This window comes from Magnolia sinica, chromosome 14, assembly GCF_029962835.1.
Source record: "Magnolia sinica isolate HGM2019 chromosome 14, MsV1, whole genome shotgun sequence".
Classification (NCBI taxonomy): domain Eukaryota; kingdom Viridiplantae; phylum Streptophyta; class Magnoliopsida; order Magnoliales; family Magnoliaceae; genus Magnolia; species Magnolia sinica.
The window spans coordinates 69,433,974-69,506,062 of record NC_080586.1 but is presented as its reverse complement, the minus strand read 5'-3'; the positions used below and the strand labels follow the sequence as shown (position 1 = coordinate 69,506,062).

At 44.7% G+C, this 72,089-nt stretch overlaps 1 long non-coding RNA gene across 1 annotated transcript; it reads right to left on the bottom strand.

Annotated features, from left to right (window-relative positions):
- Positions 1 to 20,071: 20,071 nt before the first annotated feature.
- Positions 20,072 to 68,139, bottom strand: LOC131225482 (uncharacterized). The gene is made up of 3 exons (XR_009161367.1): positions 68,045 to 68,139; positions 61,080 to 61,226; positions 20,072 to 20,100 (listed from the first exon to the last, which is right to left on the bottom strand). It is a non-coding gene; the product is annotated as an uncharacterized LOC131225482 (long non-coding RNA).
- Positions 68,140 to 72,089: the final 3,950 nt, after the last annotated feature.

Here is a 72,089-nt window from a genome sequence, read left to right as displayed (position 1 = left end):
CCATTTGATATACATATGGGGCCCAATTGGTGTGACCCATTTGATACACATAAGGCCCATAAGATTAGGCCCATTTGATGCATTCTAAGGCCCACGGGTTATGGCCCATTGCAATGCACATAAGGCCCATTGGTGCGGCCCAATGATGTGGCCCACTTGATGAATATAAGGCCCATATGATATGGCCCATTTAATATATTTAAGGCCCAATGGGATGTACCTAAGGTCCATTGCAATGTACGATCCCAACATGGGTTATGTAATGATGTTTACGTCAGGCTATGCCTTGGGAGCAATGGTGGTTTGACGTCCACATTGTAAGTATAGTGTTGGTTAAATGTCCGCATTATGACTTTCCCTAAGGCCCATTGTTAGGCTCGTACGTGTTATGTGTAGGCTGTGTAGGCCCATCTTCGTTATGAACATCATCCATCCCATATAACATGTTTAGTTCCATGATTCATAATCATATGCATCATACGTATGCTTGATATGAGAAATGACTGATCATAGCATATGCCTTCGGGCAGATTGTTTAGGGGCTCCTGTACAGGGGGTGTTGCCCTACATGAGCGCACGATACGCGCAGGATTGCTGTATAACTGGATAGTGTGATTCATGCATTCGCATTGTGTGATATAGGTACTGTACGCCCTAGCGACATCAGGGTCGTTGCCTCCACAGGCGTATTGTGGTTGGCAGGATTGGATACCGAAAATCTTGTTCAACATGGGGTGCTATAGATATCCCTAGGTAAAAGTTCCTAAACCCTTATGGTACCAAGAGGTTGCTCCAATATTTAGACCTTGTGGTTCATAAGTGCCGAGTGCCGATTACCAGAAGGTTGCGCTTTCCACTGTGTCGTGGTCGGTTGGAAGGGGGTGCGGCCTTACCCGCTCGAGAGTAGGGGGCAATGCTAGGTTGAGTCTGACCAGCTCGAGGAATGGGTCCGCTATTGACGAGCCGAGCCCGATATTGGCAGGCAGATAGTGAGGTCTTTTCCACTCACCTTATTGCGGGCGATGGGGCGACAATCTGGCTTGCAGTGTACTAGACCCCGGTGATATTCTAGATTTTTAAGCTGTATTGATATGTGGACTTAGATAAGGATTTGTATGCTTGAGTTGCATTTTGCATTGCATGACCTTAGTATGGCCGACATCATTCTTTGCACCGCATGGCCTTGGTACGACTAATGGTATTCTTGGCATTCATCAGCATGTTCCGCATTACTCTGATACTGCATAACTGCATTACCACCTTGAGCATACACTTTCACCACCCTCTAAGCTTTCTATAAGCTTATGCACGACCGTTGCGTGTAGGTGACGTTGGATCGCAGCAGCGCTGAGGCTTGGGCGCGTGGCAGATCATTTTGGAGTTTTTGCTCATCATCATTATATTTCCCTTTATGCTCATTGTACTTGTAAAGTTTTTTATTATAGTGAAAATGTGATGGAGTTTTTGGTTATTGTTTGTGGGTTGTGCCTATGGTTATACTTATTATGAATCAAACTGATATTGAAAATCCTCCTCGTAGCATCCTAGGATCGGAACCTGGCGAATGGGTGCTGGGAGCCGAGAATGGGGTTCTACGGAGGCTGTCGGCGCCGGATTCGGCGATCGAAAATTTTGTGAGCCCGGTTTCTGAGTTTGGGGCGTGACAATATATATGCTTGATGTGAGGAATATTTGATCATAGCATAAGCCGTTGGGCTGAGACATTTACGGGACTCCTTATGAGATGGAGTGCCCCACATGATCGCGCGGTACGCGCAAGATTGCTGCATGATTGGTCGGTGTGACTCATGCATCTCGCATATGTGTGACATGATCATTGTATGCCTTAGCGACATCAGGGCCGTGGCCTCTACAAGCATGTCGTGGATGGCCAGATGAGACACTAAAAATATTTGGTTTGAGCATTTGGGTACTTTAGATGTCCGTGGGTGAAAGTCCCTAAACCTCCGAGGCCAGGAGACGCCCCAACGTCTAGACCGAGTGGATACATGAGCGCCCGAGTGCCGAATACCAATATGTCACGTCTCCCACTATGTCGTGGTCGGTTGGGAGGGGGTGTGGCCTTATCCTCCCGAGTGAGGGGGCTGTAAACTAGGCTGAGTTTGATCAGCTCTCAAATGGGTCCACATTGACAAGCCGAGTAGGTATTGGCAGACTACTAGTTAAGCGGATAATGTGGTCTCTTCCACCCGCTGGGCTGTGTGGTTAGGGAGACGGCAGTTAGTGTGGTGTGTACTAGATCCCAGTGATGATCCCAGAGAGGAACCGTACTAATATGTGGATAAGCAGGAATTACATATTCATTCATTCATTCACTATCCAATCGGGTTGGTGGTGCGTAACTATTTGTTACGTGTACCTTCACATGGTCAGGATTTCGGTTAGGCGTGCGACTAACCTGAGATTAGGAGTTTACCACATTGAGTCTGACTATCCAAATTTAAGTATGAGACTGGTTTGGATAGAAGTCCCTTATGATGGACCCCGTAGCCTGTGAAACTACGTACTGTCATCCCAACCTCACACTTCAGCTTGGTCATTTCATTCGCATCGCATATTGCATGCCGCAAGCATATGACATTTTGGGTTGTTATGTTTTCTGTACTTATATGGCCTAGGCGGACTAAGCAGGATTTACATATTACATTGTACCCTCGGCATATGATATTTGGCTCTCTATGACTCCTTATTTGCATAGCTGATCTTTATTGCGTACTCTGAAATTGTATGACTCATGAGCTTGTCAGTATTTTCGCTTACTCTGTTATCGTATGATTCATGATCTTGCCAATATTTTCGACATTGTATTGTATTGAATACTTGGTACTTATCTTATGCACACACTTTCACCACCCTCTAAGCTTTCTATAAGCTTATGCATGATAGATGCATGCAGGTGGCGTTAGGTTGCAGCAGCATTGAGCATGGAGTGTGCAGCGGTCTTTTAGAGCATTGATTTCGATATATGTATTTCCTTTTTAGTACTGTATTCAAATGTTTATATTAGTGGATATGTGATGATGACCTTTGTGATTTGGGTAAACTTGTGGTTATGCTTATTATAAGATAAATGTATGTTAAAAAATCCTCCTTGTAGGATCCCAGGATCGGAATCTAGTGCATGAGAGCTGGGAGCCGAGAATGGGGTACTATGGAGGCTGTCGGCACCAGATTCGGCGATCGAAAATTTTGTGAGCCTGATTTTCGAGTTTGGGATATGACACTCAAGGTGGACTAGTCTCTCGAAAAAGTACTCAAAGGTATGCCCTAAGAAGGACTAGGCACCCGAAAAAGACCATGAAACAAGGAAACCCATAGCGGTACAAATGCACGAAATAATAATTTAGGATCACCAGGTATAATACTCTATGGTACAGCCCATAGTGATCCATGAAAACCCTCGTGTCTTACATTTACCGCCCAGTAAAATCCGCATGCTATGAAAATGCATGATTAGCTCAACCATTATCATTCCAATTTCAAACAATCATTTTAAGAAAACTCAAAGGTCACTATGAGGGGTTTGTCACCTAGCATAAGCTGGCAGCTCAGGCATAGTGTCTCATTCCACTATCCCTGGCTCATAAGACTGACAAATATAATTGTAGACACCCCACCCAGGCTAATATCTTGAAAATGCAAGGACAATCCGAACCATGATCATATCCAATCCCAGAACCAAACCCTATCCCAAAAACCCTAATCTTAACCTGAGTCATCACCCAAACTTGAAGCCCACCTATTTGAACCTAAAAGCTCGAAAGTAGACTATCGGACGAGCTAGCGCACCAAACAAAGCCAACCGACCAAAGCCCAGCCCGGACCAGGCCTAGGCAGTAGTTTGACTACCGCCGGCGGTACTTAGAGTGCCGCCGCTCGCAGGGCGCATGTGTCCTCCGAGCAACAGCTGTCTCTGCGCCAGAAAATCAACTTTATTTTGAAATTACCTCTGTAGTTTACCCTATTTACCATCCTACCAAGTCAAAGTCAACTTTCCTATATTATTACCCCTATAGTTCACCCTATTTATCATCCTACCAAGTAAAAGTCAACTTTCCTATATATTTAACCCCTCCAAGACTACCATATTTACCATCTTACCTACCTCTACCTACCACTAAGAGCCAAAGTCAACTTTCTTATATATTTACCCCTCCAAGACCACCATATTTACCATCTTACCTACCTCTACCTATCACCAAGAGCTAATGAGAGCATGCCACATGGCATTCCTCTCCCCTCAACCAATCACAAGTTGCCATGTCAAATTTTACCCCTTACCTACTTACCAATTACAACAATGCATTGGATAAGGCTATAAATAGCCCTCTCCCCCTTCACATTTCACACACCACTAAGAGAGACTAAAATACAAGTGAGGGACAGGGAGAGGGAAAGAGGAAGAGAGTAAGGGTGAGGAGGTGTTCCTAAGCCTCAAAGTTCAGGTTTTTTAGCTCCACCTTAGCCTCATCCCAACCTTCTTAACCCCACAAGCCTAGCCCAGATTGATCATGGTGCAGTCCATGTCTTAGCCTACTTAAGATTGAGTCAAAGATCTTTTCATTTTTATATATAAGCATTCATCATGACATCTATTCCCTTCTCAACCCCCTGCTTCTCTAGATCTTTAGTGAACGTATGCTCTGTGACTTGCCGTACATCTGATCTTGTCACATTAGAAATTTCTAGTGATCTAGTCCACTTTTCTTTACCCTGTTTACATAAACATCATCATATCCGCCTTCTAAACACATTGCCGGACATATGCTCTGTGACTTGTCGAAATCTCAGATCTTGTTGCATCAGAAATCCACGTGTGCCTAATCCTACTCCGACCACAGTAATCATCCCTTAAGATTTCCTTACCACACTAAGTAGAGACCGTACATTTGTACGGGTAGAGAGGGTGCATAACACCTTCCCTCTTTGTAACCAGGTCCCTTACCCGGAATCCCAGATCGTAGATCAGGAATCAATTTAAAGTAGATAGCAGCCTTGGCAGGCTCGCCAGTTAGATGAACAACCCTGATTATGAGTGTGGATCTCGGATCTTCGTCAGATCAATGATAAATGACACTAAATGACCATATTTCAGTTGATATGGCCTACTTAAGCATGGGATCTGCCTCATTCTTTGGGCTGGGCCCTAGTAGGGGCTGACAAAATAGATGAACGGAGAGGATCGGGTCACAAACTATTGTGGACCTCACACGAGGAGTGTGTGTACACAGTTGAGGCGCAGCCGTGGTGCACTGAGACGGTCACGTGGTCAAACCGCGTTTGGCACGAAAACTCCCAAATACAGAGGATTTCCCTCTTTGTTCCCCCCCGAACGAATTCAAAAAGGGGTTGCGGCTGTGAAAGATCGTGGCCCACCATCAGGGGTCCATCGGATGATCTGATCCGCCCATCTTGTAGGTAAATAGAAACCTACTAGAACCACAATCAGACCGCTCGTTGAATCGCACTCGTACGTCCATAAACACGGTCTCAATGAGGCTGTGCAAAACCGCATTTCCAAAAATGGAAATCCTTGTGCTTTCCATGCTAGCGATCCGCGCGGTTGTACTTCCTTCCATCTTAGCCGTTCACCACCATGCAACCCTAGCCCTTCAAGATAGGCTTTTAGAAAAGGATAAGGATGGGAGAGAGAGAACGACTGCAGCTTACAAGCTTCAAACCCATCGAGCAAACTTCAATGGAGCTGTGATTTCCCACTCCCTCAAGCTCCGTGACATCAATCTAAGTCACCTAATGTTCTCGTTTCAAGGAAACAGACGCTGATCAGATATCTGCCATTAACAAGGAAGAAAGAAAAACTAGAGAGAATGCTGAGTCGCCACTGCCGCACCAACAAATTCGGGCTGTCCAAATCTAGGTTCGGGCAGGCCTTCTTGAGCTTTCAAATGAGAAGGATGAAGGAGAAGGGAAGGTGACAGAGAGAGACAGAGAAGGAGTTCGGGCGTGGCTGTTGCTCCTACCCAACTTAGTTGAGTCAAACATGACTCAGACGCTTGTCTGATCCCGGCATTGCTGGATCTATTTGAGGAAGGAATAAAGAAGAAGGAAGGAGAGAGAAAGAAAAGAGAGAAGAAAGGAAAAGCCAGAAAAGAAGAGAAGGAGAGGGACAGTGGAGTCAGGAGAGGGTGAGAGTCAACGGGTTGATCACGTGAGCCTCCTTGCAGCCGCTCCTTCTGGATCCAGGAGCAGGTAATAGCCAAACACTCTCTTCCAAACGATGGGCCGCTCCTGACATTGAAATATCATTGGGCCGCACCATGCTAGCTGGGGCCACACCTGAGATTGAAATCTCAGTGGGCCGCACCATGTTAGCTATGGCCGCACCTGAGATTGAAATCTCATTGGGCCTTCCATTTAAATCTCAGTGGGCCTCTCATTTAAACCTCAATGGGCCTCCCATTTAAATCTCAGTGGGCCATGCCACAAACACTGTGGACCACAGTGATCGTGAAATATCTGCAAGCGCACCATGTGCAAGTGTATTTAGTTCTCTACGGCCTGCTTCTGGGCTATAGTTGTGAACTAGGCCCAACCACTTGGTGGTAAACAGGTGGGCCCGTACCCCACAGGCCGGCCCTTTGAAAATAGCGTAGTAGGCTAGCCCCTTTGAAAATGATGTAGTGGGCCAAGAAGAGCCCAATCTGGGGCTCCTAAGCATAGCTACTGGGCCAGAAAATGGCCCAGTCCATGAGTTGATGGGGGGAATGCATGGGTGAGCCAACTTCATTTGAATTTCATGTTAAATCATGTCTAACAATGTTATTATTTACTAAATCTCTATTTAATTGGTAACAGTTCAAATCTCATATGCATAGATCCTCTTTACTTGAACTAACTCAAGTCCAAGACGGTTTAGTGTGGGTGCTGAGTAGGGTTTATGCACATTGGAGTGATTCAAATTGATGTCATCTTGAATTGACCAAGGTGAGGACTCACCCTTTGAGCTTCCCACTTGATTTCATCAATCTAGATATAGATGATGGCATGATTCTCATAACTGAGTTACTTACCTTACTATTGAATATGCTAACTTGTTGTACAGTTAATTCATGCGTTAGACGGTAAATATTTCTCTTTAATTATAACATGCACAAATGGTTTGATGATAGCATGCTATTTTCTTTAGTTGTACATGCATTGATTAACTACATGTTACTATTTGCACTTAAGTGATGGAATGAATGGAACTTATCTTGGATTTACTATCATGCGGTTCCTATTTGCCTCACATGGCTTGCATCACACCTTGCCTTACATAGCTTGGACCGCATGTTGCCTATGTGGCTTGGATCGTCTGGTTGCCTTCGTGGTGTTAAGGGATTATTGGTACCCTCTTATGGCTTGATGGTTACATCCATATATCTGGTTGCTTCTTAGCCATCTTGCGGTGTTCAGTCATACTATGATTTCCGGGTGGAGCTGAAGTTCGTTTATCGATTTTCTAGCCATCTTGCGGTGTTCACGTACGACATGATTTTCAGGTAGTTTAGGGTTTGTATGTTGTTTGTCTCTTCATTTGCGGTGTCAGTCGTACCAAGATTTTCGAGTGGAGCTAAAGTTCGCTTATTGATTTTCTAGCCATTTTGCGGACTTCACGTACGACATGAGTTCTGGATGAAGAAGAGGTTTGAACGTTGATTTTCTATTCACCTCATGGATTTCACTTGTACCATGATTTTCGAGTGAAGCTGAAGTTCGCTTATTGATTTTCTAGCCATCTTGTGGAGTTCACGTACAAATGCGATTCTCGGGTGTAATAGAAATTCGTATGGTTAATTGTCTGGTTATCTGGACATGTTTCCTTGCATTGCGACTGCCATTATATTTTGTTTATGATGAAATTCTGTTGATTAGTTTGATTTTCTTAATATGAGTATGACTAAGAAATGCCCTGTTTAGTGTATCTAATTGGATTATAAATGATGAGTGCATGCCCTATTTAGTGTATCTAATTGGATTATGGATGATGAGTGCGTAATCTTAGAGGGTGCTTTTCACTGCGATAGCCATTGACGCTATCAAACCGTAACAGTTGATGCAGGTATAGGGCGAGTGGATGCTGTTCATTAGGTTGCTGAAGCAGATCGAGTAGCTAGGGAGCTAGGCAATGTCCTTGTGGCCTGCTTTGATCTCCACCACTAGTTAATAGACTCATATTTTTACTTACCTGAACTTTGTTATTTAAGATTGTATAAGTCCTGTATGAGCGCTACATTTGGAATTTTGTAATGATCAGAACATTTTTATTTAATGCATGGTTCATTCTAGCTTCGTTGCTATTAACTCTGATTAATGACGAACAGTTCAAATTTACACTGGATTTTATAGGCTATGTAACGCCTTGTGTTTTCAGGACCCAATTATATGACCCGTTTCTCAAAAACCCGAGTGTTAACCTAAAAAGAAACGAGTCCCATATACAATTTTTTTCTTTTATCAGAGTTAGCAGATAAGCGTAGAATGAACTAGTCAGCATTAAGGAAAAATTTACATTTACATTTGGGATGTACAAGAGGTTGCCCATAATGATTTATATAAACCAATGTCTCCACAAGTACAAATATAAGAATTACAAAACTTATATAAGAGAAATAATAAAGTGCATATAAATTGGAGCCGTAAGATCGCACAACTTCTCGTGGCAATACAGCCATACATCCTTGACCACCAAGACGGCTCCACTGCATATCACTTAAGCCACTTGTGTAACCTGTATGGCTGTATATTTGATAGATGAGTGGCTAACTCAGTGTGAATTCCCATTAAGATTACACACCGCCGTATTAGGTAAGCATAATTATAAAACAACAAGGCAATCAAAACAACACATGATGCAATCTTTTTAAATACATGGATGCATGAATGCACATCGCCCCGAGGATGCTCATCCATACAGAATTTCGGCTCGATAGTCGGTGGTCTGGAAAAATCATCGACCTGGAAAAATCATCTAGTCGGAATAGGGGTCGATAGTCAGTGGTCTGGGAGCTAGCAAAATGATACCCCGATGATCATAAGGGCACGTGCTACAACATCCAGAATTAGTCACCTGTCATCGCCAATATGCTATGGATGCATGATTAGTCAAACCGTTATTAGTCCAGTTACAATCAGCCAATTTAGGTAAGCTCAAGGTCATTACGGGGGCCTCGTCACCAGATAGGCTGACAGCTCGGGCATAGGTCCCATACCACTATCCCCGGCTCATGAGACTACCACCTTACGATGTTTAATGGAAATCTATCGACTAGTGGCTAATCATATTACAATATATGGGGCTTACTATCGCATGGTTGCACGATATAAAACATCAAACCCATATAGGGCAAATACCAAAATAAAGCCGCATAGGGTGATATCGAAACAACCCATATAGGCAGATATTAAAATAAGCCACATAGGGTGAGTATCAAAACCATGCGATAAAAGACTGTAGACATTGAAAATTGGTGCCCACACTGATTTAAATGTTATGTTTCTAGTGGTGGGGATGAGTAGGCTGATTTGTGAATGTTGGAGTTGCCACTAGCCAATTAATCTCAAAAATCCCGCGGTCGGCTAGAACCCATGGAATATGTACGGTTGGAGAAATCCAAAGACTCTCCTACCTTAGATTAACTCCTGGTTTACGATCTGAGATTCCGGATAAGGGACCTCGGTTATAAAGAGGGAAGGTGATAGGCACCCTCTCTGCCTGTACAAATGTACGATCTCTACTTAGTGTGGTAAAACAATCTCAAGGGAGAATGTAGTGGTCGAGATGGGACTAGGCACACACGTGGGTTTCTGATGTAGTAAGATCCGAGATTTCGGCAAGCCACAGAGCATACATCCAACGGCGTATCTAGAAGGCGGATGTGATGTTGCTTATGTAAAGAGGTAAGAGAACGGACTAGATCACTAGGAATTTCTGATGTGATAGGATCCGGTGTATAGCAGGTTATAGAGCATATGTTCACTAGAGATCTAGAGAAGCAGGGGGGTTGAGAAGGGAATGAATGTTATGATGAATGCTTGTATGCAAAAAATGAATGGATCTTTGGCTTGATCATTGAGTGGGCTAAGACATGGATTGAATCATAACCAATCTAGGATAGACTTGATGGGTTGGAAAGGTCAAGAGGAAGGGTTAGGGGTGGCTTGAAAGATCAAAACTTTGAAGGCTTGGGAGCTCCTTCCCTTTCCTTTACTCTCCTTTTCTCTCACTCTCTTTGGGCTTAAAGGGAGAAGTGGCTTGTTGGGGATGAATGAAATGAGAAGAGGAGAGGGCTATTTATAGCCTTCTCCAATGGCTTTATAGTAAATATGGGGTAGGTAAGGGTTAAAATGATGACGTGGAGGCTTGTGATTGGCTAGGGAGAGAGGAGCGCCATGTGGCGCGCTCCCATTGGCTCTTGAGGCTGATAAAACAGTAAATAGTGAAGATGGAGGGGGTAAATCTAGGGGAAAGTTGACTTTTGGATGCTAGGACAACTGTCCACACGCGAGCCACGAGCGGTGGTACTCGGAGTACCGCCAGCGGTAGTCAGACTACCGCCCGGGCCTCGCTAGGGCCGGGTTTGAGCGTGCGGACTTTGTTCGCTGTGTTGGTTCACCTGGGGTCCTCTTTTGGGGTTTTATGGCTCAGATAGGTGGGCTTAAGTTTGGGTAAAGGGGTCCTAATTAGGGTATAGGGTAAAGACAAGGGCTGTATATGGATTGAATTATTTAGATCAAGGTTTTGGGTCTCGGTCTGGAAGTTGGAGACTTTTGGGTCAGGGTTAGGTTTAGGCCGAGATTGGGGTTTGGTTCAAGATATGATCATGGTTCCTGGACTGTCTTAGCCTTCTCAAAAGGTTAGCCTGGGTGGAGTGTCTATAGATGCCCCTCTTTGGCCAAGGTTGCGAGCACCGAAGGTTAAAGCGAGTGGACACCCCACCCTTCTAGTTAGAAAGGATAGTGATTCGAATTTGTTGCCTGTCATTGTATCATTCTCAGTCGATTGTTTGGAAAAGAGATTACTTGCACATGTTATAAGGGTTGAGGAAAATGTTGTAATTGTCCCCCGCATATTCGTTGCGGCTTTACGGGTCACCAATCACAACCCTTTTACATCAAATTGTTAATAGCATTGGAGGGTGAGTCTGAAAAGTAAGTGTCACGCCCTAAACTCAGAAATCGGATTCACTGGAATCCCGATCGCCAAATCCGGTGCCGACAGCCTCCGTAGTACCCCATTCTCAGCTCCTAGCGTCCATACGCTAGATTCTGATCCTAAGATCATACAAGGAGGATTTTTCAATGTACATTTAACTCATAATAAGCATAACCAAGATTACTCAATTCACAAAGGTAACATCATCATCACATATCCACTAATATAATCATTTGAGTACAATGCCGAAAGGAAAATATATAAATTGAAAATCAAGCTCCAGAAGACCGCTGCACGCTCTAAGCTCAACACTGCTGCAACCTAACATCACCTGCACTCATCTATCGTGCATAAGCTTATAGCAAGCTTAGAGGGTGGTGTAAGTGTGTGCACAAGGTAAGTACCAAGTGTTCAACGCAATGTCATAATCATACAATGTCGAAATAAGCACAAGGTCATGAATCATATGCTATCAGAGTAAGCAAAAATACTGACAAGTCCATGAGTCAAGCAATATCAGAATACACAATACAGATCAACTATACAAATGAGGAACAATATAGAGTCAAATATCAAATGCCATATCTAAACCATATAAATGCAGAACACGGTAACCCAAAATGTCATATGCCGCGAATGTAATGCAATATGCGGTACGAATGGAATGACCATGCTGGAGTGTGAAGTCGGGATGATAGTACGTAGTATCGCAGGCTATGGGGTCCATCACAAGGGATTTCTATGCAAACTAGTCTCATACCTAAATTTGGATAGTCAGACTTAATGTGGTAAACTCCTGATCTCAGGTTAGTCGTGCGCCCAACCGAAATCCTGGCCATGCGAAGGTACACAACAATTAGTTGCACACCACCAACCCGAATGGATAGTGAATAAAACGAATGTATGAGTATGCAACTCCTACTCAATAAGTCCACATATCAGTACAATTCCTCTCTGGGAAATCCCCGGGGTCTATTACACTCCAGATTGCCGCCCCATCGCGCGTAACAAGGTGAGTGGAAGAGACCTCACTATCCACCTGCTAATATCGGGCTCGGTTCGTCGATAGCGGACCCATTCCTCGAGCTGATCAAACTCAGCCTAACATTGCCCCCTCCTCTCGGGCAGGTAAGGCCGTACCCCCTTCCAACTGACCACGATACAGTGGGAGACGCGGCCTAACGGTATGTGGCCCTCATACGCTCATGCATCCACTCGGTCTAGACATTGGAGCAACCTCTGGAACCAAGAGGGTTTAGGGACTTTCACCCAGGGATATCTATAGCACCCCATGTAGAATAGATTTTCGGTGTCCCATCTGGCCATCCACGAAATACCTGTGGAGGCTATGACCCTGATGTCGCTAGGGCGTACGGTGGTCATGTCACACAAATGCGACATGCATGAGTCACATAGTCTAATCATACATCAATCCTACGCATGTCGTGCTCTCATGTGGGGCAACTCCGCCTATTAGGGAGCCCCATGAATAACCTGCCCTATCGCATATGTAATGGTCAATCACATAACATAACAAGCATGCAGATGATGTGTATGGGCATGTATTATGATGCTATGCTGTCACATACTCATAATCGGAATCAATGACCGGCATCAACAATCAGCCTCGACAATGTGGACATTTAACCAACATAGCCCCCAAGGGATGGCCACATAAAGCCAAACATATAATGGGCCCACGGCGTCGCACAAAGTCCTAATATACAACACAATGGGCCTTACTCAAGGGCCACATAGACACAATAGGTGAGCCCAGCTTATAGGCCTAATACATATCACAATGGGCCTTACCCATAAGCCATGAATACATCACAATGGGCCTTGCCCATGGGCCATGAATACATCACAATGGGCCTCAACTGCGGGTCGCATGTAATCATATAGGTCTTGACAATCGGCCTCGACAATCGAAATCGGACTCGACAATCGAAATCGACAATCGGTCACAACAATCCAAATCGGTAAATCGGTCACGGCAGTCGGGATCGACGATAATCAGAATCGGCAAATCGGTCACGACAATCGGGATTAATCGATAATTAGAGTTGGCAAATCGGTCACGTCAATCAAAATCGACAATCGGCCATGACAATCAGAATCGGTAAATTGGTCACGTCAATCGAAATCGACAATTGGCCACGACAATCGGAATCGGTAAATCGGTCACGACAATCGAAATCGGTAAATCGGTCACATCAATCGAAATCGACAATTGGCCATGACAATCGGAATCGGTAAATCAGTCATGACAATCGGGATCGATCGATAATTAGAGTTGGCAAATCAGTCCCGTCAATCGAAATCGACAATCGGAATCGGTAAATCGGTCACATCAATCGAAATCGACAATCGGCCATAATAATCGGAATCGGTAAATCGGTCACGACAATCGGGATCGATCGATTATCAGAGTTTGCAAATTAGTCCTGTCAATCAAAATCGACAATCAACCACGACAATCGGAATCGGTAAATCGGTCACGTCAATCGAAATTGACAATCGGCCATGACAATCGGAATCGGTAAATCGGTCACGACAATCGGGATCAATCGATAATCAGAGTCGGCAAATCAGTACCTGAGATTAGGAGTTTACTATATTGAGTCTAACTATCCAAATTTAGGTATGAGACTGGTTTGGATAGAAGTCCCTTGTGATGGACCCCGTAGCCTGTGATACTACGTACTGTCATCCCGACCTCACACTCCAGCTTGGTCATTTCATTCGCATCGCATATTACATCCGCAGGCATATGACATTTTGGGTTGTTATGTTTTTTGTACTTATATGGCCTAGACAGATTAAGTAGGATTTACATATTGCATTATACCCTCGGTATCTGATATTTGGCTCTCTATGACTCCTCATTTGCATAATTGATCTGTATTGCGTACTCTGATATTGTATGACTCATGGGCTTGTCAGTATTTTTGCTTACTCTGTTATCGTATGATTCATGATCTTACTAATATTTTCAACATTGTATTGCATTGAATACTTGACACTTATCTTGTGCACACACTTTCACCACCCTCTAAGCTTTCTATAAGCTTATGCATGATAGATGTGTGCAGGTGGCGTTAGGTTGCAGCAGCATTGAGCATGGAGTGTGCAGCGGTCTTCTGGAGCTTTGATTTTGATATATGAATTTCCCTTTTAGTACTGTATTCAAATGTTTATATTAGTGGATATGTGATGATGACCTTTGTGATTTGGGTAAACTTATGGTTATACTTATTACGAGATAAATGTATGCTGGAAAATCCTCCTTGTAGGGTCCCAGGATCGGAATCTGGCGCATGCGCGCTGTGAGCCAAGAATGGGGTACTACAGAGGCTGTCGGCACCAGATTCAGCGATTGAAAATTTTATGAGCTTGGTTTTCGAGTTTAGGGCGTGACGCTCAAGGTGGACTAGTCTCTCGGAAAAGTACTCAAAGGTATGCCCTAAGAAGGACTAGGCACCCACAAAAGACCATGAAACAAGGACACCCATAGCGGTACGAACGCACGAAATAATAATTTAGGATTACCCGATAAAATACTCTATGGTACAACCCATAGTGATCCATGAAACCCTCCTGTCTTACATTGACCGCCCGGTAAAATCCGCATGCTATGAAAATGCATGATTAGCCCAACCATTATTATTACAATTTCAACAATCATTTTAAGAAAGCTCAAAGGTCACTATAAGGGGTTTGTCACCTAGCATAAGCCGGCAGCTCAGGCATAGTATCTCATTTCACCATCCCTGGCTCATGAGACTGACAAATATAATTGTAGACACCCCACCCAGGCTAATATCTTGAAAATGCAAGGACAATCCGAACCATGATCATATCCAATCCCATAACCAAACCCTATCCCGAAAACCCTAATCCTAACCTGAGCCATCACCCAAACCCAAAGCCCACCTATTTGAACCCAAAAGCTCGAAAGAAGACTATCGGACGAGCTAACGCACCAAACGAAGCCCACCGACCAAAGCCTAGTTCGGACCAGGCCCGGATAGTAGTTTGACTACCGCAGGCGGTACTCAGAGTACCTCCGCTCGCGAGGCGCATATGTCCTCCGAGCAATAGCTGTCTCTGCGCCCGAAAATCAACTTTATTTTGAAATTACCTCTGTAGTTCACCCTATTTACCATCCTACCAAGTCAAATTCAACTTTCCTATATAATTACCCCTGTAGTTCACCCTATTTACTATCCTACCAAGCAAAAGTCAACTTTCCTATATATTTAACCCCTCCAAGACCATCATATTTACCATCTTACCTACCACCAAGAACCAAAGTCAACTTTCCTATATATTTACCCCTTCAAGACCACCATATTTACCATCTTACCTACCTCTACCTATCACCAAGAGCCAATGAGAGCATGCCACATGACATTCCTCTCCCCTTAACTAATCACAAGTTGCCATGTCAACTTTTACCCCTTACGTACCTACCAATTACAGCAATGTCATTGGAGAAGGCTATAAATAGCCCTCTCTCCCTTCACATTTCACACACAACTAAGAGAGACTAAAATCCAAGTGAGGGAGAGGGAGAGGGAGAGAGGAAGAGAGTGAGGGTGAGGAGGTGCTCCTAAGCCTCAAAGTTCAGATTTTTTAGCTCCCCCTTAGCCTCATCCCGACCTTCCTAACCCCACAAGCCTAGCCCAGATTGATCATGGTGTAGTCCATGTCTTAGCCTACTCAAGATTAGGCCAAAGATCTTTTCATTTTTACATATAAGCATTCATCATGACATCTATTCCCTTCTCAACCCCCTGCTCCTCTAGATTTCTAGTGAACGTATGCTTTGTGACTTGTCGTACATCGGATCTTGTCACATTAGAAATTTTCAGTGATCTAGTCCACTTTTCTTTACCCTGTTTACATAAATATCATCACATCCGCCTTCTAAACACATTGCCGGACGTATACTCTGTGACTTATCGAAATCTCGGATCTTATCGCATCAGAAATCCAAGTATGCCTAGTCCTACTCCGACCACAGCAATATCCCTTGAGATTTTCTTACCACACTAGGTAGAGACCGTACATTCGTACGGGCAGAGAGGGTGCCTAACACCTTCCCTCTTTGTAACCAAGGTCCCTTACTCGGAATCCCGGATCGCAGATCAGGAATCAATCTAAAGTAGATATCGGCCTTGGCAGGCTCGCCAGTTAGATTAACGACCTTGATTATGAGTGTGGATCCCAGATCTTCGTCGGATCAATGATAAATGACACTAAATGGCCATATTTCAGTTGATATGGCCTACTTAAGCATGGGATCTACCTCATTCTTTGGGCTGGGCCCTAGTAGGGGATGACAAAATAGATGAACGGAGAGGATCGGGTCACAAACTATTGTGGACCTCACATGAGGAGTGTGTGTACACAGTTGAGGCGCAGCCGTGGCGCACTGAGACGGTCACGCAGTCAAATCACGTTTGACACGAAAACTCCCAAAAACAGAGGATTTCCCTCTTTGTTCCTGCCCGAACAAATTCAAAAAGGGGTTGCGGCTGTGATCGATCGTGGCCCACCATCAGGGGTCCATCGGATGATCTGATCCGCCCATCTTGTAGGTAAATAAAAACCTACTAGAACCACAATTAGACTGCTCGTTGAATCGTACTCGTACGTCCACAAACATGGTCTTAATGAGGCTGTGCAAAATGGCATTTCCAAAAATGAAAATCCTGTTGCTTTCCACGCTAGCGATCCGCGCGGCTGTACTTCCTTCCATCTTAGTCATTCACCACCATGCAATCCTAGCCCTTTAAGATAGGCTTTTAGAAAAGGATAAGGATGGGAGAGAGAGAACGACCATAGCTTACAAGCTCCGAACCCATCGAGCAAACTTCAATGGAGTTGTGATTTCCCACTCCCTCAAGCTCCATGACATCAATTTGAGTCACCCAATGTTCTCGTTTCAAGGAAACGACGCTGATCAGATATCTGCCATTAATAAGGAAGAAAGAAAAACTAGAGAGAATGCTGAGAGTCGCCGCTGCCGCACCAACAGATTTGGGCTGTCCAAATCTAGGTTCGGGCAAGCCTTCTTGAGCTTTCGAATGAGAAGGATGAAGGAGAAGGGAAGGTGACAGAGAGAGACAGAGAAGGAGTTCGGGCGTGGCTGTTGCTCCTACCCAACTTAGTTGAGCCAAACATGACTCAGACGCTGGTCTGATCCCGGCATTACTGGATCTGTTTGAGGAAGGAATAAAGAAGAAGGAAGGAGAGAGAAAGAAAAGAGAGAAGAAAGGAAAAGACAAAGAAAAGAAGAGAAGGAGAGGGACAGTGGAGTCAGGAGAGGGTGAGAGTCAGCGGGTTGATCACGTGAGCCTCCTTGTAGCCACTCCTCCTTCTGGATCCAGGAGCAGGTAATGCCCAAACACCCTCTTCCAAACGACGGGCTGCTCCTGAGATTGAAATCTCATTGGGCCACACCATACTAGCTGTGGCGGCACCTGAGATTGAAATCTCAATGGGCCGCACCATGTTAGCTGTGGCCGCACCTGAGATTGAAATCTCATTGGGCCTACCATTCAAATCTTAGTGGGCCTCCCATTTAAACCTCAGTGGGCCTCCCATTTAAATCTCAGTGGGCCACGCCACAAACACTGTGGACCACAGTGATCGTGAAATATCTGCAAGCGCACCATGTGTAAGTGTATTTAGTTCTCTACGGCCTGCTTCTAGGCCATAGTTGTGAACCAGGCCCAGCTACTTGGTGGTAAACAGGTGGGCCCATACCCCACAGGCCGGCCCTTTGAAAACAGTGTAGTAGGCTAGCCCCTTTGAAAATGATTTAGTGGGCCAAGAAGAGCCCAATCTAGTGCTCTTATGCATAGCTACTGGGCCAGAAAATGGCCCAGTCCATGAGATGATGGGGGGAATGCATGGGTGAGCCAACTTCATTTGAATTTCATGTTAAATCATGTCTAACAATGTTATTATTTACTAAATCTCTATTTAATTGGTAACAGTTCAAATCTCATATGCATAAATCCTCTTGGCTTGAACTAACTCAAGTCCAAGACAGTTTAGTGTAGGTGCTAAGTAGAGTTTGTGCACATTGGAGTGATTCAAATTGATGTCATCTTGAATTGACCAAGGTGAGGACTCACCCTTTGAGCTTCCCACTTGATTTCATCAATCTAGATATAGATGATGGCATGATTCTCTTAACTGAGTTACTTACCTTACTATTGAATATGCTAATTTGTTGTACAGTTAATTCATGCGTTAGATGGTAAACATTTCTCTTTAATTATAACATGCACAAATGGTTTGATGATAGCATGCTATTTTCTTTAGTTGTACATGCATTGATTAACTACGTGTTACCATTTGCACTTAAGTGATGGAATGAATGGAACTTATCTTGGATTTAATATCATGCGGTCTCTATTTGCCTTACATGGCTTGGATCACACCTTGCCTTACATAGCTTGAGCCGCATGTTGCCTATGTGGCTTGGATCGTCTGGTTACCTTCATAGCGTTAAGGGATTATTGGTGCCCTCTTGTGGCTTGATGGTTACATCCATATATCTCGTTGCTTCTTAGCCATCTTATTGTGTTCAGTCGTACCATGATTTTCAGGTGGAGCTAAAGTTTGTTTATCGATTTTCTAACCATCTTGCGGTGTTCACATACGACATGATTTTCGAGTAGTCTAGGATTTGTATGTTGTTTGTCTCTTCATCTGCGGTATCAGTCGTACCATGATTTTTGAGTGGAGCTGAGATTCGCTTATCGATTTTCTAGCCATCTTGTGGAGTTCATGTATGACATGATTTTCGGATGGAGAAGAGGTTTGAACGTTGATTTTCTATTCACCTCATGGATTTCACTTGTACCATGATTTCCAGGTGAAGCTGAAGTTCGCTTATCGATTTTCTAGCCATCTTGCAGAATTCACATACAAATGCGTTCTCGGGTGTAATAGAAATTCTTATGGTTAATTGTCTGGTTATCTGGACATGTTTCCTTGCATTGCGACTGCCATTATATTTTGTTTATGATGAAATTCTATTGATTAGTTTGATTTTCTTAATATGAGTATGACTAAGAAATGCCCTGTTTAGTGTATCTAATTGGATTATAAATGATGAGTGCATGCCCTATTTAGTGTATCTAATTGGATTATAAATGATGAGTGCGTAATCTTAAAGGGTGCTCCTCACTATGATAGCCATTGACGCTATCAAACCGTAACAGTTGATGCAGGTATTGGGCGAGCCGATGTTGTTCATTGGGTTGCTGGAGCAGATCGAATAGCTAGGGAGCTAGGCAGGGTCCTTGCGGCTCACATTGATCTCCACTACTAATTAATAGACTCATGTTTTTACTTACCTGAACTTTGTTATTTGAGATTGTATAAGTCCTATATGAGCGCTACATTTGGAATTTTGTAATGATTAGAATGTTTTTATTTAATGCATGGTTTATTCTAGCTTCGTTGCTGTTAACTCTGATTAATGACAAACGGTTCAAATTTACACTGAATTTTATAGGCTATGTAACTCCCCGTGTTTTCAGGACCCGAGTATATGACCCATTTCCCAAAAACCTGAGTGTTTACCTAAAAAGAGCCGAGTCCCATATGTAATTTTTTTCTTTTGTCAAAGTTAGCAGATAAGCGTAAAATGAACAAGTCAGCATCAAGGAAAAATTTACATTTACATTTAGGATGTACAAGAGGTTGCTCATAATAATTTATACAAACCAATGTCTCCACAAGTATGAATACAAGAATTACAAAACTTATATAAGAGAGATAATAAAGTGCATATAAATTGGAGCTGCAAGATCGCGCAGCTTCTCTTGGCAATACAGCCTTGCATCCTTGACCACCAAGACAGCTCTTCTGCATATCACTTAAGCCACCTGTGCTACCTGTACGGTTGTATATTTGATAGATAAGTGGCCAACTCAATGTGAATTCCCCTTAAGATTATACACCGCCGCATTAGGTAAGCATAGTTATAAAACAACAAGGCAAAAAAAAAACACATGATGCAATCTTTTTAAATGCATGGATGCATGAATGCACATCGCCCCAGGGATGCTCATCCGTGCGGAATTTGGGCTCGATAGTCGGCGGTCTGGGAAAATCATCGATCTGAAAAAATCATCCAGTCGAAATAGGGGTCGATAGTCAGTGGTCTGGGAGCTAGCGAAACGATACACCGATGATCCTAAGGGCATGTGCTACAACATCCAGAATTAGTCACCTGTCATTGTCAATATGCAATGGATGCATGATTAGTCAAACCGTTATTAGTCCAGTTACAATCAGCCAATTTAGGTAAGCTCAAGGTCACTACGGGGGCTCGTCACTAGTGTACGCTGACAGCTCGGGCATAGGTCCCATACCACCATCCCCAGCTCATGAGACTACCACCTTAGGATGTTTAATGGAAACTTATCGACTAGTGGCCAATCATATTATAATATATGAGGCTTACCATTGCATGGTTGCACCATAAAAAACATCAAACCCATATAGGAAAAATACCAAAATAAAGCCACATAGGGTGATATCGAAACAAGTCACATAGGCAGATATCAAAATAAGCCACATAGGGCAAGTATCAAAACCATGTGATAAAAGACTGTAGACACTGAAAATTGGTGCCCATGCTGATTTAAATGTTATGTTTCTGGTGGTGGGGGTGAGTAGGCTGATTTATGAATGTTGGAGTCGTCACTAGCCAATTAATCTTAAAAATCCCGCGGTCTGCTAGAACTCGCGGAATATGTACGGTTGGAGAAATCCGAAGACTCTCCTACCTTAGATTGACTCCTGGTCTGCGATCCGGGATTCCAGGTAAGGGACCTCGATTACAAAGAGGGAAGGTGTTAGGCACCCTCTTTGCTCATACAAATGTACGGTCTCTACTTAGTGTGGTAAAATAATCTCAAGGGAGGATGCTGTGGTCGAGATGAGACTACGCACACACGTGGGTTTCTGATGTAACAAGATCTAAGATTTCGACAAGCCACAGAGCATACATCCAACGGCGTATTTAGAAGGTGGATGTGATGATGCTTATGCAAAGAGGTGAGAGAACGGACTAGATCACTATGAATTTCTAATGTAATAGGATCCGGTGTGTGGCAGGTCACAAAGCATATGTTCACTAGAGATCTAGAGAAGCAGGGGGGTTGAGAAGGGAATGGATGTTATGATAAATGCTTATATGCAAAAATGAATAGATCTTTGGCTTGATCTTTAAGTGGGCTAAGACATGGACTGAATTATAACCAATCTAGGATAGACTTAATGGGTTGGAAAGGTCAAAAGGAAGGGTTAGGGGGTGGTTTGAAAGATCAGAACTTTGAAGGCTTGGGAGCTCCTTCCCTTTCCTTCACTCTCCTTTTCTCTCACTCTCTTTGGGCTTAAAGGGAGAAGTGACTTGTTGGGGATGGATGAAATGAGATGAGGAGAGGGCTATTTATAGCCTTCTCCAATGGCTTTATAGTAAATATAGGGTAGGTAAGGGTTAAAATGATGATGTGGAGGCTTGTGATTGGTTAGGGAGAGAGGAGCGCCATGTGGCGTGCTCCCATTGGCTCTTGAGGTTGGTAAAATAGTAAATAGTGAAGATGGAGGGGGTAAATCCAGGGAAAAGTTGACTTTTGAATGCTGGGACAACTGTCCACATGCGAGCCGTAAGCGATGGTACTCGGAGTACCGCCGGCGGTAGTCGGAGTACCACCGGCGGTAGTCAGACTACCGCCCGGGCCTCGCTCGGGCCGGGCTCGAGCGTGCGGGCTTTGTTCACTGTGTTGGTTCGCTTGGGGGTCCTCTTTTAGGGTTTTACAGCTCAGATAGGTGGGCTTAGGTTTGGGTAAAGGGGTCCTAATTAGGGTATAGGGTAAAGATGGGGGCTGTATATGGATTGAACGGTTTAGATCAAGGTTTTGGGTCTCGGTCTGGAAGTTGGAGACTTTTCGGTCAAGGTTAGGTTTAGGCCGAGATTAGGGTTTGGTTCAAGATATGATCATGGTTCCTGAACTGTCTTAGCCTTCTTAAGAGGTTAGCCTGGGTGGGGTGTCTACAGATGCCCCTCTTTGGTCGAGGTTGCGAGCAACCGAAGGTCAAAGCAAGTGGACACCCCACCCTTCTGGTCAGAAAGGATAGTGATTCGAATCTGTTGCCTGCCATTGTATCATTGTCAGTCGACTGTTTGAAAAAGAGATTACTTGCACATGTTATGAGGGTTGAGGAAAATGTTGTGATTGTCCCCTGCGCATTCGTTGTAGCTTTACGGGTCACTAATCACAACCTTTTCATGTCAGACTATTAATAGCATTGGAGGGTGAGTCTGAAAAGTAAGTGTCACGCCCTAAACTCAGAAATCGGATTCACTGGAATCCCGATCGCCAAATCCGGTGCCGACAGCCTCCGTAGTACCCCATTCTCAGCTCCTAGCGTCCATACGCTAGATTCTGATCCTAAGATCATACAAGGAGGATTTTTCAATGTACATTTAACTCATAATAAGCATAACCAAGATTACTCAATTCACAAAGGTAACATCATCATCACATATCCACTAATATAATCATTTGAGTACAATGCTGAAAGGGAAATACATAAATCGAAAATCAAGCCCCAGAAGATCGCTGCACGCTCCAAGCTTGACTTTGCTGCAACCTAACATCACCTACACGCATCTATCGTGCATAAGCTTATAGAAAGCTTAGAGGGTGGTGTAAGTATGTGCACAAGGTAAGTACCAAGTGTTCAACGCAATGTCATAATCATACAATGTCGAAATAGGCACAAGGTCATGAATCATATACTATCAGAGTAAGCAAAAATACTGACAAGTCCATGAGTCAAGCAATATCAGAATACGTAATACAGATCAACTATACAAATGAGGAACAATATAGAGTCAAATACCAGATGTCATATCTAAACCATATAAATGCAGAACACGGTAACCCAAAATGCCATATGCCGCGAATGTAATGCAATATGCGGTGCGAATGGAATGACCATGCTGGAGTGTGAAGTCGGGATGATAGTACGTAGTATCGCAAGCTATGGGGTCCATCATAAGGGACTTCTATCCAAACTAGTCTCATACCTAATTTTGGATAGTCAGCCTCAAGGTGGTAAACTCCTGATCTCAGGTTAGTCGCACGCCCAATCAAAATTCCGGCCATGCGAAGGTACACAACAATTAGTTGCGCACCACCAGCCCGAGTGGATAGTGAATGAAACGAATATATGAGTATGCAATTCCTACTTAATAAGTCCACATATCAGTACAGTTCCTCTCTAGGAAATCACCGGGGTCTATTACACTCCAAACCAGATTGCCGCCCCATCGCGCGTAACAAGGTGAGTGGAAGAGACCTCACTATCCACCTGCTAATATCGGGCTCGGTTCGTCGATAGCGGACCCATTCCTCGAGCTGATCAAACTCAGCCTAACATTGCCCCCTCCTCTCGGGCAGGTAAGGCCGTACCCCCTTCCAACTGACCACGATACAGTGGGAGACGCGGCCTAACGGTATGTGGCCCTCATACGCTCATGCATCCACTCTGTCTAGACGTTGGAGCAACCTCTAGAACTAAGAGGGTTTAGGGACTTTCACCCAAGGATATTTATAGCACCCCATGTAGAATAGATTTCCGGTGTCCCATCTGGCCATCCACGAAATACCTGTGGAGGCTATGACCCTGATGTCGCTAGGGCGTACGGTGGTCATGTCACACAAATGCGAGATGCATGACTCACACAGTCTAATCATACATCAATCCTACGCATGTCGTGCTCTCATGTGGGGCAACTCGGCCTATCAGGGAGCCCCATGAACAACCTGCCCTATGGCATATGTAATGGTCAATTACATCTCATAACAAGTATGCAGATGATGCGTATGGGCATGTATTATGATGTTATGCTGTCACATACTTATAATCGATATCAATAACCGGCATCAACAATCAGCCTCGACAATGTGGACATAACCAACATAGCCCTCAAGGGATGGCCACATAGAGCCAAACATATAATGGGCCCACGGCCTCGCACAAAGTCCTAATATACAACTCAATGGGCCTTACTCAAGGGCCACATATACACAACAAGCGAACCCAGCTTCTGGGCCTAATACATATCACAATGGGCCTTGCCCATAGGCCATGATTACATCACAATGGGCCTTGCCCATGGGCCATGAATACATCACAATGGGCCTCAATTGCGGGTCGCGTGTAATCATATAGGTCTCAACAATCGGCCACGATAATCGGAATTGGTAAATCGGTCACGTCAATCGAAATCGACAATCGGTCACAACAATCCAAATCGGTAAATCGGTCACGGCAGTCGGGATCGACGATAATCAGAATCGGCAAGTCGGTCACGACAATTGGGATCGGTCGATAATTAGAGTCGGCAAATCAGTCTCGTCAATCGAAATCGACAATCGGCCATGACAATCGAAATCGGTAAATTGGTCACGTCAATCGAAATCGACAATTGGCCACGACAATCGGAATCGGTAAATCGGTCACGACAATCGAAATCGGTAAATCGGTCACATCAATCGAAATCGACAATTGGCCATGACAATCGGAATCGGTAAATCAGTCATGACAATCGGGATCGATCGATAATTAGAGTTGGCAAATCAGTCCCGTCAATCGAAATCGACAATCGGAATCGGTAAATCGGTCACATCAATCGAAATCGACAATCGGCCATAATAATCGGAATCGGTAAATCGGTCACGACAATCGGGATCGATCGATTATCAGAGTTTGCAAATTAGTCCTGTCAATCAAAATCGACAATCAACCACGACAATCGGAATCGGTAAATCGGTCACGTCAATCGAAATTGACAATCGGCCATGACAATCGGAATCGGTAAATCGGTCACGACAATCGGGATCAATCGATAATCAGAGTCGGCAAATCAGTCCCGTTGATCAAAATTAACAATTGGCCACGAAATCGAAATCGGTAAATCGGTCACGTCAATCGAAATCGACAATCGGCCACGACGATAAAAAATTGGTAAATCGGTCACGACAATCGGGATTGATCGATAATCAGAATCGGCAAGTCGGTCACGACAATTGGAATCGGTAAATCGGTCACATCAATCGAAATCGGCAATCGGCCATGACAATTGGAATCAGTAAATTGGTTAAGACAATCGGGATCGATCGATAATCAAAATCGGCAAATCGGTCACATCAATCGGAATCGGCAATCGGCCATGACAATTGAAATCAGTAAAAATGGGCTTAACAAGGCCCAAGGGAAGGTCACAATGAGGACATCTAACCATCATTACCTACCAATGTGGACATTCAACCAACATTACCCCTAAAGGGCAGCCCACATAAGATCAAACATATAGAGGGCTCCCCCTCTAATACACATCACGATGAGTCACATCCACGGGCCTCTCATACATCAGGTAGGCCGCATCATATGGGCCTCAAATACATCAAATCAGGCCACATCATGTGGGCCTCAAATACATCAAATTAGGCCGCATCACGTGGACTATAAATATATCAAATCGGCCACATCACGTGGGCCTCAAATATATCAAAAGGGGCTCTCAAATGGGCACAACATACATCACATCAAGGTGGGGCCCACACATCAATTAAAGGTCATTTTAGAGCATTACCAAAAATAAATCCCATAGAAGGATCATCTGGGCCATACCACAATAACAGTGGAGATACTGATTTTCACCGTTTAAATTCGTGGGGCCCACCATTTTATTTTTCGTTCAACCAGATTATACGGTCACAAAGACCCAAGTTGGATGGAAAAACAAATATCATACTGATACAAAACTTTTGTGACCCCAAAAAAAAGGTTTCAATGGTGGACGTACAATCTCCATTGTTTCTGCAGTGTGGTCCACCTGGCATACCGATCTGCCTCATTTTTTTTTGTCTCAAGACTTAAGGCAGGCTCTTCAAATGGCTGGACGATGAAGATATAAGAATACATTAAGGTGGGCCACGTTAAAATGGATGGGTGGTGTATACGATATATACAGCTAAGGTGGGACCTACCGTACCAATCCAGCGGACGGTGTGGATCAAGTGAATACACCAAGGTGCAGCCACCATCCAGCAATCTGTTGGATGGTGTAGTGCAGATATATAAAAATTGCATTAAGGTGGGTCCCGCATGCAGCCCACCATACACCAATATATATAATATTATTTAATATATGAACATATATTATATGATCTATCTAGTCCAGCGACGGTTGGAAGGACAGCGTTAATATAAACACATACATCATGTTGGGTAGCCCCACTGTTTGGACAGTCTGGAGAAAACATGTACATCACGTGGGCCCATGTACGGACGGTCTAGATAGACCACAAACATCAAGGTAGCCCCAATGAACGGTGCAATATACACCTCATGCAGAGGCCCAAGGGCTTGGTGGCAAGAAGCAGCAGCTATTAGCTGATGGTCGTCCAGTAAATGGACGACCCAGATAGAAAATACAGACATTAAGGTGGGTCCACACATGTGGCCCACCAGATATATATATATATATATATATATATATATATATATATATATATATATATATATATATATATATATATATATATATATACATATAGGGCATGCAGGATGCAGCATCCAGAGGGTCTCTGGATGCCCAGGATGGACGGTGTGAATTTAAAACACTACATTAAGGTGGTTCCCACCTCACATGTGTCACATGTGCAAGGTGGGCCCCATCATCCAAATCAATGGACAGGCGGGGTGGATACACATTACATGCATCAGGGGTGGGGTCCCACCGTCCAGAGTACTGGACGGTGCAGATCTGACCCACACATACCTCCAATCAGACCCGTAGGACTTGCAGCGTACGAACGACAGCCATATAGCTGGTGTAGATGTACACCAACTGATGTACTTCAAAGCAGGTGGGTCCCACGTGGGGCCCACCACATAATATGTATTATTATTATTATATTAGTTCTTTTCTTTCTTTCTTTTTTTTCTTTTTTTTTTAGGCTACAGCGATTCGGTGCTCAGTGTCCTGAGTGGATGGCTTGGGTAAGACACCTGTACCATGTGGGTCCTACGTCCAACCATGGGACGGTGTGGACACCACACATAGATCATGGTGGGGCCCACAGGTCAAGCTGACATTTATGTTTCTCTTGTAAACAGGCTCGTCCAAACAGGTGGACGGTCCTGTGGTTGCTATTACGGTGCAGCCCACAAATCATTGGATTTGGGCCGTGCATATGGACAACTGAGGATATAGAACACATACATCAAGGTAGGGTCCATGTCAGTGCTCCACTCCAAAAATCGAGCAAAGATTTGTGATTTCCCATCATTCAGGGCCTGCCCTAAAAATGAGCAGCAATGGTGCCGCTGGACAATCAGTAGGGAGGGCCCTACTTGATGGACGGTAAGGCTGTCCCACTTGCGGACAGCGTCGATAAACTCATATATCAGGTGGGCCACAAACAGGGAAGGGAGAGAGAGAGAAAGAGAGAGCAAGAGAGAAAAGCACCCACTGTTAGATCTCTTCTTCATTCTTCCGCCAATGCAGGCTAGAGCTCAAATGGGTGGACTTCAACGGTTGAGATCGGACTTGGATGGTGGAGATGTCAGGTAGGAAGGTGGGCCATACTAATTTCTCTCCCATGAAAGCCATGGACGGTTGCTTGGAGAAAATGAGGGAGAGAGAGATGAGAGAGAGAGGTTGAAAGAGAGAGATGGGTGAGTGATGTAGTGGGTGTACTTTGTGTAAGAGAGAGTTTGACTTTGGGGGTTGCTTGGGGATGGGGTTGTACTTTGACATGTGAGGTGATGTGTAATTGATTGATGAGATTGATGGGATTTGATGTGATGTTCTCTTGGATTTTGCAATAGCGCGGTATTTTTCTCAAACTGAACGTGGGCCCACATCTTCTGGCCTGGGTATCACCTCGGCACGTGAGACGAGACATCAGAACCACGGAGACGGCGCAGTGGCTAAGGTACAAGTCTCAGGTCGAACCGACTCTAAAATATGGGATATAACTCAGGATCGCGCGCCACTGCTATTTACGCATCGTGGGTTGCTGAAATTCGACCGGGAGGACCGCGAAAGCCTACGGAACGGACGCGCTAGGATACAGGTCTTACAGTAAGGGCCTCTGCTCGTTGGTGCGGCTTTACGAGGATTTCCATACTGTTTGGTCTGTCATTTCCTTTGCTAAATAATCACCATGGGAGTATTCGGTCTGTTTAATTGTCAAAGTGGTTAACTGCCCTGCGTGTTGGTGCGGCCTTATGGGGAACTCACTACGCCGACTTGGACTCAATTAAATTTTCTGAACATCCCGAACTAGGTATGTGCAAGTATTCCTTTGTCATACAGTCTGCTGATTCTGATACTTTGGTTACAACGGATTGTTGTCACTTTGAGTATGATTATTCTTTCCAGAGATAGATCCACTTACTTTTACTAGCATTCGTACGACTATCCAGATATAGAGATCGGGCCAATCGTACATGTATCATGTACGGATTCGATCATCTTCTGGGGAAACCAGGAGAGATCGAATCTTATTTAGTTATTTGCACTGACCGCAACTGGAGAATATGGAAGATTCCTCAGTTTACTGTGCACCGCGTGCCTTTTTTAAAAGTTTTTGAAATCTAATCTCTTTGAAACTAGATTCCTTGGAGATTTTATTTGAAGATGTTTTTGGATTTTTAAAACATCTGTCCGATCTCGCGGGAGGGCGTCGTTGTTCAGTTTTTATTGTACAAGTAAACAGTCACGTTACCTCCACTGATGAGCTGGCGGGGCTAACGACTTTTATTTGAGATATTTTTGAGATTTTTGAAACATCCGTCCGATCTTGTGAGAGGGCGTCGTCATCCGATTTTTATTGTATAAGTAAACAGTCGCGTTGCCTCCACTGATGAGCTAGTGGGGCTAACGACTTTTATTTGAGGTATTTTTGGGATTTTTGAAACATCCGTTCAATCTCGCAAGAGGGTATCACCATCTGATTTTTATTGTACAAGTAAACAGTCGCGTTGCCTCCACTGATGAGCTGGAATTTTTGAGGTATTTTTAGAATTTTTGAAACATCGGTCTGATCTCGTGGGAGGGCATTGTCGTCCGATTTTTATTGTACAAGTAAATAGTCGCGTTGCCTCCACTGATGAGCTAGCGAGGCTCACGGCTTTTATTTGAGGTATTTTTGGGATTTTTGAAACATCCGTCCGATCTAGCGAGAGGGCGTCGTCGTCCGATTTTTATTGTACAAGTAAACAGTCGCGTTGCCTCCACTAATGAGCTGGCGGGGCTAACGGCTTTTATTTGAGGTATTTTTGAGATTGTTAAAACATCCGTCCGATCTCGCGGGAGGGCATCATCGTCTGATTTTTATTGTAGTAAAGTCAGATGGCCTCCACTAATAAATTAATGGGACTTAGTGATTACACACACACACACATATATTTTGGTATTTTCGAAGAGTCATCTTCCATAGAGCTAGTCTCCCTGGGGATCTTGTTTTTTTTAATTATATTTATTCTTGTTATTATTATTATTATTATTATTATTATTATATATTTTGCATTTTCACATTTTTCAGCAATTTTGGAGTGGTGTATTCTTAATTTATCGGGAGATTTTGAATTTCTCGCAATATTTTGGGAATGGAAAAGAGAATCTTTGCTCTTTTCATTTTTATTTATTTTTTTTATATATTTTATATTTTTTAATTAATTTTTTTTTTGTTTTTATCCAGCAGTCCAAAGGAAGGACCAGTCAACACATCACACCATGGGGGACAGCATGCTGTCCCATGCAGCTGATGGTCGGTGGCAGCAGTCAGACTACCGCTGGCGGTAGTTCGGCTACCGCCGGTCCATCAGACAAACCGCTGGTCCATGACGTGCATCGGTCCGGACGGTGGCTCCTCTTCCCCTATTTGAAATCAGCCCCTGGACGTCTAGGGACCACATTGTGGTCCCTGGAAGCTCCTTAGTGGTGGTTTTTTGTTAATTTTTGGCTTGTTTTTCTCTTGTCCTCCCTCATTTTCAGGTGATTTGATCATTCATTTGAGGAGTTTTGTTTGGATTTTGCTGGATCACCATTTCTCTTTGTTTGGAGGAGTTTTTGATGGGCTTGGATCTTCTCTTGGACTTTGGGAGGGCCGTGATCTGGGCCGTTGATCCATCTTGATTAGATCTCAACTGTTGAATCTTGTTGGGTTTTCTGTTTTGGGCCAAATTGTTGGTTGAATTTTTTATTGCATATTTTGTATGTTAGAGTGGGGTGTGATAAGAAAAGAGCCCCACCCTTTTATTTGAAATTTGTTTATTTATTTTTTCCTCTCTTTTGTTTTATTTTATTTATCATTATTATTATTTTTTTATTTTCATTTTACTTTGGATGATTTGGACTGTTGGATGGATGTTTTGGGGCCTACTTGAGAGCTTTTTACGGCTTGGATCTTGATGATTGGTCATTATGGTCGACGATGGATGGATGGGGTTTTTTAAGTGGACCTCACATCATGATCTTGGTGTGGCCAAATACATGGATTTGTTATGGACTTGTAGGTGTGGATGATGATTTTTGAAAACGGGCCTTGGAAATGGATCTTGGAAAATGGGCTTTTGAAAATGGGCCTTGGGAAGTGGGCCTTTTGAAATGGGCTTTGTGAAGTGGGCCTTTTTAAAATGGGCTTTATGAAGTGGGCCTTTTGAAATGGGCTTGGGCCTTTACTTTTTTAAAAATGAGCCTTGGAATAGGTCTTGAAATGGGCTTACAAATGGGCCTGGGCCTTGTGACTGGAGCCCATTGCTTTTTTATGGTGAGAAGGATACTTACCTGTGGGCCTTGTTTGTGCAGTATGCCACGTCGGGGTAGGAATGAGGCTGGTCCTTCTCGCTAGTTCACTGATCTGTGCTATGTGCCGTGAGAGGGTCGGCACCTATCTGATATAGCCCGGGAGGGCGGTGCGCCTGCGATTCTCAGAGGGCGTGGGGTTAAGACGCACTGGCTTAATTGGTTTCATGATCCGCAGCCTCTATTCTTTGAAGTGTTGGATCGCACTCCATTCGCCCACCTATTTCGAGTTCGTCTGAGCAAGACGAACATGTCCCTTTTATCTGCCTTGACCGAGCGGTGGTACCCTGAGACTCACACCTTCAAGTTACCTTTTGGGGAGTGGGGGATCACTCCTTATGACATATACATGCAGCTGGGTCTCCGATATGATGGGGGATCTGTCCCTTTTGAGGATGATCTCCCGGTACCTTCCGAGGATGACTGGATGGAACTGTTAAGGATGATGCCAGATGCCACAGATTTTTTTGGTCATCAATTCAAGTTGCTTTAGCTATCTTCGAATTTTGCTCAACGCAACCCTGAAACTGAAGTCGCGATTGTGATGAAGGCTCGAGCCCTGATTTTGTACACCATGGGAGCGATGATTTTCTGCCACGGGAATGAGCTTGTGAGTTCCCGTCTGTTGTCACTCGTGGCAGATATCACCTTTCCCACGTTATACAACTGGAATGCGGCCCTCTTGGCCCATTTGTACGAAGGGCTGGACAAGGCCAGCCGCTGTATCAGCCGATCTCTGACTAGCTTTTATCCTGTCATCGAGGTACTTTCTTGTTGTCCCTTCTGCACCATTTTCTTTGGGGATGATCTAGTGTGCCTTTTTCTGATCACAATTTTACGTAGGTCTACTTTTTCAATCATTTTCCCCATTTAGCACCCACCTTGATCGGTAATTAGCCTCCCTTTCCTCGCATAATGCTGTGGTACAAGGATAATCGTAGTCGCACATGCCTATTTTCTGATCTCGCCTAGAGGTCGAACATCGATGCCCTTGTTCCTGATAATGTAATGATTGGTCTTGCCCTGTATTGCCCATGTATAACTTTCTGCTTATCTTTCGGTCCTTGACTTCTCTCATTTTTACAGTTTCACACTAGGCCGTATCTCCAATCGAATGCGGTGCTTACTCCCGGAGCTCAGGAGGCTTTTCAGGCCTCACGGCGACACCGTATTCTGGAGGACCCTCGTGTGATGAAATGGTACCTGGGAGAGAGGCTCTTTTGGCAGTTGACCGGCAGCCCATTGGTCCCACTTAGTCCACCATTTAGTCCTTCTGATTCGAGGTCGGTACCCGAGCGGGAGTTGACCGCTGCCCTGAAGGGTTTTGATGTCAGCACTTTTGTTGACCCAGATAGAGAGTACAGCTCCTGGTGTGAGCAGTATGACATTGGTCCGATTTTGCAGTCTGGCTACGCTCTGGGTGGCGATGCGCATTTTGCTGGAGGAGGGATTTTAGGGCCCCATTTTCATTGTAAGGACACGGACGCTTATCTCCCTGATGACGATTAGTTCTATCATGTACCATTGACTGTGTAATTTTCCTTTTATATGAAACTTCAGTTGTTCGATGTTACTTTATTGGGTCATTTTTGCAATCCCATTTGATCATTTGGATGTACATTTTACGGTCCAGACCTTCTGAGGTGGACACTGCCTAGATTTCCCCCGAAAGTGGGCCCGGGTGGTAGTCGGACTACCGCCGCTGACTTTTTTCTTCCCGTTCTGCTCTGTCAGTGTTGCATCGATGCGAAAATGTCAGATTTGACAACGGTTCTTGGAGTACCGCGGGCGGTAATCGGATTACTGCCTCTGTTCATCTTTTCTTCCAGCGAGTACCCTTCTTCTCTGTTCATTCCTTCCTGTCCCTTTCTGTTTATTCCTTTTGCCTAGGTCGTCTGATCATCTCCTTTTGCCCCTTTCTCTTTTGTCCTCTCTTCTTTGTCCTCTTCTTTCTTTTGTCTTTCCCTTCTCCTTTTTTAGAGCTATTATGGTTGATCATGATGATGGGTTTGGTGGATCCATAAATGGTGGAGGGGTTGGTGGTCTCATAAATGGTGGAGAAGATCCATTTATGGATGGCTTGATGGAGGTAGATGGAGGAGTAATGGGCTCTTTTGAAGAGGTGAATGCTATTTATGGCTTGGATCCTCTTCCATCAATGGTGGATATGAGATTGGATTGGATGGATTAGATGGATTGGATAGATTTGATGGGTCTATATCAAATGGACCATCAGGGTTTGTGGATGTTAGCATGGTGGGGATAGATGGGCTTGATGGTGAGGATGGTGTGAGAATGGTGCCGGATGGCTTGATTGATGATGGGATGGTTATGGATGGAATGGATGATAGTATGATGATGATGGGTGGTGCGGATGTGATGGATCAGGCTTGGATGGGTGGCGAGTCTCATCTTAGCGGTTTGAATGGCTTAAATCTGACAGGTGATGGACTTCTTGTGGATGACCTGAGTCAGATCTTTAGTGCAAATTTCGAGGCAGTGATGGGACAGTCAGCTACTGTCAGGATCTAGGGTACAGATCCTGTCAGTTACTGGGATACTCTAAGCGTTGCAGCTCCTACGGCTTGTTCATTTCAGACTACTCCTGATGTGGCAATCGTTGGCGGCTCGGGCCCATCTGTTGTAGCTTTTCAGGATACTCTGCGAGATGCGATGGGGGAGTCAAGCTTTTTCAATCATCATGAGATTGACCTACTGGACGAGGGAATGCCCTTCTTTGATGATTCTCCTGCAGATCCTGGGTTCTAGATTGTTGAGGGTGTACCTATTCGGACTTGCCGATTGCAACCACATTGTACCTATTCTGAGCGGTTACATATCTAGCTCGAGAGGTTGACCGAATCTGAGATTTTTGAGTTGGGCTCTTTAGGCTTCAGAGAAGTTCTCCATTTTCATCGAGTTTACCTAGACTGACGACTATTGAGTGCAGCTTCGTATGATTGGGTTCCAGCGCTAAACCTATTTTCTTTCAATGATCTGGAGCTAGGCCCATCGTTAGAGGAGTTCGCGTGCTTGTCTGGTCTCCCTCTCACCCGGGAGCCTTATGTCCTTTTGTCTGAGTCGGTTCGTTCTACTGATCTGATTCTTGGTTTGGATTTCTTGTTGCTCTTCCTATTGGAGAGGGTAAAGCTAGTGAGATTTCACTAGAGCTTTTGTATGATCGTTGTTCTACCTCCCGAGGAGGTCCTGGGTCGGATCGCGAGTTTCAGTACTTGAATGCACTGATATTCTATGTCTTGGCCGAGCTACTTTTCTCTGGATGGAGGCAGACATCATTGATGGTTTTGTTGGATGTACTCCGCCGTGTCCTGTATCGTAGGAGCATCATATTTGTGGTGCTGGTGGAGCTCTTTTTAGGACTGACCAAATGCTCACTTGGACGCACCCGTATCCTCCGGGGCTGCTGTTCAATCCTTCAGGTGCTCTTTGCTCTGATCCTTTCCTTTGTTTTCTGTTTGCAACTTGAGTTTGACTTATATTTTTAGGTGTGGTTGTGGGAGCATCTTTATATGACCTCTCTGCTTATATGGCTCCATTCCTGTCATGTGATGTGTTGTGCTTGTTACTTGATGGCCTTCCCCTTGGTGCTGAGGCCACTGAGTCGCTATATCGCTGTATGCTTTCTCAGTTATGAGGGTGGGAGATTCGCTGGGAGGCTCCCTGGCTTTGTCACTCACCGTTGATTTGTAGTGCGGTTCGCACTCCCTTGCTGTTGCTAGGTCTTCGGGAGTACTGCTCCTACCATCCTGTGCGATTCCTTCGACAGTTTGGTTTCTGGCAGGATATTCTAGAGTTTGCCTTTTCTGGATTTGGGCATGCTTCTTTTCCTTCCGATTTGACTGCTCTGTACAGGCGATTTTGGATTTCCTAGCAGGGATCTTTGGATGCGACAATTCTGGGGCTCGAGTCTTGGGCACCTCCTTTGGCCACAGTGTTGTACCAGCGATGGGTGGCAAAGCAGTCACTTTATTGTCAGGTTCCAGGCTGGCATTTAGCGAATGAGGCTGCTGATCAGGATATGGTGGGTGATACTGCTTCATCCTCTTCATGTGTTGTCGATTCGTTCGAGGCCTTTAAGGAGCGACCTCTCATTGATCCATCCTTCTTACTTGCCACACATGGTCACCTGATCTCTGAGATTGCTATCCTTCGTCACACATGTGAGGATATAGCTCGTCGACTGGCAATGGGGCGACAGTATGATGAGGGTATGATCGCAGCACATCGTCTGGATAGGGTTGAAATCTTTTACTTGTGCATGGAGATAGAGAGGCTCAAGCAGATATTATCGTTGTATGAGAGATAGGAATTTACCTGTGATCCCTGTTTTGTAGTTGACTGCTTATTTTGCATGCATGAAGGATTTTTTATTTTTATTTTTTGAAAAAAAAAGGAAAGAAAAGAAGAGTACTTGAAAAAAGACTTTAAAGGAATGAAAGATTTTTTGTTTTGTGCCAAATTTGTTAATATTCGCTTGTGCTTAGATTTGTGCTTTGGATTATTGGGATTAGAATCTCGGGCTCAGCCCAAGTTGTGCGTAGTAGTCTAGATTATGTTCTTGGGGTCTTGGTTCCCTGAGAGGGTGTCCGGGATCGCATTCTGTGGATTTGAGCAGAGTTTGATGGAGTACTAACCCAAAGTTGATCTTTCCTTGTATCTCGTCGCGGTGCTTGCTGCCTCGACTTCCTCTGTACCTGCACTTTTATTTTTTTTGTTTCTATTTCTTGTCATTTTTGCCCATAGCGCCCTTTCAAGTTTTCACTACGTCTGGTTCTTCCCGTCATTTTTGCTCATAGCATCCTTTCGGATTTTCACTATGTCCCGGGTTTTTTATCTTACCCGCCCCTTAACCACTGTGCTTTCTTACCCTTGGCGCCTTTTCAGGTTTTCACTAAGTCCGCTGCATTCCCGTTGTTTTTACTCAAGGCGCATTTTTGGGTTTTCACCTTGCCCTTTTGCTTTGGTATGCTTTCTCTCTTTTTTTTCTTTTTTTTTTCTTTTTTTTTTTTGGAGTACTAGGAGAGACGAAGAGATTTCCTTCATAGCTGGCCAACTGCTTACCTTCCTGTCCTTATCTTTGAGCACAATCATAAGCTACTTTTGGTGGGATTGTTTGGAGCTTTGGGATGGTCTTGTTTTCTTCTTTTTAAGATTTTCTTTTTTTCTTTTCTCTTTTTTATCTTTTTCCTCTTTCTCTCTTTTTTGTGCTTTTTGTTTTCTCTTCTTTTTCTTTTTTTTTTTTTATGGGAGAGGTGACGGGTGTTTCTGATGGGAGATAGCGGATACTTATTTTTTATTTTTGGTGGGAAAGTAATGGACAATTGTAATCATTGACAGGGTTAGGTATGGTTACCCGTGATAGATTTTCACGTTTTCGGCGTTGATGGGCTCAGGAAGATCTTCTCCTCTCAGACTGGTGATCCGAAGAGCACCTCCTGGGAGTACTTCCCGAATGATCAGTGGTTCGTCCCAAGAAGGTTTGAAATTTCCTCTGGGATCTGGCAAATGCGGCGGTAGGATGCGCTTCATGACTATGTCATCGACTTTAAAACTTCTCTTGCGGACCCTCTTGTTATAGGCCCGAGCGATCCTTCTTTGATAACATTGGGAGTGGCTTAGTGCCCACATGTGTTTTTCATCTGCCAGGTGCAGTTGATCGTATCTTGCTTGTTACCACTCGCCTTCCTCGACTTCACTTTCCAGCAGTATCCGCAGTGATGGGATTTCGATTTCAACTGGCAGTACTGCTTCCATTCCGTATATGAGCTCATATGGAGTTGCGCCTGTAGCAGACCGTATAGACGTCCGATAAGCCCAAAGCACATAAGGAAGCATCTCCGACCAATCAAGATATGTCTTCACCATCTTCTCTAATATACGTACGATGGTCTTATTCGCGGCTTCTACTCCACCGTTCATTTAGGGACAGTAAGGGCTTGACCGATGGTGTTGAATTTTGAATTTGTCGAGGAAATCGCCCATCCTTTTATTGACGAACGGAGTTTTGTTATCTATGATGATGGCCTGAGGGACCCCATAGTGGCTAATGATGTTGTTTTCATAAACTTGACCACGTGAGATGCTGCGATGGTGGTGTAGGATGCTACCTCTATCCATTTGGTGAAGTAATCTACTGCCACCAGGATGTATTCGTGCCCATTTAAAGCTTTGGGGCTGACCTTGCCTATGATATCCAGCCCCCATATAGAGAAGGGCCATGGTGTTATCAGATTGTAGAGTTCGGAAGCAGGCGCATGGATCTGATTTGCGTGCTCCTGACACTTGAAGCATTTCCTAACGTGTTTGCAGCAATCTATCTCCATAAGCCAATAATAGCCAAGTCACAGGATCTTTTTCGCCATCATGTGTCCATTCATGTGTGGGCCACATAGTCCTTCGTGGATTTCCGACATGATTTGTGCTACTTCCACCTCATCCACACAGTGGAGCAGGACTTTGTTGAAGGATCGCTTGTAGAGGACGCCCCCGGTTATTACAAATTGTGCTGATAAGTGTTTGATAGTGCGTCGATCAGCTGGTGTTGCTCCTTCCGGGTACTTCTGGTGTTCGAGGTATTCCTTGATGTCTGCGTACCATGGCCGATCATTCGGGGCAGGTTCAGCTTCGTCGATTTGTAGACAGAATGCGGGCTCCTTCTGGAGTTCAACGGTGAGTTCCCATTCAACAGCTCCCTTTGGGATCTCCAACATTGAGGGGAGGGTAGCAAGAGCGTCTGCAAATTGGTTCTTGACTCGGGGCATGTAAGAGAATGTGATCTCGTCGAATTCTTCAGTCAAATTTTCCAGGTAGACGTGATATGGGATCAGCTTTTCATCTTTGGTCTTCCAATCGCCATTTATCTAATTAATGATGAGTTGTGAGTCTCTGAAGACTCATAACTTCTTTATACTGAGGATTATGGCTTCTCTTAGACCAGCGATGCAGGCCTCATACTCAGCTACGTTGTTAGTGCATCGGAATGCCAGCCTCTTGGATATGGGAATTGGGACGTCTTCGGGAGAGTAGAGTATGGCTCCTACTCCACTTCCTTTCAAGTTTGCGGCTCCATCAAAGAAGAGTGTCTACTCTCCTGCCTTTCCTTCTTCTTCCTCCTCAATCTGGAGGATGGCTTCGTCAGGGAAGAAGGTCTTCAGTGGTTAGTTTTCAGGAAGAGAATGTGCGACTAAGTGATCAGCCAATGCTTGCCCCTTGATTGCTTTCTAGGTAACATATGTGATGTCAAATTCTGAAAGTAGTAGCTTCCATTTTGTGATCCGGCCCGTTAGTGCTGGTTTTTCAAACAAGTACTTTAAAGGGTCCATGCGAACGAGTAGAAGGATTGGGTGAGCGATCATTTATTGTCGTATCTGATGTGTTGCCCAGACTAGGGTGAGGCATGTTTTCTTTAAGCTAGAGTACTTAGCTTCATAGCTTGTGAATCGTCTACTTAGATAGTAGATCGCTTGCTCCTTTCTTCCTTTAGCATCGTGTTGGCCAAGAACGCATTCGATTGCTTCTGCCGCGACGGAGATATATAGCAGTAATGGCCTACCTAGAGTAGGTGGCATGAGCACTGGAGGATTTAGCAGGTACTTTTTGATCTGGTCGAAGGCCGCCTGACAATCTTCATTCCATTCCTTTGGAGAGTTCTTCTGCAGAAGCTTGAATATGGGCTCACAGACTGGGGTGAGCTGTGCGATGAATCGGCTGATATACTGGATCCACTCGAGGAAGCCCTGAATTTCTTTTTCAGTCTTGGGCGGTGGCATTTCGATGATTTCCTTAGTCTTGGTTTCATCCACCAGAATACCGTCTTCGCTGACAATGAAGCCTAACAGCTTGCCTCCCGTTGTACCGAAGACACATTTTTACGGATTGAGTCGGAGCTTGAACTTTTTTAGTTTGTCGAAAAGCTTCTTAAGATCTTTGAAGTGTCCTTCAATTGTGCAAGACTTGATGATCATGTTGTCCACGTAGACTTCCATTTCCTTGTTTATCATGTCATGAAATAAGGCAGTCATGGCTCGCTGATATGTAGCTCTCGCGTTCTTTAACCCGAAGGGCATGACCCGATAGCAAAAAGTTCCCCACAGTGTGATGAAGGAAGTCTTCTCTCGATCTTCGATAGCCATCTTGATCTGGTTGTAACCGGAGAAACATCCATGAAAGAGAAGATCTTGTGTCCTGCAGTATTATCTACCAGCGTGTCGATGTGGGGTAGAGGAAAGTCATCTTTAGGGCTTGCTTTGTTGAGGTCCCTGAAGTCTATGCACATCCTGACTTTTTTGTCCTTCTTTGGAACTGATACGATATTTGCGAGCCATTCTGGGTAGTTGGAGACTACCAGGAATCCTGTATTGTATTACTTGATGACTTCATCGTGGACTTTAAGGGCCCATTCTGGCTTCATTCTCCATAGTTTCTGCTTGATAGGCTTCATGTCTGGCTTTGTTGGCAAATGATGCACTACCAGATCTTCATCGAGTCCTGGCATGTCTTCATAAGAGAAAGCAAAGTTGGATAACCTTGGTCTCAGGAACTCCATCATCCTCTGCTTGTATTCTGGGGAAAGCGACTTCCAATGCGCACTTCTCTGGGGAGTTCCGCTAACCCTAAGTTCACAATTTCGAAATCGTCTGCTGCAATGTTGGCCTTTGTTTCGAACTTTTCGAGAGAATCCTCGAATTCGCAAGCGGCAACATCATTTCCTTCATCCAGGGCTTCATCCAAACCCATGAGTTTGAAGTCCAACTCTAGATTGAAATCATATGAGTCAACCTCAAACTCCCGCATTGCATATGAGGAGTTTGGCACGACGATTTTTGAAAGTTTTTCTATTGTTTTGGTATTTTGAAAATTTTCTGATGTTTTGTGGTTTTGAGGAATATTTGATTTTTTTAATTTTTTTTGGGCATATGTGATGTTTTTGTGTTTTAAAAAATTTCTGATTTTTTTGTATCGCCATGGGGTTCCGAACAGGACGGTGTTGCGAACCATGATTGATCCTGTCCTAGTTCGAGGTACCAACTACTATTTACATTAGCACTTTTTTGGGGGACCAGCATCCGTGTCTGGCCTACCGGCTGATTCAATCATCAGGGGGATGACTAACCAGCTTGGTTCTTTCCCCCTTTCGATTCTGCTGTTCTAACCTATTTGTTCCTATGGGTCATCTGTCCTGATGACCATGATGTCTGCTAGGCTGGGCTCAGAGTCGAAATCTGATTTAATTTCTTCGCCTAGCATTTGGAGCTCTTCCGACTCTCCAGGTTCATCTTGTGATGGGATCTTGATATCCGTCCAGTCAAGTGAAGGCCACTTCCCTTTGTCGATCCAGTGGATGGGCTACTTCTGCCCCTTATGCTGCTAAGCTGGTGGTGGGGATGTGTTCCCTTGACTGTGGGTGGGGGTGGGTGTCTCCCTGTTCTTGCCTGCGTCTCCTTCAAGGGACACCCCTGATTCTGGGTCCTTTGTGGTTGGATCCTTTTCCATGCCCCTAGCCCCATGTGGTGGTCTGAGGGTTCTACCCTTGGCGTCAGATGTGCTTTTGATGCCCTAAGGATCCTATCCCACCTTATCGGTGGCCAGACGGACTCCTGGTTGGAATGTTTTGAGAGTTTGAGTCGCTGAAGGTGGTTCTCAAGGGAAATCGTCATGTCTCCACAAACTGTCCCAGCCTTGATGAATTTGATGGGTGTGCACCTAAACGATTAACCCTTTTTGGGTCTTTCTTCTTGATCTTCTGATGTTGGCTGATATCTCAGTCCCCGTCTCTGCACGTTGGCACGTGCTGGCTTTACCAACATACCTTTTTCATGGAACTCGGTACGATAGTTCAGGACTAATCGCTCAGTAGGGGGAATGACATATTCAGCAACGAGAGGTCGTGGATTGGCGATTACATTCACATTTTCGAATTCGAAGCTGTGATAAGATATGTCACCCTCTGCATGCTGAATGTCGATCACTGGGATGTCGGTTTCTGGGATATTGACCGTCACTAGTAAGATGGTTTCTGGCTGGGCCAATACTGTAATGATTCAATTTTCCGTAGGGAATTTAACCCTTTGATGGAGGGTACATGCGATGGCTCCAACAACATGGAGCCATGGCTGCCCCAACAGAAGGTTAAATGAGGCAGGAATGTCAATGACCTGAAACGTGATAAGGGTCATGTCTAGTCCAATTTACAATTCAAGGTCAATTTCTGCCTCGACCTGTCTCTGAGAGTTATCGAAGGCTCTAACGCTCATGGTACTGGGTCTGAAAGAAGATGGTTCTATCCCTAACCGTTTGGCAGTCCTTAAAGGGCAAACGTTAAGGCTGGATCCGTTGTCAATGAGCATGGGTGGGACCTTGAATTTCTTGTGACGGGCAATTATATTCAACAAACGCCCATGTTTGCGACCTTCAGGTAGCAATTCCTCATCAGAGAAAGTGATGGCTCGTGGTGTCCAATCATATTTGCCACCATTTCGGGATGTACGTCAGGAGAGATATGAGCATCATTCAATGTTTTCGTAAAGATTTCTCTATGCGATCTCGACGTGCACAGAAGTTCCCAGATGGATATTTGAGCGGGAATGGATTTGAGTTGGGCTGCTATGTCATAAGCAGCGTCGATTTTGCAAGTGGTTCCTGACAGAATTCCCCGGGTCTCTTTTGGGATATGGTTATCTCTCCTGAAATACCTCTCGCTATTACCCACTTCAACACATTCTAGGTAATGCCATGGGACTACTTTCGGTTATAGGAGGGAACCGCTCTTCCTTCCAGATATATCACTGGTTCTTGATGCTGAGAGATTGTGGTGGGAATCATTTGTGAGAGCCCTGATGGTTTCTCTTGAGGTGCTACCAAGTCTTAACCAGTTTTGACAATGAAAATTTTCTCCCTCTTTTGAGGTGCTGGAGGGATCCTCTAGGCATGTGCCAATTGGTGAAGCCTTAGGAAACTTGGTTCTTGAACTAGGGGTGCCCCTTGCAAAGTTAGCGGGGTTAGATCACGGAGGCCTATTGGGAGAATGACAGGTTCAGAACTTGACCTTTCTGGGTTTGCCGAACTTGAGGCTGGACGTGCCCCTTGGGGAATACGGTGTTGATGATATGACCTGACGGATGCTGGGGGTGCCTCTTGCAAGATGAGAGGCTGAGTTGTTGGTGCTGCTTCAAGGAATATGAGAGGCTGTGTTGTGGGTGTTGCGTCAAGGAATACCTATGGCCTGGGTGATGGCGCCTGTTGGTATCTCCATGTCCGATTTACTGTATCGGGCATGATTGCTTATATGGAATGATGTGAAGAGGAGTATATGGGTTGCCCTCCTTCAATATGGTTGACGGTTGAGGTACTAGGTGCACTGGGTCCTGCTTGATGCGATGGCAGGGGATTTTGGAGAATGTTGGCCTGAGCTGTATTGTTGGCCTGTAGGGTGATGGCGATCTTCTGGCTTTCGATTAAATCTTCGACCACATGCTTCAAAGCGAAACATCGGTCCGTTAGGTGGCCAGGAGCCTGATGATACGCACAATACTGATTTTCATTGTAACTGGGTGGCAAGGGATTGGGTGGAAGTCGTAGCTGGAGTGGTGTCAAGAGTTGCTTTTACATTAACATTGTCAGAACCTGACTGTATGTTTGTGCCAAAGGGGTGAACTTCCTTCCCAACATCGCCTGCTTATATGGACCTTACGTATTCCCCCTAGGCTGTTGCGATTGTTGTTAATATGGCTATGCCTAATGTCTATGTTGGGTTTGCTGTGGTTAGTACTGTTTGTTTGACTGTGGCTGATATTGCCTGTCTTGCCGTGGCTCTAGTTGTGGAGTGTATTGATTGCCTTGAGTGTTGGCGATGATGTTATTAACCTCTGTAGTGCGCTGCGTGGGGGTAGTGTCGTTTCCATTCTCGTATACAGCGGGTTTTCCCTCTACTTTGTTTCTTCTTATTGTGGGGGTCTGGTGTAGCCATGGGGAAATGGTTCCGGCTCTGATCCCTGCTTTCACTTGTTCTCCAGCTCGGATGAGTTGGGAGAAATTTATGTATAGATACGAGATTAGATATCCTGAAATGCTGGGATTTGCTGAATGTACGATTATAGATATCCGCTCCTCGTCGTCGATGAGGTTTCTCATTCGGGCTGCCATGGCCCACCATCATCCCCCATATGCTGACAATGATTCGTCACTTTTTTGTCTCAAGGCAGCTAGGTCAGATCTTCTTGGAGCCATATTTAGGTTGTATGAGAACCTGTCAATGAATGCCTGAGAGAGCTTTTCCCTGGTTCTGATTTGATGGCTGTCCAGCGAGGTGTACCAATCCAGAGTGTCACCTTTAAGAGACTTCTAGAAGAGTCGTATCAAGGCTCCATCATTCCCTGCTATCGCATTGAGTTCTCCACAAAATGTTTTTAGGAGTGCTGTGGGGCACCCACTACCGTCATACCTTTTGAATTTTGGTACCTCAAAGTTTGGAGGTACTCAGGCATCTGGGAAGGGACAAAGGTCCCTGAATTTAGTGGATGGGTGGTCCATTCCTTACTGTCTCTGGAGTTGATTTTGCACCATTTGCAACTGCTCTCGTAATTTCTCGATTTCTGATTTACCTTGCTGTGGATATCTTGTCCCTTGCTGTAGGGCTTGTGCTGCTTCCTCTCCGTATGGATCGAGAATGGGGGCTTGTTGGAAAGATGATGGACTCCCGGTGGCGGGAGGTAGCTGGAATTGAGCACCACTCCCTTTCAAAGAAGGGTGTGATGTTCGAAAATGGCTCCCGCCTAGGGTATCTGCCAATTCCGGAATGTTACTCCCGTTAAGGAGAGTGAATTGGACTCGAAACTGGCCCCCTTCGTGGGCATCCACCAGTTCTTGTCTGTGGTTCCCGTTAGGAGGAACTTGTGTTGTAACCTGATTATTGTGATGTATTCAGTAGAGATGTGTGGGAGGGTTGCTCCTGTTTGTTGGTTGCTGTTGATCTTATGCTGACTCTTCTGGGAAAGGGAGAACAAGATTTGTTGGAGGAATGAGAGAAAAGGCAAAAGGGGTTTGAGGGAGTGAATTGTTTTGTACACTAGGCTGAGTTGCCTGCGTATTTGGTGTGGCACTTGGCACTAAGCGAAGTAGTAGTTCTTGCATCGTTCGAAGTAGCAGCTTTTGCGTGGTTGTATTGGCTGTGGGTCTGTTGGAGCCACTGGTGGTAGTAGTGCGGGTGTTGGTGTAGGTGCGGGTGCTGATGTTTCGGGAGCTAGCTGAGCTACCGGCTCTTCTTCATGGGTAGCTTGAGAGGTCATGGCCGCACGGGATCAGGTGGTCATGGTTCGAATCTATGCCCAAGAGAATGTGAACCAAAGATTTTTTTTCGTGAATGCAGTGATAAATGTCCCTTGACATTAGCATACCACACACTTTTGAGTCGGGTCTCAGCTAGTATGAGCTAGACTTCCCCAGCAAAGTCGTCATTCTATAGACACTGAAAATTAGTACCCACGCTAATTTAAATGCTATGTTTCTGATGGTGGGGGTGAGTAGGCTAATTTGTGAATATTAGAGTCGCCACTAGCCAATTAATCTTAAAAATCCCGCGGTCGGGTAGAACCCGCGAAATATGTACGGTTGGAGAAATACAAAGACTCTCCTACCTTAGATTGACTCCTGGTTTACAATCTGGGATTCTGGGTAAGGGACCTTGCTTACAAAGAGGGAAGGTGTTAGGCACCCTCTCTGCTCGTACAAATGTACGGTCTCTACTTAGTATGGTAAAACAATCTCAAGGGAGGATGCTATGGTCGAGATGAGACTAGGCACACACGTGGGTTTCTGATGTAGCAAGATCCGAGATTTCGACAAGCCACAGAGCATACATCCAATGGCATATCTAGAAGGCGGATGTGATGATGCTTATACAAAGAGATAAGAGAACGGATTAGATCACTAGGAATTTCTGATGTGACAAGATCCGGTGTACGGCAGGTGACAGAGCATATGTTCACTAGAGATCTAGAGAAGCAGGGGTTGAGAAGGGAATGGATGTCATGATGAATGCTTGTATGTAAAAATGAATGGATCTTCGGCTTAATCTTTAAGTGGGCTAAGACATGGACTAAATCATAACCAATCTAGGCTAGACTTGATGGGTTGGAAAGGTCAAGAGAAAGGGTTACGGGGTGGCTTGAAAGATCAAAACTTTGAAGGCTTGGGAGCTTATTCCCTTTCCTTCACTCTCTTCCTCACTCTCCTTGTCTCTCACTCTCTTTAGGCTTAAAGAGAGAAGTGGCTTGGGGAATGGATGAAATGAGAAGAGGAGAGGGCTATTTATAGCCTTCTCCAATGACTTTATAGTAAATATGGGGTAGGTAAGGGTTAAAATGATGACGTGGAGGCTTGTGATTAGCTAGGGAGAGAGAAGCGCCACGTGGTGCGCTCCCATTGGCTCTTGATGCTAGTAAAACAGAAAATAGTGAAGATGGAGGGGGTAAATCTAGGGAAAAGTTGACTTTTGGACGCTGGGACAACTGTCCACACGCGAGCCGCGAACGGTGGTACTCGAAGTACCGCCGGGGGTAGTCAGACTACCGCCTGGGCCTCGCTCGGGCTGGGCTCGAGCGTGCGGGGTTTTTTCGTTGTGTTAGTTCGCATGGGGGTCCTCTTTTGGGGTTTTACGGCTTAGATAGGTGGGCTTAGGTTTGGGTAAAGGGGTCCTAATTAGGGTACAGGGTAAAGACAGGGGCTGTATATGGATTGAACGGTTTAAATCAAGGTTTTGGGTCTCAGTCTGGAAGTTGGAGACTTAGGTTTAGGCCGAGATTAGGGTTTGGTTCAAGATATGATCATGGTTCCTATACTGTCTTAGCCTTTTCAAGAGGTTAGCCTGGGCGGAGTGTCTACAAAGACCATCCTTGAAAACCACTTAGACACAACTTATGGATGGTAGGCCCACATCAATGATTGTAACGCCCTGAAATTCGGGGGTCGAGCATAACTCAGCTCCCGAGTTCCAAAACATCATTTATGCAACATATTTAATGATGAATGTATGTTGACTGTATTAGTGCATGAAACATGGAATAGATTAAGCCAAAACACAGATATGATTCAGGGATAAGTGAATAAAGCAAGCGGAAGACTTATAGTAAAATGTGTACAAGTGTAAAACCCTGAATTTCATATACAAGCCGGATCGTGTAAAAGTGTTATTTAACAAAATTTAAGTATCAAATACATCATTTCAGTTCCCAAAATATAATCCCAGAGATCCCGCGCAACAGACCGAAGCTCGCTAGAACCCGTCTGAAAACTGCATATAGGAGAAAGCAACCTCGTCGTCATCCAGCTCCCGCTCTGCCTCAGACGTCGCATCCACATCTGCAACATCAGGGCCTAAGACAGAGTCTGGTGGGTGTGTAACACCGCCCCAGAAACGTGGGAGTGAGTGATCAACTCAGTGGAACAATAAGGCACTGGTTAACATGTTATCAGTTCAATCAAACAGTAATGATAAAGCAGAACACTTAAATAAAGCCTAAGTACTCTTATTAATGCAGGTATGAATGCAATATGATGCGTGCCCTCACGCGTACACCCTCAGCGTCTTCATCTTACGTTACGCATGACATCGCCTCAAAGTGCGCCACATCTACAAAGCACATGCAAATGCGGTGCATGGATATGATTACCAAGTTGTTATTAGTCCATTTCACACAACAGGATTGGGAAGCTAAGATACCTTCCTCATATCACCATCCAAACAGTGATCCATACTAGGGTCGTCAATCCTAGATATCTCATACGATCATATAGTTGAGGTCGTAGCAAAGGGCTCGTCACCAATCAATGCACGCCTTTCATGCCCTTACTACCACAGATCGGCTCGTCACCTCCTTGCGGTATCCAGGTATGCTCGAGGTCACTACAAAGGGCTCGTCACCAATCAATGTAGGCCGACAGCACGAATATAGTGTCCCATACCACCATAATTGGCTCACGAGTTAAGTTGCTCACTGGTCACTACGGGGAGGCTCGTCACCCCAGCGTAGGCCGACAGCACGACCACGGTGTCCCATACTACCATGTCCGGCTCATGAGTCTTAGCGGATCAGGTACCATGGTTATTAGGATTTCACTAGTAAGTTCGGTACCCTAGATTCAAGCAGTAGCGTCCATACATGGTTAACATACATCGGACAATCGGGTTATTTGACGAACTCGACTAGCACGAGCGCACGTTGAGTTGAACGACATAGAGTGCGCAAACACTTCGCGTGGCCAAACCACTGCCGTCAACTCTAATACGGCTCGGGTTCGTCTAATACGGCCTACGTGGCGAAAGCAATCTCAACCACGAATATAGGGTCAATTACCGATCTCCTGGACTAAGGCATAGTCCCAAATATCCTACACTACGACAGATACTCATATGGAATGTAAAACAGTAATGGATCAACAACTCAAATCATATTACATACACATCTGAAGAGTATCAACTTAACATAAATGTAAGCATAGGAGATGCTTGAATTTAAATAACTTGGAATGTAAATGCATAAAGGAAATCATGCGCATCCATAGAAGTATTGAGAACCACTTCTCAACGCCTGCATTTAGTGTAATCAGTTACACGTAGATCATTCATGCATTTCTACAAACACTTAGCATTCATGGAACAACATACATGACGTATGTTGAAACACATGCACTTAGACATTTCCTTTTCCCAAGGAGTTGTCATACATGCATCCAGCATACATACATGACAATTAATCATGGCAAGCACAAGTGCGTATTTTATACGTATACGGTACTTTATAAATACACATAGAATACACAAATCTCAACATATCACATGCATATCAGGAAAGCAACGTAAGCGCAACATTTGGCATGTGAAATCTCATCCATAACAAGAATAAATCACTAACTGGGATTGAAAGCCTTGAAAACCATAACCTATACACTTAAAGTCCGCACCTTAAGCGAAGAAAGAACCGCCGAGCTGATTTAGACGAGTTGTCTTCGTCAACGGCGCTAGAATACCCTAAAATAAGGATAGAAATGAGATACAACAACACCAAGTCTAATCTAAGCTCTAACACAGGTTAGGGTTAGGTTAACTTACCCCAAAAGAACTCAGAATCGCTAAAGGAACGATTCAAAGTGAAGATTCAAAGGTGAAGAAGAACAAGGAAGAATCAAGGTGATTCACCAACTAATCTCTCTCACTAACTCTCTCTTTTCCACTCTCTCTCCAAGCTAGGGTTAGAGAAAATTCGTATGGAAATGAGAGCTAGGGTTTAAGGACTATATATAGGCCTTAAAATGATGGAAATAACCCTATGGTCAAGGTATACTTAGGTTATAACCAAAGTACGCCTTTCTCGATCCAACGAAGCACTTCGGTGGGCCTATAACCACGAAAGGTCGGACTTAAGCTCACCGACCATGGATCTAGGTCCAAGCCGAGTTTTCATACCGACCGGCTCTTCGATCACCGTGGCGGACCACACTCAATTCAACGGTCACGGAATCTCGATCAGTCCACAAGCACTAGGATATGCCCGGGCCAACATCCTGATCGGAGGGTGAAATTGGGTCAAATCCAACGGTGAGAATGCTTAAAATCGTCGCGCTAGCGACGACTCAGATTTCATAAAAGCTTATTAAATTCCAACCGTTCTCACACTCTTCACTCCGAGCTCAACCAAATCGACCTAAAATCCGATCGACTTGATTTTCGAGGTGAAGACCAAGCCCAACTCGATGACAATAACCTAAGATCATCGCCATCGGACTTTCGACGCCGGTCAGTCCGATCCAGATCTTCCAAAAATCCCCGAACAACCGGATTTAGCGATGGATCCCACATTTCCGAGTAACGTAGCGCTCACTAATCTGCACGTTTAGAGCCATGCAAGATCAATTTAAAGTGATTGATGCGAATTTCACAAGCAATCAAGTAAAGCGCTAATTACCCCAAAACAACTACTTAAGGAAAGATTAGCACAAAATTCCAAGGTCGTTACAATCTACCCCCTTAAAGAAAATTTCGTCCTCGAAATTCATACCTTCATATAATCCTCGAGGATCGGAGGGTAGGTCTTCCTGACCTCAGCTTCAGATTCCCAAGTAGCCTCTTCTACGCCATGATGCGTCCATAGCACCTTCACGAGAGGGATAACCTTGCTACGCAGCACTGCTCCTTCCTGTCGAGAATACGCGTCGGTCGCAGACATAAGTGGCATCCTCACTCAACTGCACTTGCTCCCAACTGATAATATACGAAGGATCAGGAACGTACTTCTTCAGATAGAGATATGAAATACGTTATGCACGCCCGCAAGAGGTGTGGGCAAAGCAAGGCGGTAAGCTACCGCTCCCACTCGATCTAGAACTTGAAATGGACCAATAAATCTCGGCGTCGGCTTCCTTCTTACCGAACCGCAGAACTCCCTTCATAGGAGAGACCTTCGAAACACATGGTCCCCCACTACAAACTCAAGCGGTCGACGCCTCGTATCAAGATAACTCTTCGTCTGCTCGGGCTGTGAGAAGTCGACGTCGAATGATGTCAACCTTCTCTCAAGTCACCTGCACCAACTTCGGGCCAAGCAAACTACGCTCACCAATTTCTTCCCAACAATGTGGTGCTCGCACGGCGACCATACAACGCCTCATAGGAGCCATGCCGATACTCGCTGAAACTATTATTATACGCGAACTCGGCATACTGAAGAATCATCCCAACCGTCTTTGAAATCCAAAACACAAGCTCGCAACATATCCTCCAGGACTTGATTCACGCGCTCCGTCTCCCCATCGTTTGCGGATGAAACGCGGTCTGAACTTCAGTTTCACAACCATCTCCTGGATACGAGTCCCGAAGATAGATGTAAAACGCGTGTCTCTATCGACACAATCTCCAGGGGAATCCATGTCGACGCACTATCTCCTTGATATACAACCTAGCCAACTCGTCTGCAGAGTAAGTGACTGATCGGTAAGAAATGCGCCGACTTCGTTAATCGATCGACGATCACCCAAATAGAGTCAAATCCCTTTCTCGTCCTCGCCAACCCAGAAATAAAATCCATAGAGATGAAATCCTATTTCCATTCAACTATGGGCATGGGCTGCAACAACCTAGGAGGTCGGCGATGCTCTGCCTTGACCTGCTGGCACGTGAGACAACGAGAAACAAATTCAGCAATCTGGACCTTCATATTATCCCACCAATATGATCTCCTCATATCCTGATACATCTTCGTGCTACTGGATGCATCGCAAGCTTAGAACTATGGGCTAACTCGAGAACCTCACGCCTCAAGTCAGGGAGTTAGGAACACATAACCGCCACGAAAATGTAGGCCTCCATCAGAACTAACACTCCATGGAGTTCTCATCTGTACCAACCCGCCGCCTCATCTTCACCAAAAGCTCATCATCCGCCTGAGCTGCAACGATCCTCTCGCCGATAAGGGGCCGTACACGAATGTGCGCGATAACCTCATACGGCTCAACCACCGTAAGCTTCGCTCAAAATCGCGCACGAACTCCAACATTTCCCACTCTGCTATAGCAGAGCCACAAACTCCAAAGCCTTCTTGCGACTCAACGCATACGCCACAAGGTTCGCCTTACCAGATGGTAAGAAACATCGAACTTGAAGTCCTTCAATGTTTCCATCCACTGCGCCGCCTCATATTCAAATCACGCCGCGTGAATATATACTTAAGGCTCTTGTGGTCGCAAAAGAGCTCGAACTCCTCACCATAGAGGTAATGTCTCCAAAGCTTTAATGCAAAGATGACAGCTGCCAATTCCAGGTCGTGCGTAGGGTAATTCTCTTCGTGTTTCCTTAATTGACGCGAAGCATAAGCAATCACCCTGTCCTTCTGCATAAGGACACAACCCAGGCCAACGCGAGAGGCGTTAGTATAGATAATATACTTAACCCCTTGCTCGCAATACTAGCACAGGGGCGGACGTCAACTTGTCCTTCACTTCCTGAAAAGAACTCCGCCCGCTCACTCCAAGCAAACTTCAAATCCTTCCGTGTCACCTGCGACAACGGTCCGGCAATCTTCGAGAAGTCCTCGAATAAAGCATCGATAATATCTTGCAAGGCCAAGAAAACTCCTCACCTCAATAATCGAACCAGGGTGCTTCTAGCACTGCACCTACCTTGGCAAGGTCGACGGCTATACCTTCCTCGACACCACATGTCCTAGGAACTTGACTTCCTCTTTCCGGAAATCACACTTCTTGAATTGTGCGAAAAGCTGATGCTCCTAAGAGTACCCAAAACCGCTCTTAAGTGCTCCTCGTGCTCGTCCGGCTCGTCGAATAAATCAAAATGTCATCGATGAATACAATGACGAATCGAAACAGAAACGGCCGAAACACCCTGTTCATCGATCCATGAACACGGCCGGTGCGTTCGCGACCGAACGACATCACAAGGAACTCATAATGACCAAAGTAGGTCCTGAACGCTCTTCTGCACGTCCCCATCCCTGATGCGCAACTGATCATACCCCGACTACAGATCAACCTTCGAAAAGTACCGTGCCCCCTTCAATCGATCAAACAGATCATCAATCCGGGCAAGGGGTACTTATTCTTCACAGTTTAGTTCAACTGCGATAATCAATACACAATCGCAAGGAACCATCCTTCTTCTTCACAAAGACACATGTGCTCCCCAAGGAGACACACTGGGCCGAATAAAACCCAATTCCAGCAAACCATCTATCTGCTTCCTCAACTCCTCCATTTCACTCGGAGGCATCCGATAGGTGGGTAAAGAAATGGGCGCCGCACCAGGCATAAGATCGATAGCAAAATCAATCTCACGCTGAGGAGGTAATCCAGGAATCGACTCAAACACATCTTCAAACTCCTGAACCACCGGCGTACTAACCAACGCCGCGGCCGAACTCTCCAATAGAGAAGAATAAAAATCAATACGAATAGGGTAACTGACCTGAACAGGGAAAGTAACAGTCTCGCCCTCAGGTCCATGGATCGTCACTGATCTCGCTTCACAATCAATCTCAGCTCGCATCCTCGTGAGCCAATCCATACCCATAATAACATCGTAGTGATAAAGCGGTGCGACTAGCAAATCAACACGGATCGATCCACTCCCCAGATCGACCAAACAATCCATACAACGCTTGCCCAAGGCAGAGGACATCCCCGTAGCGGTAGTAAGCGTCACTCCAGGTATAGGAACAGATCTCAAACCCAAACGCCTAACTGCCGCATAAGAAATAAGAGAAGTAGTGGACCCTGTATCCACTAGCACAAACCGGAATACCTTCTATATGCGCGGTCACCTCAAAGGACCTCGGCACAAGTCAGACATAGGCGCTTCAACCGAAAGCGCATGAACACGAGCCTCCCCGACGATTCGGCGGAGGAACCATGGGCCACTGAGGTGGCCTGAAACCAAGAACTACAGGTCTGAAGGATGGATGAGCAGGCGCTGATCGAAGAGGAGGAGGAGAAATCACCGGAGGCATCGGACGGCTAACCCTCTGCAGTGGAGTAAAACCACCTGCTCGCATACGGGAAAAACAGAAACGGTCCAAGTGCCCCACCTTCCCACAATAAGAACATCTCAGATCAGCTCTCATCGGCTGAGCGGGCGGCGCTGAACGCCTAGGAGGAGAATCAACACGCGGCCTCTTGCCGAGGAAAGGTGCACCCTGAAAGTCCGGTCGCGGCCTAGGAGGCATCGGTGCTCGCATGCGAGACGCTCTATCTCCGTCCTGCTCTGCTCGCAAGGACATGCTCACTAGCTCCGCATATGAAGAAATGCTGGCACAGCAAATCTTCGATCGGATCTCAGGTCTCAGCCCCTCAGAAAAACGCCGCATCCTCATCGGCTGATCACCCAGGATCAAAGGAATATACCGCCCCAACTCAGTAAACCGGTTCTCATACTCCGTAACCGACATCCCTCCCTGGCGGAGGCGAAGGAACTCACTCTCCTTCTCGTGTCGGTACGTAACCGGGAAATACTTCTCGTGGAAGCGCACCTCAAACGCCTGCCACGACCACACGAAGTCCTCCTCGACAGTGCGAAGCACACTGTCCCACCACAAACTGGCCTCCTTCTCAAACATGAAGGTGGCAAGCTCAACCTACTCGACCTCAGAGGTGAAGCGGCCTCAAGATCTTAGAGATGCGGTCAATCCAATACTCGGCCTCCTCGTCCATGAGAACCCGCAAAAGTAGGAGGTCGCAAGCGCTGAATCGCTCAGAAGTGTCGCTCTAACACTGGCACTGGCACTCCCGGATGGAGGCATAGGTGAAACAGTTGGAGTCGCCCTCGACTGAGCAAAGATGCCACCATGGAGGAGAGGAACTCCTGCTGCTGCTGCATCAACAACATCATCTGCTCAAACCTATCTACAGGTGAAGCAGAAGAAGGAGCATGGCTCGGTTCAGGAACCGAGGTGTGACCGGAGGAGCCATAGGTGTCGACCCAACACCAACACGAGATGGACCCGTCTGTGGATCTGACCGGCTATCGCTCAAGGGAGGAACCCCAACAAGTGACTCGAGAAAGATGGGCCCAAGTCTTCGAACCCTTAGGAGGCATCCCTACATTAAATCAAAGGATGCAACCTGCCGATTCTAAGTCACATAATCCATCCACACAATAACACAGCACAACTCCAAAGGCAAACAACATGCATTCCATTAATCAAAATCTTCGCAATACAAGTAGTGCAGCAATACATGAATCACGACTAGGAAAGCATGAAAACAACAACATCTAACACTTCAAACAACCACAACAATTACAACAACCACAACAACAACACTACAACACTCCAACTACAAGCCAACAACGGCTACACACAGAAAGAAAAACACAAACAAAGCAAAAGACGGCCAGACGACAGCTACTCGTCGGAATCAGGAGATAGAGGCGGAGCACCCTTATCCTGCAAGCAACACAGGATAGACTTCAGAGTCCGAGACATCTTCTTGAACTTGTGCTTAACCAAGCCTCGAAGATCAACCATCTCCTGGCGTAAAGCAGCTTGCCCTTCTTCAAGCCGTGTAAGACGGGCATCTTTGGCAATCTGCTCTGCCCTGCTCTGGCACCACAAGAGGAGAGCGATCACTCGAATCTCGTGCCTCAATCTCTTCCTCGTCTTGCTCGCTTCTTCCCTGCACTCCGCACCGCCTTCAAAGATAACTCTCATCGTCACCACTCTCGACCGGCCTCACCCTGAGGCAAGCCGACTGAACCAACCTCCATCCCTTAAGGGTCCTCAAGTTGATATAACGAACAGGGACCGGCTTCTCAGCTCCAAGCCTATAGCCAAACTCATGTGCGATCTTGCAAATGAGGCGGCCAAAGGGAAGAGACTCGGTCCGCCTACTCGAACGAGCGATGAGAATAATCTGACGCAGGACGTACGTCGGCACACACAACTTCGCATCCTGCCCCACCTGATATAGAAAATCTACCATCAGGCGCGTACACTCGCTGCGGTTGCTCCACCTTGGATACACATTGAACGTAAAGATGTGGTGAAGCAAACGGAAGTCGTCCGTCATGTGAGAAGCCAAAGACTCCTATTCGGCTGCCATTCGACCAGACGACCACACAAGGATCGGGTGCGACGATCCCTCTCGCGCACACTGTCCACATTCTTCTCGCTGGCATGCACTTCCCCAAGTGGCACCTTCAAGAGTCGGGATATCAAAGCAACATTGACAATTCCAACTCGACCGCTACCGCAGGGAATCTTGAACTGCAGAGGATCCAGCGAAGGCTCCAGAATGTTGGCATAGAAGGCCCGAACAGTGCTAGCATTCGCGCGATACTCGCCTTCGAATAAGGGACCCCAACCGGCCCCTTCTAGGCTCTCCAACAAAAAGAACTCTCCAAAGAGCCGCGGATCAACATGAGCCTCAAAAAGGACTCTACGCCCCTCATAGACTCCATGCGACAATTCTGCCAACAAGGTCCTACTGTCAGGAGCTCGAGGATCGAGGTCCCGCTTCGTCTGGAACTCGCGCCTGGCGGACGTGCTAACGGCGGCACCTCTCGGCCTCCGTGCACGGGTTGGGCGGCTCGGCCCGGCTTCATCCACGGGCGCTCTCTTCTTCCCCATCAAGGAAAGAAGGGAAGAAATGGAAAAGATGGCCGTCACAATCTCAAAGAGGGCCATGAGAAATGAGAGAAAGAGAGAAATAGGAAGATGGTGAAGGTTCCACACAACTATGAGCCAAAAAGGGAATGAAAGGGCTCAAATGAGAGGGAAAGATGGAGAAATCAGCAATGGAATGGAAGATTTGAGAATGGAGTGATGGGTTTGCACGAAAATGGGAGGAAGATGAAGATTTGGGAGAGATTTGAGAGAGTTTGGAGAGGTTTTGGGAGAAAAGGAAAGCTTGGAGGTGGGTGTTGTGAAGGAAGGAGGTATATGGAAGGGTTTTAAAATGAAAACCGTGGAGGGGTGGGCCACACTGAGCCTAGGGACGATCGGCCCGCGTCGGCCCGGCCCGCCTGGCCAGCCGACCGGCGATCCCTCGCCGAACCGGTGATGGCATCGCCGGTCTCTGGACATATTGGCGATGCCTCGCCGATTTGGCGAGGTCCTCCTTGGTCTAAATGATGTGGTTCCCCCCCTGGGTCCCACAGAAAATGCCCCGATTGGCCCCTTGTGTAGTTTGAAGCCTATCGGGTCATTCTGACAGAAATCTAGTTCAACCGGCGATTTCTGGAAGGTTTAAAGATGAATAATGGGAAGATAGACCATCTACACTCATTAATAGAGGGTCTAGGAAAGATTTCGGGTCGCTGTGTGTGATCAGGTAGGAGTACAGACTCGATCTCGGCAAAGGTTTTCAGGAAACTTTCGCCGATAGAAACTACGGAGCACAAACACAAAGCGATGATAGACCCGTACCCAATTACACTATAGTGGCGACAACGTGCGGTGTGTGACCATAACCCAGGTCCGGTTTAATCCAGATCATGCTCTGATACCAACTTGTAACGCCCTGAAATTCGGGGGTCGAGCATAACTCAGCTCCCGAGTTCCAAAACATCACTTATGCAACATATTTAATGATGAATGTATGTTGACTGTATTAGTGCATGAAACATGGAATAAATTAAGCCAAAACACAGATATGATTCAGGGATAAGTGAATAAAGCAAGCGGAAGACTTATAGTAAAATGTGTACAAGTGTAAAACCCTGAATTTCATATACAAGCCGGATCGTGTAAAAGTGTTATTTAACAAAATTTAAGTATCAAATACATCATTTCAGTTCCCAAAATATAATCCCAGAGATCCCGCACATCGAACAAGCTCGCTAGAACCCGTCTCAAAACTCTGCATATAGGAGAAAGCAACCTCGTCGTCATCCTCCCGCTCTGCCTCGACGTCGCATCCACATCTGCAACATCGGGGAACTAAGACAGTCCGGTGGGTGTGTAACACCGCCTGAAACGTGGGAGTGAGTGATCAACTCGTGGAATAATACCGCAAACTGGTTAACATGTTATCAGTTCAATCAAATAGTAATGATAAAGCAGAACACTTAAATAAAGCCTAAGTACTCTTATTAATGCAGGTATGAATGCAATATGATGCGTGCCCTCACGCGTACACCCTCAGCGTCTTCATCTTACGTTACGCATGACATCGCCTCAAAGTGCGCCACATCTACAAAGCACATGCAAATGCGGTGCATGGATATGATTACCAAGTTGTTATTAGTCCATTTCACACAACAGGATTGGGAAGCTAAGATACCTTCCTCATATCACCATCCAAACAGTGATCCATACTAAGGTCGTCAATCCTAAATATCTCATACGATCATATAGTTGAGGTCGTAGCAAAGGGCTCGTCACCAATCAATGCACGCCTTTCATGCCCTTACTACCACAGATCGGCTCGTCACCTCCTTGCGGTATCCAGGTATGCTCGAGGTCACTACAAAGGGCTCGTCACCAATCAATGTAGGCCGACAACACGAATATAGTGTCCCATACCACCATAATCGGCTCACTAGTTAAGTTGCTCACTGGTCACTACGGGGAGGCTCGTCACCCCAGCGTAGGCCGACAGCACGACCACGGTGTCTCATACCACCATGTCCGGCTCATGAGTCTTAGCGGATCAGGTACCATGGTTATTAGGATTTCACTGGTAAGTTCGGTACCCTAGATTCAAGCAGTAGCGTCCATACATGGTTAACATACATCGGACAATCGGGTTATTTGACGAACTCGACTAGCACGAGCGCACGTTGAGTTGAACGACATAGAGTGCGCAAACACTCCGCGTGGCCAAACCACTGCCGTCAACTCTAATACGGCTCGGGTTCGTCTAATACGTCCTACGTGGCGAAAGCAATCTCAACCACGAATATAGGGTCAATTACCGATCTCCTGGACTAAGGCATAGTCCCAAATATCCTACACTACGACAGATACTCATATGGAATGTAAAACAGTAATGGATCAACAACTCAAATCATGTTACATACACATCTGGAGAATATCAACTTAACATAAATGTAAGCATAGGAGATGCTTGAATTTAAATAACTTGGAATGTAAATGCATAAAGGAAATCATGCGCATCCATAGAAGTATTGAGAACCACTTCTCAACGCCTGCATTTAGTGTAATCAGTTACACGTAGATCATTCATGCATTTCTACAAACACTTAGCATTCATGGAACAACATACATGACGTATGTTGAAACACATGCACTTAGACATTTCCTTTTCCCAAGGAGTTGTCATACATGCATCCAGCATACATACATGACAATTAATCATGGCAAGCACAAGTGCGTATTTTATACGTATACGGTACTTTATAAATACACATAGAATACACAAATCTCAACATATCACATGCATATCAGGAAAGCAACGTAAGCGCAACATTTGGCATGTGAAATCTCATCCATAACAAGAATAAATCACTAACTGGGATTGAAAGCCTTGAAAACCATAACCTATACACTTAAAGTCCGCACCTTAAGCGAAGAAAGAACCGCCGAGCTGATTTAGACGAGTTGTCTACGTCAACGGCGCTAGAATACCCTAAAATAAGGATAGAAATGAGATACAACAACACCAAGTCTAATTTAAGCTCTAACACAGGTTAGGGTTAGGTTAACTTACCCCAAAAGAACTCAGAATCGCCAAAGGAACGATTCAAAGGTGAAGAAGAACAAGGAAGAATCAAGGTGATTCACCAACTAATCTCTCTCACTAACTCTCTCTTTTCCACTCTCTCTCCAAGCTAGGGTTAGAGAAAATTCGTATGGAAATGAGAGCTAGGGTTTAAGGACTATATATAGGCCTTAAAATGATGGAAATAACCCCAGGGTCAAGGTATACTTAGGTTATAACCAAAGTACGCCTTTCTCGATCCAACGAAGCACTTCTGGTGGGCCTATAACCACGAAAGGTCGGACTTAAGCTCACTGACCATGGATCTAGGCTAGGCTGAGTTTTCATACCGACCGGCTCTTCAGATCAGCCGTGGCGGACCACACTCAATTCAACGGTCACGGAATCTCGATCAGGTCCACAAGCACTAGGATATGCCTGGGCCAACCATCCTGATCAGAGGGTGAAATTGGGTCAGAATCCAACGGTCAGAATGCTTAAAATCGTCGCGCAAGCGACACGACTCAGATTTCATAAAAAGCTTATTAAATTCCAACCGTTCTCACACTCTTCACTCCGAGCTCAACCAAATCGACCCAGAACATCAGATCGACTTGATTTTCGAGGTGAAGACCAAGCCCAACTCAGTGACCGCAACAGCCTAAGATCATCGCCATCGGACTTTCGACGCGCGGTCTAGGTCCGATCCAGATCTTCCAAAAAATCCCCAGAACAACTGGATTTAGCGATGGATCCCAGATTTCAGAGTAACGTAGCGCTCACTAATCTGCACGTTTAGAGCCATGAAGATACAATTTAAAGTAATTGATGCGAATTTCACAAGCAATCAAGTAAAGCGCTAATTACCCCAAAACAACTACTTAAGGAAAGATTAGCACAGAAAATTCCAAGGTCGTTACAATGATCCATCTAGACCACCACCCAATAATCACCAGATCGAAGGTCCATTGCAATCATCATCAATCAAGTTACATCCCAAGTATGAGTTTACATTTATAAGTGAGGGTTTCCCACTAATGTACCAGTTTAAATCCCAGAAGCAATCCACAAATAATCTAATAACATGAATTAAATATAGAGGATAACATTTAGCATGTGATGTAGCAATTCAATTACACAAGTGAATATAAGATGGAGATAACAATTATCAATTTGAATTAAAATAAAACTATAACTTAAGCTAATGGAAAAATGGAAAGCTTAAAGGGAAGAAATCATCATCTTAATTTTCGACTCGCCTTCTAATGTTATTAGGAAGTGCCCACGCCCTTAGACTTTGATCATACCACAGATTATGAACTTGTATGGTTAACTCAAGGTTCTACAAGACTATATATTATCTAGATTATACCCTAGGGTTTAATTTACTTAGGTCTAGGATTTTACCCTAGAGTTTTATGTCTAGTCTAGATTTTTAAGGCTTGAACCTAGTGGTGCATGATTAATTTTTTAATGTTAATTTAATAGTTATAAAATATTTATTAACATCAATGTTACAATTAGTGCTAGCTATTGCAACAATGCCAATCATTATGATGATATCTAATTGTAAAATCTACTATTAATGACAATATTTAAGCATGATAAATAAAATGCTAAATATTTAATAACCGTAAAATTTCTTATTTATTTATAATAGCCAATATAGGCATGGATAACCTTCTAGTAGTTAATTATGCTATATGATTGCAAACATCATAGTGATACTAATGATAGTAAATAAATACTGAGATCTACTATTACGATAATACTTAAGAATGACAAGACAATATACTAGTATTTAATAATGATATTATTTTATTTCATTTTATTTTTGCCTAACATAACTAACATTAATATAGATAATTTACCAATGGCTATTCATATCTAATATTCCTAGTAAAGGTATTAATCAGTCAATACTAATTATGATGACTCACAAGTTCATATCTGAATGTATCAAAATTATCTAACACCCTTATAATGTCTAATAATCTTTTAAATAATACAAGTAGTAATAATAGAATCCTTACTAGCAATAGTGTAATAAGGGCCTGCATTAGGGAAATCAGGCCCATCAATCTTGGTCCATCAAGATGGCCCAGACTGGGCCTGAAATTGCATAATACCAAGGCTAGAACTGGGCCTGGTTTGGCCCAGCCATAGTTGTAAAGTGGTGGCCCCGAAAACTGGGCTGAGCCGGGCTATTTTTGGTCCAGCAATAGCTGCACGTACACAGCCCAACCTCGCTGTACCAGAGTGGCCTAGAAACCGGGCCAGACTGGGCCGTCCAAGCTTGTTGACAGACTCAAACTTAGGTCCAAAAGGTTGGACGGTTTGGGCTTCCTCCAAGCATTGTGGGGCCCAAGAAACTGTCTAGGTTGGACCAAGGTCAGCCCAACCTGCTGTTCCAACCCTCTGGGGCCCACTGATTTCACCCACTGAATTTCTTAGTGTGGCCCACTGAGGTGCGTGTGGTTCCAGCAGGTAGAATTTGGCCACCATTTCAAACAAAGGGACAGTCGTCCATTTGATCAATGAACGCTGAAAATCAGGTGGGCCACGCCTGCATATCAGATCCACCCCTGTTGGAGCTAGACTCGGCTCGTTGTGGAGTCCTAGTCCCCTGCTCAGCTATACGGTCCAGCAGAGGGACTGTTTTTGGCCTGACTGAGGCGCGTTGCGACCCAAACGTAGCCCAACTAAAGGCCATTTTCAGCCCATACCTTGCCCTCATCATGGCCAGGTTCGACGATGGTCTTAGCAGCTATGAAGATGGAGGGATGAGAGCGTTACCTAGCTTGGCTCGGATGGTGCAGTGCAGCGACCGCCGCTGCCTTGATTGGAGTTTCACCGCAACAACTCAGATCAGCTCTCGGATGATTAGTTGTGATCAGATGGGATTCAGAAGGCCCACCTAATAGACATTTTGTAGCCACACAACTTGCTGCAAAAAATATTGATTTTTAATAAAAAAATATTTTAATAATAAAATAATATATAATATAAAAAGTTGTTTTGAAAAAATACTTTTCTGTGGGTTTTTTGGGAATAGTCTCACATGGAAAAGAGAAGAGAAAAACCTGTGGTTTATATGAAGGATGTGGAGTATTATAATATTTACCTACCTAGTCCGTGGACTATGGACCTTGCGTGTTCCAGGCGCTCGCGCTCGGGCTCGGGCACGGGCTCGGGCTCGGTCTCGGTCTCGGTCTCGGACTCGAAATCGGTCTCGGTCACGGGCTCGGGCTCGGGCTCGGTGCGAGGGCATGGGCATGGGCATGTGAGGCAGTGTGGCTGTAGAGGCGCTAGTGGCGCACTTTACACTTAGCACGTCCGCATCGTGTCGCAGAGAGTCGCTCCTTCGCGACCTTGAGCGAACCGGAGCGAGTCATACGAACTGAGACAGCCAGCCCCTCTCCACTCATATATTCTAGTGTTTCCAGCAACATAACAAGGCTTAAACCTTAGCTTGAAGAACAGACCAGCGGTGTGGTCTAGAACGGTTCAACTGAACCAGTGGCTGAAGATTTGAACTGACCTGTGCAGAAGTCAAAACTCTTTTTCTCTTCTTTTCTTCTTCTTTTGGAATTTTTTCCTTTATACTATAATACTGCCAGAAAGTGTGTAATTGAGTTCCATTTGACGGGCCTTCGTGTTTGCTGAACGCAGACCCACACCAGGCTCGTCGTATCCTAGAAGCTATTTGCCTGTAACCTACCAGCATACTCAATTCACTTGAGTAGGGGCAAATAATGCTTTAAGGACAGTGTTTCAAACGTGCTTCAGCCTGTCCATATTCTGATTATTTTACACTTTTCGGTTTCCACATTATACAGAAATATATTAATCTATATATTTCCAACAATCTTAAAGCGTTATTTTACTGATGGAAGCCGATAGTGTTTCATCCATCAAGTTGATGAATCAAGACTTGATACGTCTTGATCGGTTCGATGGAACCAATTTTACAAGATGGCAAGACAAGCTGAAATTTCTCCTGACGGCGCTGAAGATCTATTACATATTAGATCCAAATTTGCAAGCACTACTTAAAGCATCTGACAACGACACACCTAAACAAGTAGCTGCCCGCACCAAAAGAGCCGAAGACGAACTCTTGTGTCGAGGACACATTTTGAACGCTCTCCGACCGCCTGTACGATCTATACCAACAGACGTCATCAGCAAAGGAGATCTGGGCCGCTCTGGAATTCAAATACAAGGCTGAAGAAGAAGGTACCAACAAGTTTCTCATCGTCAGGTATTTTGACTTCAGCATGGTAGATAATAAACCGCTGCTGCCCCAAATCCAAGAACTGCAGCTAATAGTAAACAAAATCAAAGCGATAAAAATCGATCTTCTTGAATCATTCCAAGTCGGGGCTATTATCGCCAAATTGCCACAGATGTGGAAAGATTATAGAAAGAAGTTGCTGCATAAAATCGAGGACTACACACTAGAACAAATCCAGAAACACCTCAGGATTGAGGAAGAATCCCGTAACCACGATAGGAAAAATGATAACGGGAATACCTCGTTCAAGGTACATGCTGTAGAAAATACTAATAACAAACATCCCGAGAAGGACGATTCCCTGAAACCTAATAAAGAAAAATTCAAGAAGAACACCCAAAAGAAGAACAGAAAGTTCAAGGGCCTATGCCATGTCTGTGGAAAAACCGGGCACTATGCTCGAGTATGCCGCTATCGCAAATCTAAAAAAGAGGCAAGTGCAGTAAAAGAAAGCAATATCGTGGCTATGATCACTGAGGTGAAACCATCTAAGGTAAAGTTCCAGGTTGGTGGTATGATACTGCCGCTACTGTACATGTGTGCTACGACAAATCAGCCTTCAAAACCTATGAGGAATTGACCAATGGTTAAGAAGTCCAAATGAGTAATGAAGTCCGATCGAAGGTCGTCGGTAAAGGGACTATTGAACTGATATTCACCTCTGGAAAGAAAGTAATTTTAACTAATGTACTGCACATCCCAGACATGAGGCAAAACTAAGTTTCTGGGGATCTTCTGGAAAAACCAAGCATACGGGTGGTGTATGAGTCAGGTAAACTGATTCTGTCCAAAAAAGAGAATTTTGTCGGAAAGGGATATGCTTGTAACGGAATGGTTAAGTTTTTTCTTAATGAAAGTAGCACTTGTGCGTATATGGTTGAATCCGCTGGACTGTGGCATGATAGACTAGCCCATATAAGGTATAATACCTTGAAGTTCATAGCTAAAAATGGTTTAATCTCATACACAGATAATGAAACCGAAAAATGTGAAGTGTGCATAAGATCCAAAATGACAAAGAAACATTTTCCAAGTGTTGAAAGATTGTCTCAAGTATTGGATCTTGTGCACAGTGATATCTGTGAGTTAAACAACATTCTTACTCGTAGAGGTAAACGGTACTTCATAACCTTTATAGATGATTGTTCTAGGTATGTGTATGTGTACTTATTAAAGAGCAAAGATGAAGCATTAAACATGTTTAAAATATCTAAAACAGAAGTAGAGAATCAACTGAATAAGAAAATAAAAATTCTCCGTAGCGATAGAGGAGGAGAATACTTCTCCAATGAATTTGATAACTTCTGTGAAGAACATGGATTGATATATCAATGTACAGCGTCATACACACCTCAATAAAATGGTATAGCTGAAAGGAAGAATAGAACATTAGTAGAAATGGTCAACTCAATGCTGATAAGAGCAAAGTTACCACTAAGTTTATGGGGAGAGGCACTGCTTGCAGCATGCCATATAATAAATAGAATTCCATCTAAAAAATATAAAATATCTCCATATGAAACATGGATAGGTAGAAAACCTAACCTAGGATATCTAAAAGTGTGGGGGTGTCTTGCATATTGTAGAACCCCTGATCCAAAAAGAACTAAGTTAGGACCAAGAGCTATTAAGTGCGCCTTCGTAGGGTATGCACAAAATAGTAAAGCTTATAGACTTCTAGACATAGAGTCTAATACAATAATAGAATCAAGAGATATTGAGTTCTTTGAAAACTCACTATCCTTGGAGTCAAAGGATAATGAAATCCAAACTCCTAATAGAGAACCAGATAGCACAGCTCCACAGATGGTGGAAGCTCCTATTGAGCCTCGTAGAAGTCAAAGGACAAGAATAGAGAAGAGTCTAGGAGATGACTATATAGACTCACAACGTGTCATTTTCCATCTTGTAGAAGGAGATAGAGAAAATGTTATAAGAAAAATACTTATAGTAATGACTATAGAAGATGATCCTAAAACATATAAAGAGGTCATATCCTCTAGAGACTCAGCTTTCTGGAAAGAAGCTATAAACGATTAAATGGAATCTATACTATCAAATCAAACATGGGAATTAGTTAACTTACCTCCAGGTTCTAGACCCATAGGTTGTAAGTGGGTATTTAGGAAGAAATATCACACTGATAGGACTATCCAAACCTTTAAAGCTCGACTAGTAGCTAAGGGTTTTAGACAAAAAGAAGGGATAGATTACTTTGACACATACTCTCCTGTAGCTAGGATAACATCCATTAGGATATTATTTGCGCTAGCTTCCATACATCATCTTCACATCCACCAAATGGATGTAAAGACTGCATTCCTGAATGGTGACCTCAATGAGGAGTTATATATGGAACAACCTGAAGGATTCGTTCTACCAAGAAATGAAAACAAAGTATGTAGATTAGTCAAATCATTGTATGGATTAAAACAAGCACCAAAACAGTGGCATGAGAAGTTTGATTCTAAAATACTCTCTCATGGTTTTATGCATAATGTAGCTAAAAAATGCATATATTCTAAAGTAGATGGTAGTTACATCGTTATTATTTGTCTGTATGTTGATAACCTGTTAATAATAAGTAATAAAATGGAAGGTATAACTGAAACAAAAAAGTTTCTATCTTCCGTATTTAAAATGAAGGATCTTAGACAAGTTGATACCATTCTTGGTATCAAAGTTAAAAAAATATTGTGGTGGTTATGCTTTATGTCAATCTCATTGTATTGAGAAGATACTAAACAAGTTTAACCATCTAAATATAAAAGAAGCAAAGACCCCATTTGATCCAAGTATCAAGCTAAAAGAAAATAGTGGAAGAATAGTTGCATAATTAGAATATGCAAGTGCTATAGGGAGTCTTATGTATGCTATGTAATACACTAGACCTGATATCGTATATGCTGTGAGTAAACTTAGTAGGTTTACTAGTAACCCCAGTACTGAACACTGGAATGCAATAAGTAGAGTCCTTGGTTACTTAAAAGCAACCAAAGACTTATGACTATTTTATTCAGAGTTTCCTGCCATATTGAAAGGATATACCGATGCGAGTTGGATATCGAGTGCAGGGGACAACAAGTCTACTACAGGGTGGATATTCACCCTAGGAGGTGCAGCTGTATCTTGGGGATCCAAAAAACAAACTTGCATAACGCATTCGACTATGGAGTCTGAATTTATAGCCCTGGCTGCAACAAGCAAAGAGACTGAGTGGTTAAGGGATCTTCTATTAGAAATTCCTTTCTGTGTAAAGCCTATATTGGCTCTGTCACTACATTGTGATAGTGAAGCCACATTAGCTAGAGCCTATAGCGACACTTATAATGGTAAGTCTAGACATATTAGTCTTTGACATGATTATGTCAGACAATTGATTCGATATGGAATCATTGCTATTTCTTATGTGAAATCAAGTAATAACCTGGCAGATCCTTTCACTAAACCTCTACCGAGAGAGGTAGTAAAGGCTACATCTAGAGGGATGGAGTTGAAACTCTTCAACCAAAGTTCCACCAGTGATGGTAACCCAACCTAAAGTCAGAAAATCTCTAATTTTGAATTTAATGGGTAAGAACAAGTCACTGATATATGAAAAGTTTTAAGCACTAAAATTATAAAATCTCATCCATAATAGATAAGTGCTGAGCGTTACGATAGAGGGTTGAGTCTTAGAACTCTTAATGAAATCCAGTGTATAAGGACAAGTATTTTATAGTAACGGAGACACTAGAAGGATTTTACCTATATGAACGTAGAGATGGTGCCGTCTCTCACGAGAATTAGGAGTTTTCTCTCGTGATCGTTCACGAATTAGGATAAGCACATGGCCATTAATTGTGCTGAGCAAGATTGTGGGAACTCTAACAAACACATGGCGAATATGTGTGTGGTTTTTTCAATTCTGTTATCTAGGAATAACTGGTTCAAACCTGTGGCTACCAGTCATTTCGACAGAGTTTTGAAATACTTACACTAAGGAAAGATTAAAATCGAAAGATATCTTTCTTTATGCATATAAGCTGATTATTCTGGCAGTATTGTTTAACCGAAAAAATAATTTTATAAAATCAAGTGGGGGATTGTTGCAAAAAATATTGATTTTTAATAAAAAATATTTTAATAATAAAATAATATATAATATAAAAAGTTGTTTTGAAAAAACACTTTTCTGCGGGTTTTTTGGGAATAGTCCCACATGGAATAGAGAAGAGAAAAACTTGTAGTTTATATGAAGGATGTGGAGTATTATAATATTTACCTACCTAGTCCGTGGACTATGGACCTTGCGTGTTCTAGTGCGTAGCACTGGAACACCCGCGCGCACGCTCGAGCTCGGGCACGGGCACGGGCACAGGCTCGGGCTCGGTCTCAGACTCGGACTCGGACTTGGACTCGGTCTCTATTTCGGTCTCGGTCTTAGACTCGGTCACGGGCATGGGCACGGGCTCGAGCTCGGTGCAAGGGCATGGGCATGTGAGGCAGTGTGGCTGTAGAGGCGCTAGTGGTGCACTTTGCACTTCGCACGTCTGCATCGTGTCGCAAAGGGTCGCTCCTTCGCGACCTTGAGCAAACCGGAGCGAGACGTGTGCGAGTCGCGGTGCGACTAAGTGGCTATGGCGGGTGTCTGGTTAGCAGAGAGACTAAAGGACTGAGAAAAAAATCTCTCAGTATCAATAGAGGGACTGAAAAGAGCTGTTGCAGCAGAAATTGTAACAGTTGAGCCATTAGTGCAGGGTCCAACTGTAACTGCTGCATGGCTAGCCCAACAGCTAGAAAACGGCTAGCTGTTGTCTCACAATAGTCAGCATGCAGCAGCTTAATGGTCCATGCACAACAGTCAGAAAATGGATAGTTTTCCAACAGCCAGAAATGACTTAATGGAATTTAAGTCTCTGGACCATAACCCCCTATCCACCATAGCCTATAAAAGGAGAACCTGGATGGGTTTCCAAACCATCTCAACTCACTCCAACAAACCCATACGAACTGAGACAGCCAGCCCCTCTCCACTCATATATTCTTGTGTTTCCAGCAACATAGCAAGGCTTAAACCTTAGCTTGAAGAACAGACTAGCGGTGTGGTCTAGAACGGTTCAACTGAACCAGTGGCTGAAGATTTGAACTAACCTGTGCATAAGTCAAAACTCTTTTTCTCTTCTTTTCTTCTTCTTTTGAGATTTTTTCCTTTATACTGTAATACTGCCAGAAAGTGTGTAATTGAGTTTCATTTGGTGGGCATTCGTGTTTGCTAAACGCAGACCCACACCAGGCTCGTCGTATCATAGAAGCTATTTGCCTGTAACCTACCAGTATTCTCAATTCACTTGAGTAGGGGCAAATAACGCTTTAAGGACAGCGTTTCAGACGTGCTTCAGCCAGTCCTGATTTCTGATTATTTTGCACTTTTCGGTTTCCACATTATACAGAAATACATTAATCTATATATTTCCAACACAACTCAGTGGTGGTTGTTATCCGACGAAGAAGGAGGTGAGCTTTAATGGCGGATCTCACTACAGGGCATGTTCCTTTGAAACAAACGTGCTGGGGGGGTCTGAATCACTGCTGTGGGGGTTATGGATGCCTCAAATCGAAGCTCTATGAACGTCTTGGGGGTGGTTTTGAGGGAAGAAAAAAACAGCTAGGGGAGAGCCATTTTTCGGCTGTTAGTTTTCTTCCCAAGGCCTTAGCCTCTAAAAAGGGGAATGGATGGCTAGGATTGCTTCTTTTGGGACGGCCTAGCTCACCCCAAACTCCCCCACGCGGATCGCCAAGCTAGCGGTGGAGACAATTTGCATTTTCGGAAACTATGTGTTTCTAAGCCTATTTGCGCCGGAATATGTGTGCTTTCGTGGATGTCCCAACATGTGAAAATTACTAGGTTTTGGTCGATCCCACCGCCCGAGTCAGATGGACGGTTTGGATAATTAATATGGTCCCACATGGTGGCCCATGTGTAAGCCTCGTGTCCTAATCCGTATTGTTCCGTTAGCTTCTGCGGTCCTTCCGGTCAAATTCCGGCAACCTTCGCACCATATTCGGTGTTTGCGCACGATCCTAAGCTAGGTTCCGCGCACCGACGTCGGCTTGGTCCGAAAGTTATATCATAGCGACCGCGTCGTCGCCGCGGTTCCAACGCCGTGACTTGCGCACCGAACTGATACCCAGGCTAGTAGATGCCGATCAGCGTTTATTCCGAAGAAACACCGCGCGTTGCAGATTTCGAGAGAATCTCTACAATTAGTCCCATCAATTAACCATTAAAGCATCCCATACCTCAAGTACAACAACCCATCTCCACCTTTTACAAAAGTCTACCCTCTTTCCACCTCACCACTCCTCTTTTTCCCATTTTCAACATCAACCATACCTCCTTTTATAATTTTCAACCCAAACCATCCCCCATCACTCCATCACCCATCTCTTCCTCTCTCTCTCTCTCTCTCTCTCTCTCTCTCTCTCTCCCTTACAAGTCTCTCTCTCATTCAAACTCTCCCATAGCAAGTCCCATACGTATGAGTCCCCCATGGTGAGAAAATTTCATTTGTGAGGCCCACTTTTCCCACCCCTTCATCTCTCATCTCAACCATCCATTTCTCATCTTCCTCCATCAAAGAGTAGCACAAGGAGCTAAGGAAGCCAAAGGAGCAAGAAGATCAAGTGGTGGGTGCCTTGATAGGGTAGATTTCGATATTTTTAAGATGGGCCAAGTGAGGCCAACCGATCAATGGTTTGGATCTCACTTTGGACCCTAAGATGTGGCCGATGGTCCACTTGGATCATCATGATCATTCCATGATGGGGCCATTCTCCATGGACCCCATCATGATGTTTATTTCCTTACATGCTTAGGGTCATCTAGACCGTTTATTTTAAGTGGAGAAGGGATCTCCACCGTTGGATTTCGATTTCATGGACCCACATGTAATGAGACCCACTTGATGTATGATTTAGTGCAAGGGAGGGCCCATAGTGCCGGGGTCCCTCCATCACACGGTCTCACTCTCTATCTCTCTCCCGTTTTATTTTATTTCTTTTTATTTATTTTATTTTATTTTATTTTGTTGTTATGATGATGAGGTTGTGTGGCCCACTTGAATGGACCCCACCATGAGGTAGGTACCTTATCCAAACCATTTAAAAGTGGGGCCCACTTTATATGTGTAGTACCCTGCCATCCATCCCTTGGTGGCCCACCTAAGCAGGGCCCACCTCCTAGCTATATGGAAAGTCCAGCGTCCAGGGACGCTGGACGTTGCTGGAAAGAAAACACAAATATCAGCTTTTTCCCAAGCCTTGGGGTGGTCCACTCATATAGGCCCCACCTTGATGCATGTTTTCAATCCATACCATCCATTCCCTTCCCAACCACCTTTTAGGCGTTGAGCCGAAATATGGGACCAATCAGGCCTTCGGGCGGGCCATACCGTAGCAAAGGGTGGTCTTTACCATTAAAACCTTCCCTATTGTTTTTATGCGCCAAAACAGGTCCAATATTGGGCTCGTTTAGCTTGTCTAGGGCCATGGAAGGCCATTGGATGGAGTGGATGGCTTGGATATGGACCCCACCAGTAAAATCCTCGAGAAAATAGAAATAAAAAAAATTATATCGAACACAGCACTTGTTGTCGAGCCGCAGCAGGCGCCGTCGGCCAGGGCAAGTGATCGCCGTGACCAAAGACTGTAGCGTGGCCCCACCTTGATGTTTATATGCTATCTAAACCGTTCATATGGTGGGCCCCTACCTGACGTGGGCCCACCCCAAAAATCAGCTCTATCCAAGACTCAGGTGGCCCACACCGTAGGAAACAGTGGGATTAGACTTCTACCTTTGAAATTCTTTTGGGGTCCACAGAAGTTTTGGATCAGGGTGAGATTTGTTTTCACCCTTCAACTGGGCCCATGTGACCTTATCAGCGGGTTGGATGGCATCTAAACATTATGGTGGGCCCCACATGGAGCCCACAGTGATGCATGTGTTTTGGCCACCGTCCAGGCAGACGGTGGGGCCAGCTATGATGTTTGTGTTTTCCCCACCGTCCAGGGACGGTGGGCCCGTGGGTGCGTGCGTGTGTGGTGCGTGCGTGTGTGGTGTGTGCGTGTGTATATTTATATATTTTATATATATATATATATATATATATATATATATATACATATATATAATATTATATGATATATAATATTATATGTACTGTATGTATATTATATATATTTTTATTGGTGTGGGAGGACCATTTCATTACTTGTGGCCTATGGTTGAGGCCCACTTTGATTTATATATAAGGCCCATGGGTCGAGGCCATTTAATGTATTAGAGGCCCATGGGTCGAGGCCCATTGAGATGTAATGTAGCTAATGGGTTGAGACCCATTTGATGCATGTATGAGGCCCAACTGGTGAGGCCCATTTGATACATATAAGGCCCATAAGATTGGGCCCATTTGATGCACTCTAAGGCCCATGGGTTATAGCCATTGCAATGTACATAAGGCCCATTGGTACGGTCCATTGATATGGCCCACTTAATGAATATAAGGCCCATGTGATTTGGCCCATTTGACGTATTTAAGGCCCAATGGGATGTACCTAAGGTCCATTGCAATGTGCGATCCCAACATGATTTATGTAATGATGTTTACGACGGGTAGTACCTTGGGAGCAATGGCGGTTTGACGTCCCCATTGCAAGTATAGTGTTGGTTAAAAGTCCGCACTATGACTTTCCCTTGGGCCCATACGTGTAATGTGTAGGCCGTTTAGGCCCATCTTCATTATAAATATCATCTACCCTATATAACATGTTTAATTTCATGATTCATGATCATATGCATCATACGTATGCTTGATATGAGAAATGACTGATCATAGCATATGCCTTTGGGCAGATTGTTTAGGGGCTCCCATACAGGGGGTGTTGCCCTACATGAGCGCACGATACGCGCAGGATTGCTGTATGACTGGATAGTGTGATTCATGCATTTGCATTGTGTGATATTGTTACTGTACGCCCTAGCGACATCAGGGCCATAGCCTCCACAGACGCATCGTGGTTGGCAGGATTGGATACCGGAAATACTGTTCTACATGGGGTGCGATAGATATCCCTGGGTGAAAGTCCCTAAACCCTTATGGTACCAGGAGGTTGCTCCAACGTCTAGACCGAGTGGATGCATGAGCGCTGAGTGCCGATTACCAGACGGTTGCGCTTTCCACTGTGTCGTGGTCGGTTGGAAGGGGGTGCGGCCTTACCCGCCCGAGAGTAGGGGGCAATGCTAGGCTGAGTCTGACCAGCTCGAGGAATGGGTCCGCTATTGACGAGCCGAGCCCGATATTGGCAGGCGGATAGTGAGGTCCTTTCCACTCACCTTATTGCGCGCGATGGGGCGGCAATCTGGCTTGGAGTGTACTAGACCCCGGTGATATTCCAGATTTGAGCCGTATTGACGTGTGGACTTAGATGAGGATTTGTATGCTTGACTTGCATTTCGCATTGCATGGCCT